This window comes from Pristiophorus japonicus, chromosome 10 (genome assembly GCF_044704955.1).
Source record: "Pristiophorus japonicus isolate sPriJap1 chromosome 10, sPriJap1.hap1, whole genome shotgun sequence".
In the NCBI taxonomy this organism is placed as follows: Eukaryota; Metazoa; Chordata; class Chondrichthyes; family Pristiophoridae; genus Pristiophorus; species Pristiophorus japonicus.
In genome coordinates, this window is record NC_091986.1 from 13,724,081 (window position 1) to 13,796,169 (window position 72,089).

Genomic DNA, 72,089 nt, shown 5'->3' on the forward strand with positions numbered 1-72,089 from the left:
GGTGCCTGCTGAAAGTTTTTGGTGCCTCACTGATGCGCGATGTCCAAGCCCTCCGCTCTCTGAAAGTGTCTGTGGCTGTAATGGCAATCGCTCGGGACGCCTGGACAAACAGAACGGAATAGAAGAATGTTGTGCACCATCATCGGCCCTTCTCTTTAAGCGAGGGAAGCAGCCTCTGATGCCGGTAGCACTGTACCCCACATTGCTCAGCGCTCTGCTGCTCCCGCCCCTCTCACACACTTTAGTGCCCTGAGAGAAGAGGATTTCGCCCTCCACTTCCCTCTTGGAGCACCGAAGCTGAAGTTCCCAGGAGCAAAAAAGCATTATCGCCTGGCAATGCTTTTCGGAGATTTCAAAAGTTATTGGGTTAAGCGAAAAGTAGCCAGAGTTCCTGGTCCCGACTGCTACCCAGTGAACCCCCTACTGGAGCAATTGTAGGTGTCGGATGAGAACGGATCAGGGAGGCTGGTATGCCCTCTGGAACTGCACAGACTCACACACAAAGAACGGCCGCTTGGCATGAGATACGAAAGGGCACTTGGCACTTATGGATCAAATATATTTGTATAGGAGCCAAGTACTTTCATTGGTGAGCTGCTCCTCTGTAGTCGCATAATTCAGCATTCAAGGCAATCCAGGATGCAGGGTGAGGAAGCATGCATGCGGGAAAACGTAGCATTAGTCATCATCATCATCATCATCATCATCATAGGCAGTCCCTCGGAATCGAGGAAGATTTGCTTCCACTCTAAAAATGAGTCCTTAGGTGGCTGAACAGTCCAATACGAGAGCCACAGTCCCTGTCACAGGTGGGACAGATAGTCGTTGAGAGTAAGGGAGTGTGGGACAGATTTGCCGCACACTCCTTCCGCTGCCTGCATTTGATTTCTGCTTGCTCTCGGCGATGAGACTCGAGGTGCTCAGCGCCCTCCCGGATGCACTTCCTATTCTTAGGGTGGTCTTTTGGCCAGGGACTCCCAAGTGTCGGTGGGGATGTTGCACTTTAACAGGAAGGCTTTGAGGGTGTCCTTGTAACATTTCCTCTGCATCTTTCCTCCCAGGGGATTTGTAGGATCTTGCGGAGACATCGTTGGTGGCATTTCTCCAGCGACTTGAGGTGTCTACTGTACATGGTAGCATTAGGAAACATTTTAGCTCTGAACCTTCAGAGACCAATACAAATGTCAATCTTTGGGATTATTTGTAAAGCAGCTTGCTGACTCATCTCTGCCAGAGAGGGTAGACCCGAAGGAATGGTGGGTCTCTGCAGTGAGAACAAAAGAGTAATAGAATGATTATCTTATTCAGGTATGAGATTGTTTTTTCCTTGATTTTCTTTTTGCAATATCTAGATAATGGAGTACTTTAATATTGAAAGTACTCCCTCTAGACTTGCCTTCATTTTAAAGGATCAGAGAGCTTCTCTTTGTTCTATATCTGCTCTTAACAGCTGTCAAGAACACCCCAGGAGCACCATACTGTTCTTCACATCATAATTTCATTAAGAACAAAACCTGTGAAAGTGACAAGTTCATACATCCCTTTCCCAAACATGTTAAACCAGTATCACAACAGTGAAATTTGGAAAGAAATAAATAGCTAAGTGGATGCTTCTGTGCTTTGGGCTATTTATGAAAAGACATAAAAAAGGAGACAGTTCAGAGAAGGTTCACTAGATTAATTCCAGGGATGAAGGGGTTGACTTATGAGGAAAGGTTGAGTAGGTTGGGCCTCTACTCATTGGAATTCAGAAGAATGAGAGGTGACCTAATCGAAATGTACAAGATTATGAGGGGGCTTGACAAGGTGGATGCAGAGAGGATGTTTCCACTGACGGGGGAGCCTGAACTAGAGGGCATAATCTTTGAAAAAGGGGCCGCCCATTTAAAACAGAGATGAGGAGAAATTTCTTCTCTCAAGAGGGTTGTAAATCTGTGGAATTTGCTGCCTCGGAGAGCTGTGGAAGCTGGGACATTGAATAAATTTAAGACAGAAATAGACAGTTTCTTTAACAATAAGGGGATAAGGGGTTATTGGGAGCAGGCGGGGAAGTGGAGCTGAGTCCATGATCAGATCAGCCATGATTGTATTAAATGGTGGAGCAGGCTCGAGGGGCCATATGGCCTACTCCTGTTCCTATTTCTTATGCTCTTATTTTGCTTTACATTGCCGTATATATCGTTTCACCAGCCTATCATTAAATCACACCAACATGCCTGCCTGGATCAATGGAACAATTAACATGAATATAATGGGGTAGAGTTTCCACTATTTATGGCAGTAATAATCAGCGCAATGGAGGTGGGATCGGCCGAACCAGCACCAATGATTGGCTCATTTATCATTGTAATTAATCACGCTCGAGTTGCTGTGATCTTTTATTTTGGTTCAAGTTCAGTTGAGCCAAATCAGGCTCCGCCCATAAAACGGACCACGCCCCCAGGTGGCCATTGCTAGGTTACTCCGATTGCTCTGGTTAGAAAAGACACTTCAAATGTTCTTAGGCGCACCAACACTAGTAGGGCACCTTGTTAAACGGTTTACATATCAAACAATATTTAATTTACCATGAAACCGACTAGTATACACCAATGAAAGTAGTCAATGGTTCAGCATAGTATTGTTTTAAGCTATAAAAAAAAACACATGGGCACAGGAAGGCTGGGGTGAACTACAAAAACAGAAACTGATGGAAATCTCAGCGGGTCAGGCAGCATCTGTGGCGAGGAGGCAGAGTTAACGTTTCGGGTCAATGACCCTTCTTCGGAACTGACATCGAACCGAAACGCTAAATCTGCTTCCTCGCTTCACAGATGCTGCCTGACCTGCTGTGATTTCCAGCATTTTCTGTTGTTATTCCCGATTCCAGCATCCACAGTATTTTGCTTCTGTATGAGTGTATCTAAATACACATAGGTGGATTTCGGCCGTGCTAACTTCACAGGGAGCTTTTGAGAATAAAGCCTATACTATGTACCCGCTTCGTGCACCAAGACACGGGTATCTCTTGGAGCACTAAAAAGGCTCAAATGTTGCGAAACCTGCTTTACGGATTCCGGATTACAGAATCCTGCTATCCTGCCAGAAGGGGGCGGTGTTGAATTAAAGTTGAACAGCTTGTTGTCTGGTCGATCTCACTTAATCCATTTGGTTGTTCGCCAGACTTGTAATTAACGTGATATTCCAAAGCAATCAGACCACAATGAAGTGGCTAAATCCATGATTTCACGAAAGTTATCCCAAAAGATTCCCCCGCATACTTATCAGTCAGGCAGGAACCTTCTATTGCCATACTGTATTTTTTTAAATGTGATCCTGAAATTGTTAAGATTTTAAAGACGAATATTTGCGTTGAGGTCAGTATGATTTTCATCCGGCAAAACAATTTGGGGAAATTTGATAGCAGAGAGACCGGGCTACGTTTATCAGGGAAGGTATATTGTGTGGTTCTGCAGTATCTTCATTTGAAATCAGGCATTCACCCCACTCATTGTACTTTCAGTGGCTAAGGTTACCCATGTAATGAGAATCGCTTTAACAGGGGATTTAATGGCTGTATCTGATGCACCTTTGGAACGGGAAGCACCGTCGGCCCGTACTGCAACTGCAAAGAACATTAATACTTAAGAAGAGTTCTGTCACTTTCATTTATGTTCTGGTTTTGGGAGGTCATCCTTGGTCGACCACGTTTAAGGTCACAAATATAGTTCGCAATATTTAAACTTTGATAACGCTTTATTTTGTTCCTATCATCTGCGTTTCTGTAATACATAAGTATGGCTGGTTATGTGATTTTCTGTAAAAACGTGTTGACGACTGTCGCAGGATAAATGAAAGTGAGAATGAGAGTGAAATGTCGGGGGTATGAATCCAATGTATTTGCACGCAGAGGTCTAAGTGTGCATGTTATTTTTTGCACGTTGCATAGATCTTATTCAGGTGTTAGTTTCAAGATCTGGGGCTCCTGCAGCTTTTTTCTAATTCAAGATTAGATCGGCCCTTTTCTCTGTCAAACTCCTGGAAATACAAGTAATGCAAAACGATGTTCTGCGTGGTGAGAGAGTATTGAAGCATAAAATCGCAGGCACATTATTCCCATCAATTTTTTAACTTTAATAGACTTGAATGAATTTGACAGTTCCAATCGGGCACGGCTTCTCGGCATAGCCACAATTCTCCATCACTTGCCATCACTCTTGCACTTGCTAGTTTGTTATCGCTCCTGGCATTTAAAAAAAAATGGGAAAAATGCCTCGGTGATCCATAGCCTGAAGAACGGGGACACTAATAGGCAAGGAAGGATGCTGCACTCCCCGAGCTAATCCTTTGTGGATTCACTTGTATTTCCTATCGGCGAGCCAGTGCGCTGCAGAAACGGCGAGAAATCAGGCTCGTTGCAGTGTAACATGTAGCGGGGCTGTTGCAGTCATGGAGCAAGTTCAGTATCCCACCAGGAGCAGATAGACGCAAGCACATGAAGTTTCGGACAATCTAGGTGGGACTTTGTGACGGTGAGAGGGGTGGGACGGGAGGGGAGGGGTAGGGAGGGGGGAGACGGGACAAGGTATTATGCAAATAGACCAACATTATTTGTCCCAGGGTGAAGCTCGCACGCTTTCTGACGAGAACAGATTAAAGCCATCGAAAAGCAGGCAGTGTTCCCGAGCTGATTCAGAAGTCGAGAAGTCTCCCAAGTAAGAATCCTCTGACAATCCGATTACTCAGTGAACACCAGCAAAGGACCAGCTTGGAGCTGCATTGTGGATTTGGACTGGTTTTTGATTTCTTTATTTTTTTTAAACCGATCTGTCGTTATTAAAACAAGGCAGGCAGCTCCTGAGGAAACTTGCACCCGGAGCAAGTTGAGTCTGCTGGCCGGGAGACTGAACGGCGCCTTTGATGGTCAAGCGGGAATCGTTGTGTCTAGTTTGACTGGTACTTTCAAATCCTTTCCAAACAAATACGCTTTGGTTGCGCAATTCCGGAGCTGCTGCAGAACTGACAGTTCGGGGTCAAAATGATACTGTGTTGTTTGCTGAGGAAGAAAGCAAAGTGAAAGACAGTTCACTTACATTTTGGTTCTTTCTGCACTCCCACTAAAGCGGCCAGTGCTTGGTCCTGGTCACCCTGTTCTTGTAGGTAAGTGAAGCTTACGTTGCAACTTGCATTCTCCACGAGGCAAAGGGGTAAAAAAAAACACTTCGATACACGACTGACAATTTATGGAAAAAGTGTTTCTGTTTCTTGGGTGGCAGATGTAAGCTGGCTGATTGATGTGTTTCTGGGACAGTCCAGTTGGTCTGCAGGTAAGCGACCCATCAAGCTGTCCCTCACCGAAACTGCTTCTTTCCAGCAACACAGCAGCCTGCTCGACAGACATCGGTTTCTAAACGCAAACCATGTTTGTTTCTGACTTAATTTTAAAGTTTTATATATATAAACATACACGCACGGTATCACTGACCGAGATGATGTGGACAGTCAGCGACCACGAGAGCTTTAGTTTAAACTGCTTGCGCGATGATAAGCTGCTGTTTCAGGAGCTGGAGGGGTTTTTTCAGCAGTTACACAACTAGATACATGTCCGTTTTCTAGGGGTGCCCTGACACAGACTTCTCTGCTCGGGAATCCCAGCACCTTCGGGGTCGAGAGTCACAGGCAGTTATTGCTAAGAGGAAGACCTGTTTCTGTAACTTTAAACAAAAATGATTAAAATGCCATTTTTAAAGCAGTGAAGACACACACACACATAAATGATGTCAAACGTTCAGATTCCACATAGTTATGTATTTAAACTCCGTGCAATGTTCTATTCGATTCACGGGACAGTGTTGAGTTGGTTTTGCAGTGTGAACTGTCACCTTTATACGGTGCAGTCCAGTCCAGGTGAGAAGGTGCACTACAGCATGATTATGTGTGAAATTCCCGGTCGTGGCCGTTTGCTTCGGAAATAGTTCGAGAGTCATTTGGTCCCGTCGGCATTTGGATTGAAGTGGCGAATTATGTCAATGTTCTGTACTTGGACTCGGGTCCAGTTTTAAAACACACACACACTGGTCATTTTACCTCAGAATTGAGTCCGAACTAGTATCAGTTCAGAGATGTTCACCGTCAACTTTCTGAGCCGTGTTTCCGTGGAGCTGAAGTGAATGATCTCAGTGGAAATGAATTCTTGTTGTGCGGGTGTGTTCCTGACTTCCTGACATGTCCAGGTTGTATGAGCCCCTGGTGTTAGTCACCTTCTGCTGTTCAGGCTAACCCTACATTTACAGTAGGATCATATTCTGTGCGGCAGGTCAGGGCAAGCAACCAAGTTAGCAGTTAAGCAGACGATTATGTAAGTAACAGCGTGTGACAGCCATGCAGCATGGCAAGCATTAGGCGCACAGGTCACGCTTGGTGACAGTCGCATCTATTGGGACTATTGTGCTCGCTAGTTTTGACCCTAGCGGGAGAATCCTGTCTGCGTTTAATGCGACCAAGAACATGTTTGCACTGTGTTTTTTTGGCGGAAAACCAGCCTGTAATCCCAGATTTCCACCGACGAAAACACACATTTTTCCAATCGCTTTTATCTTTGCCTGTCAGCTGTGGCTCAGTGGGTCGCGACCTGGCCTCTGAGTCACCAGGTTGTGGGGTCAAGTCCCACTTCCAGAGACTTGAGCACAAATACTGAGGCTGACGCTCCAGTGCAGTAGAGAGGAAGTGCTGCATGCATTGTCGGAGGTGCTGTCTTTCGGATGAAACGTTAAACTGTCTGCCCTCTCAGGTGGGCGTAAAATATCCCATGGCACTATTGTGAAGAAGCCCAGTGTCCTGGCCAATATTTACCCCTCAATCAACATCACTAAAACAGATTATCTGGTCATTATCACGCTGTTTGCTGTTTGTGGGAGCTTGCTGTGCATAAATTAGTTGCCGTGTGTCCCACATTACAACAGTGACTACACTCCAAAAGTACTTCATTGGCTGTAAAGTGTTTTGAGACATTCAGTACTCATGAAAGGCGCTATATAAATGCAAGTCTTCAAAGTGGACACGTAGACCAGGAGGAGAAAGAATTTAGGTGTATAATTTCTTTTAGGAAAATAAGGTAAAAGGAAGATAGATCTGATAGACAGATAGTAACGTTTTTTTTAAAGATGAAAGAACGAGAGATAGGAGCAAAAGTGGGAGCTCATGTAAAATGAAACTTTATTTTTGCTCAAGATTTTGTTTTATAATTATATTGTCACTCTTACATTATTGCTGACAAGTCGGGGATTCTCACTGCCATAAAACTGGCAGTATAACTTGCGAGCTCATGCCCATTTGGCCCTCAGGATACCAACGTAAGTACAAAACTGTTTCCAGAGGCCATCTCACACAATTTTGTGGTGCAGTATAACTCCAAGCTGCTTTAGGCAGTCCATTAGATCTCTTGAGCACTTTACAAACTCATTCATCAAATAAGGCTGACATTGTGTTGTGTGTTATTAGCTTATAAACACATTAGCAATTGGTATGGGATTCCTTTGCCCACCACTTTAACAAAGGCAGTCATTTAAACTAATTGTTTTATAACACCTCCATTAAAATAATTGACATCATAAATATCTCTAAACATGTTAACACATTGGTATGCTAACAGCACACAGCCCAGTTTCACCCCAAATCTTTTTAATGTTGAAGTGGACACTTTTTCCCACCCCTAACATTAACATGAGCTCCCAAGAACTGAACCTCTCCACATGTACAGAGCTCAATTGTTAGTGACCTCAGTGTGATACAGAATTAGCAGGAAACCTTCATCCACTATATGCATAATGCTCCATAGATATTGGTATGAGACTGGTAACTGCAATATAACTGCAGGCTTTTTTTTCATATTTTCGGGAGAATGTATCTCCATAAAAGTTTTGCACCTAGCTTGCTGCAACCATCACATTTCAGACACCACCCTTCAAAAGTTGCATGAAATGACTACTTTTCTTTTTTGAAAATATATTTTTGATACATTGAAATTTGACGTCTAATTTTTAAAAAAATGTCGAGTAACAAAACATTAATTTCACACTAGTTTCTTCTGATTTGGAGCTGAAAATTCACTAGCACATATCAGTCGAAAAATTTCTCTCACCAGCAGCAATTAATCTCCAACTGACCTCAAAGTAAAGACCAACACTGCACCAACACTGCAACAAAAGAATACATTGTGCATTCCATTGTACAGTGCTCCTCATATTATAAAACATTGCACCATCCAATTTACTGTGAGCAACATCGTGAAAATCCTTTAATATTCTAAAGTTTCACCTGACATTTGTGTGGGTTTATTACTGAACTAGAATTGTTTGCTTCCATGTCATAGTGCGTGAGCATAAAGACTTACAAGATCAGTTGATCCCGCGGAGATAGGAATTTCTTTAGATCTGCTGCCAAGCTGATGGTTAATCTTGGTTTTGTATCTAGAAGGATAGAATACAGAAGAAGGTGGGTGATGTTGAATTTGTATGTATCTTAGTTAGGCTGCATTTTGAGTATTGGGCACAGTTATGGACATCCCTTTTAAGAAAGGAAATTGAAGCAATAGAACTGCTACAGCATAGATTCAGTAGGACATTAACATGGATGAGTGGTTGCAATTGTTGAGATGCACCCGAAATTCGGGCTCTTTTCACTACAGCTGAGATGATAAGGGGCAGAAAGAGGTGTTAAAGATTCTGAACATTTCTGATAAGGCAAATAGGGATAGATTATTTCCACCGCCAAATGAAAGGTGATGGGAATAAAAGGGTGCAAATTTAAATTATTCAGAAAAAATCTTAAAGGGAGGTTCTAAAAATAATTGCACAGAGGGCAGTTCCAATGGGAATTCTGTGCCTCAAACACTTGTTGAAGCATAGCTCATTTTAAAAGGGAAGTTATTAGTTGCTTGGAAAAAAAAGCAATAATAATGGGCATGGGGAGCAAGCAAGAAAGTAGCTGGCTCATATGAAGAAAAACACAAATGTAGATTTGATGGGCCGAATGGCCTATATCTGTGCTGTGACATTCTATGATTGACCAAGAGTAAGAACATGCACGTTGTGGAAAATCATATTCCAAAACATCAAACAAAGCTTAATATTTTTCTGGATATTATTGACCTGTGGAATTCTCTACCACAGAAAGTTGTTGAGGCCAATTCACTAAATATATTCAAAAAGGAGTTAGATGAGGTCCTTACTACTAGGGGGATCAAGGGGTATGGCGAGAAAGCAGGAATGGGGTACTGAAGTTGAATGTTCAGCCATGAACTCATTGAATGGCGGTGCAGGCTAGAAGGGCCGAATGGCCTACTCCTGCACCTATTTTCTATGTTTCTATGTTTCTATGACTCTTCCTGTGGACAATTGGCTAGGAACCAGTCAAAAGGTTTTTTTAAAATTCCCCTTATATGGAATATGTAGCTTAGGATTATTTAGAATCCCTAATGTTAGTGAAAAGGTACAATTGTATGTCATGTGTATCATCGATTTATCTTAGTACTGCACTGTACACCTACACATTTACATGAATCATCACAAGAGTGTTAAAATACCAATTACAGAGGCAGGCATGAAAAAGACATGGTGCATGCTTAACTGTGCAGGCAGCAGATGTAATGCCAGCTATTAGAACTCAGGGCCATTAGAAATCAACTTGAGTCATGACCCTTCGACTAACAAGCAGCAGTGCACTACTTCTGTTATTATTCTCAGCTGTGATTCACAGATGTGGCATATGTACTTGTGAGGAAAGTATCATAGAATTGTGAAGTAATGAACTTCTCACCCATTAGTCCTAATTCTTCTATTAGTGAGCTGAATCCTAGCCATATTATAAGAATATAAGAAATAGGAGCAGGAGTAGGCCATACAGCCCCTCGAGCCTGCTCCGCCATTTAACATGATCATGGCTGATCCGATCCTGGACTCAGGTCCGCTTCCCTGCTCGCTCCCCATAACTCTTTATTCCCCTATCGGTTAAGAAACTATCTCTGTCTTAAATTTATTCAATGACCCAGCTTCCACAGCTCTCTGAGGCAGCGAATTCCACAGATTTACAACCCTCTGAGAGAAGAAATTCCTCCTCATCTCAGTTTTAAATGGCGGCCCCTTATTCTAAGATCATGCCCTCTAGTTCTAGTCTCCCCCATCAGTGGAAACATCCTCTCTGCATCCATCTTGTCAAGCCCCCTCATAATCTTATATGTTTCGATAAGAACACATCTCATTCTTCTGAATTCCAATGAGTAGAGGCCCAACATACTCAAACTTTCCTCATAAGTCAAACCCCTCACCTCCAGAATCAACCTAGTGAATCTTCTTTGAACTGCCTTCTAAGCAAGTATATCCTTTCTTAAATATGGAAACCAAACTGTACGCAGTATTCCAGGTGTGGCCTCACCAATACCCTGTATAACTGTAGCAAGACTTCCCTGCTTTTATACTTCATCCCCTTTGCAATAAAGGCCAAGATTCCATATGCCTTCCTGATCACTTGCTGTACCCACATACTATCCTTTTGTGTTTAATGCAGAAGTACCCCAAGGTCCCGCTAATCTGCAGCACTTTGCAATCTTTCTCCATTTAAATAATAACTTGCTCTTTGATTTGTTTTCTGCCAAAGTGCATAACCTCACACTTTCCAACATTATACTCCATCTGCCAATTTTTTGCCCACTTACTACAACTGTCTTTGTCCTTTTGCAGATTTTTTGTGTCCTTACTCACACATTGCTTTTCCTCCCATTTTTGTATCTATCGTAACGCTTCTGGTTTGTCATCCCTGTGCATGTCATGTTTTGTTCACTCTGTATGTGCTCAAAGCAAACCTGCATCCATCATTACTTACAGTTGTAGGATTCCCCATACATGACCAAATCCGTTCCCTAACATAATGGCTTTGTCCATCTATTTCTACATATGCTGGTTCTACATATCCCTATTTATCTGTTGCATATGCCACCAGTTTCCATATGATCAATTCAAAAATAGCCCAAATATTCTCCTGCCATTCAATGCATAACCATCCACAGACTGTGGTGAGCTCAGCAATTATGGAAAAGCGGAGAGTATGGGAGGGGAGAAAGAACAGATGGCTAGAAAAAGAGCAGTAACAATTGGGAGAATCAGGGAAAGGGAAAATGTGTTTGACAAATTTATTGGAGTTTTTTGAGGATGTAACTAGTAGGGTAGATAAAAGGGAACCAGTGGATTTCCAAAAGGCATTCCATAAGCTACCACATAAAACGTTGTTAGGCAAGATAACGGTTCATGGGGTTGGGGGTTATGTATTCGCATGGATAGAGGATTGGTTAACGGACAGAAAACACAGAGTAGTGATAAACGGGTCATTTTCAGGTTGGCAGGCTGTAACTAGTGGGGTGTTGCAATGATCAGTGCTTGTGTCTCAGCTATTTACAATCTATATTAATGACTTAGATTATGGTACCGAGTGCAATGTATCCAAATTTGCTGACGGTGGGAAAGTAAGCTGTGAGGAGGACACAAAGAGCCTGCAAAGGGATATAGACAGGCTAAGTGAGTGGGCAATAAGGTGGCAGAAGAAATAAAATGCAGAGAAATATGAGGTTATTCACTTTGGTAGGAAGAATAGAAAAACAGAATATTTTTAAAATGGTGGGAAACTATTAAATATTGCTGCTCAGAGAGATTTAGGTGTCTTGGCGCAGGAAATACTAAGAGTTAGCATGCAGGTACAGCAAGCAATTAGGAAGACAAAATGCATGTTGGCCTTTATTGATAGAGGGTGTGAATATAAGAGTAAGGAAGTCTTGCTACAATTGTACTTCTTCTTAGGCGGTCCCTCAAATCGAGGATGACTTGCTTCCACGCCAAAAAGGGATGTGTTCAATGAGTTCACAGGTGCTTCAGTGAAGGACCTAATATTCCAGGTCCCGAACTGCATATTGAAGGGTGGAAGATGCCTGTGCGTGGATTTTTTAAATGTGCGGTGGCTGTTGCACACCAGCCACCACACGGGCTTGACAGAGCTAGGTCTTGGTTCAGTGGCAAGGATTAACCAAGACGACTGGAGACCAGCTCTGCTGCACGGACCTAGTGTGCGCACACATATCATCACAGTGTGGGCTGGCCCGTGCTGCCCCTGGGCCCTCGCCTTTTCTGGGTCCCAAACCTACGCCTCTCCTGGGCCCCAATCACATCGCACTGCAATCTCTCGCCGCTCCTGCGCCCCGACCTCGCTGCTCCAGCTGTACCTGCCCGCGCTCCAATCACCGACCTGGGGTATGGTGACGTCCAATCCAGTCCCCCTCTTCACAGCCATCGCCCTCCTGCACCAGCTTGCGTTGTACGCTGAAGTGGTACTCCGCCACGCTGTCCAGGGGACGCTCGGCGCTTGCCTTTTATGGCCCCGACCTGCTGCTGGTGATTCCTGACAGGTTGGGGCTGCCACATTGTCCAGGGCTTTGGTGGACCACACCTGGAGTACTGTGCGCAATTTTGGTCTCCTTACCTAATGAAAGATAAAAGATATACTTGCCTTATGAGGTGCTATCTCGAGATAAGGGGTCGGCCTGTCAAACTGAGATGAGGAGGTATTTCTTCACTTAGAGGGTTGTGAATCTTTGGAATTCTCTGCCCCAATGGGCTGTGGATGCTCAGTCATTGAGTATATTCAAGGCTGAGCGATAGATTTGGACTCGAGGGGAATCAAGTGCCATAAAGTGGAGTTAAGTTCAAAAACCAGCCATGGTCTTATGAATGTTGGAGCAGGCTCGAGGGGCCAGATAGCCTACTCCTGCTCCTAATTCTTATGTTCTTACGTTCTTAGGCAAAGAAAAAATCCAAGGATCTAGCACATAGATAAGAAAAATAGAAAGGATAAAAATACTTGCATTGAGATAGACATAGAATTATATATTTAATTTAAAAATAGAATAAAATATAGATAGAACAAAACTTAGAAAAATAGGGCTTGGAACTGGATACCGAGTTGTTTAAAAGATTGAGAACAGAAAACACAAGCGAGTGATGAATTATTGGATTGGGGTGAAGTGTTGGATGGAGTCCCACAGGTGTCGTGTGCGGACCTGTGTTATTTCTTAATTAAATAAATGCTTGGATACTGACACGAAGTGCAAAATTATGAAATTTGTGGCTGAGAGTAATTGAAACCAAGGATAAGTAAAATAGAATTTCAAAGATTAGCATATAGGTGCCTGAAATGTATTACTGATAAATGTAAATACAGGTTGAACCTTCCTTACCCAAAATTCCCTCATCTGGAACCACCCCTTGTCCAGAACCATTCCCGGCCACTAGGTGGCACATGCGCAGAACTCCGACATGAACAAATTGAAGTCTTTCCTCGCTGCCGGCTCCCGCAATCACTGGCCGGACCCCGCGATCCACCGCCACTGCCTCCCCCCCCCGCCCCTTGATCTCTCTGCCGCACTCTCAGCCCCAAGCTAGCCAGCCCCAATATCCCCTTGCTCAGTACCTGTACCATCCAATTTAACGTGACCACCCCCATCCGGAAAAATCCCTTATCCAGAACAGGCCAGGTCCCGAGGGTTCCGGATAAGGGATGTTAAACCTGTACATTTTAGCAAAAGAGTGTGTGTTTCACAATCAATGTCTAGAAAGGTTAGGAAGGCAATTTTTAAAATCACTAAAACCCTGGGATATATATTACCGAAACAGGGGAATACAATTCTACTAAGGTTATATTGAGTCTATACAATGCACTGATCAGAGGAAGAGAACATTTTCAGAGACTTGCTGGCCAGTATAATTATGCACAATGGATGCGTGATTCTTTGGGAAATCAATGGAAATGAACATTTTTTGCCTTCTATAAAGGGTGTACAATCTGCAATGAGAGTTTAACACCCTGGCGGCAAGGAAGAAAAGAAAGACTTGCATTTATATAGTGCCTTTCATGACCACCAGACGTCGCAAAGCGCTTTACAGCCAACAAAGTATTTTTGAAGTGTTATAATGTAGAAATTGCAGCAGCCAATTTGCACACAGCAAGCTCCCACAAACAGCAATGTGATAATGACTAGATAATCCGTTCTTCGTGATGCTGATTGTGGTATAAATATTGTCCAGGACACCAGGGATAACTCCCCCACTCTTCTTCAAAATAGTACCATGGGATCTTCTATGTCCAGCTGAGAGAGCAGACGGGGCCTCAGTTTAACTTCTCATCCAAAAAGGCAGCATCTCGGACAGTATAGTACTCCCTCAGCACTGCACTGCATTATTAGACTAAATTTTTGTGCTCAAGTTGAAAATTTCAACCCACAGAATCGGATATGGATTCAGCACATTCAACTTATGGTGATCTCAGTTTTCTGTCCATTAAAATAAATGTCCTAATTTCCTCCAGTCTAATAAGACCACGCACTCAGGCACTATTCTTTTATCCCACTGTGTGCAGTTCTGACTGCCACAGTACAGAGGCAGAGTATAAGCCTGAAAAAGGTGCAGAGAAAAGTAACAATGATCATTCCAAGGTTATGAGGGTGAGTTATGATGAAGGCTTAATAAAGTTCAATTTCTACAGGCTAGAGAGAAGACAGTAAGCACATAAGATATTAAATAGCTTAGATAAGTTACATCCAGATTATTACTTCAAAATAAACAAGTAGGACCAGAAGCTATAACTAAAAGAAAAGTGGAAAAAATAGAATTTCCTCATACAAAGGAATAATCTGTCTGACAGGTTAGTAGAGAAACACACTTGAGGGGTGTTCCAAATACAGTGTACTCAGCTATGAGATTTAAGAGCTAATTTCAGGACACTCTACTGCTGGAGCTGAGCCTCGCTAGTGGCAGGTGCAGGTTAGAGAATCAGGCCTATGGTGTTATAATCCTATTTCTGACACATGCTCATGAAATTACCCCTTTAGGTTAGAGGGATGAGCTTTGATGGGCTTAAGAAACTTTTTATGTCCTCGATTTTTCTAATTCTTCAGAGAAAAGCAATAATTAACTATGGTAACCCCCAAAATATTTCAAAGAGGTAATGACAGATAGAAGGAGCCAAAATAGACAAAGCAGGGCACTGAAGACAAATAGAATATTTTGATCCTAGATAGAAACATAGAAATTAGGAGCACGAAGGGCCGAAACATTTTTTATGAAAATAAGCAGGCATTTTTTAAGTGAATACTTCCTTTTATTGTGATTATATATATAGGTATCTTAAAAAATATATACATCACAGGTGGATTCTATAATGGGCAGGCAATCTGCTCCAACAGATTATCACCGATATGGCGAAGCTCAAAATGTACCCAAAATGTTTCACCTATATATTTAACATTTTGAGCATACTATTGGTTTAGACAGCAAGATTGTATATATTCCATGTTTGCTTTAAAGTTCAAACAGGAGCAGAATGCTCACATAAGAACATAAGAAATAGGAGCAGGAGTAGGGCATTTGGCCCCTCGAGCCTGCTCCGCCATTTAATAAGATCATGGCTGATACGATCATGGACTCAGCTCCACTTCCCTGCCCAATCTCCATAACCCCTTAGTCCCTTTACCCTTTACATAGAGGCAGATTTAGCGAGCATATCAGAAGGTTTTACAACACTGTCGTAGCCGATTGCAGCACTGATCTTCTTCCCACCGAGACCCAAAAAATGATGTGAAATTCATGAAAATAAATACAAAAGCTTTGGATGCTGGGAATAAGGTTAAAAGCCTCAAACCCAATAGTAGGTTTCGGAAGGTAACAAATAAGCTAGGAAAACAAAGCTGAAGGAGTTTATGAATGTCATCTGGTGCCCAAGCTTGGGATCCAGGGTGCTTCTCCATAACAGGTGCTGATTCTTTCTTCTATTACTTTATGGACATTTTTTTTTGAGACCCCAAGACACTGGTTGGACCTTTCGCACAGTAGGCAGCTTATTGGCGAATCGCATCTGTGAGGTGAGGGTCTCGTAAAATTTCTCACACATGTATTTCTGTTGGTTTAACATTTTATATTGAAGAGGTGCAGATGCATCAAGCTTCAGTGTGAATGGAGTGTTGGGATTCGCAGTGGGTAGTTACTTAATGAAAGCCAGTCACCACCTCACAAGATTTGAAGTACGTTTGCATCCATTGTCCTCAGCTCAGCAGAGATCCTGGGAATTGTGGGTCATTTGCCTGTGATTTCCTGTGATTGGCGGAACAGGCTCAAGGGGCTGAATGACCTACTCCTGCTCCTATGTTGCTATTATATACTCCCGCCAGGTGAGGTATCATGCCAGGAGTCAGGGGAGAATTAACCATGGGGCAGATGGGGCCGCAGCCCCAGGCCCAGCAAAAATGTAGGAAGACAAAAATATAAGGCCCCCCCAAATAGGCTGAATAGAATAGAAAATAAGAGAGGAGAAACAAGTTTTATTTCACATGCTATTGAGAGAAATTTACATATATATACAGGAATTTTACATATATGTACAGTATTGCAATGTTACCAGAATATATAACTCATCATCACCATCATCATCATAGGCAGTCCCTCGGAATCGAGAAAGACTTGCTTCCACTCTTAACATGAGCACTGAGTGTTGGCTACTTGAGTGTTGAATATACCAGCTTGTGTTTTCATACTCAGAATCAGAATCATATGCGTCATGTAATGAACTTGAACAAACATAACTATGGGCCCATTTGGATCAATTTGCCCCGAACCTGCCAGGACTGCACATGCCTAATATCGGTTCTCTCATCTCAGCTGTGTTGCAGTGGGCAATTACTTAATGAAAGCCAGGCACCTCCTTACAAGAAGGAAACACCGGTGGGGATTGATCCCCCGGGCACTTTTGCACAGTTCCTCAACATCAATGCCTCAGATAATTTGGCAGAGGTATCAAAGCACAGTTCCCGCCCACGTTCTTCACTATTAATGTCAAGAAGTTTGTTTAAGAAAAGACATGTCTTTTTAAAAAAAGCAGTCTCATTATCAGAATAACATATACAATACAATTGCCAAAGCATGTGGTCACATTCAAGACTTGTGTAAAATATAAGAAACATTAAAGAGCCTTCCACTTTGTTTCATGAGCCCTGTTCATTTAGACATAGATTAGTTATATTACAGCAGATTAAGCTTGTGCTTGTAGACTTTTCTGCTTAGTTGTCACCAGTTGATGACAGACAGAATAACAGTAACTATTCATCATCTTAGGTAGTCCCTCGGAGTCGAGGATGACTTGCTTCCATACTAAAAGTGAGTTCTCAGGTGACTGAACAGTCCAATGTGGGACCTACAGTCTCTGTCACAGGTGGGGCAGACAGTGGTTGAAGGAAAGGGTGGGTGGAGAGCCTGGGTTGACGCACTCTCCTTCCGCTATCTACGTTTGGTTTCTGCTTGTTCTTGGTGATGGGACTCGAGGTGCTCAGTGCCCTCACGGATGCTCTTCCCCCACTTATGGCCAGGGACCCCCAGGTGTCGGTGAGGGTGTTGCATTTTATCAAGGAGGCTTTGTGGGTGTCCTTGAAGCGTTTCCTCTGCCCACCTGGGGCTCGCTTGCCGTGTGGGAGTTCCGAGTAGAGCGCTTGCTTTGGGAGTCTCGTGTCGGGCATGTGAACAATGTGGCCGCCCAACGGGATTAATCGAGTGTGGTCAGTGCTTCAGTAACTATTATATAAGGACGAGTCACTGACTTAAGGATGGTTAGTTCCATGAGATAGATTAAAAATGAAATGGTTAAGCTTAAAGACTCAGGTGGTGTTATACTGTCACTATCACATCGACAAGTAGAAGTATATTTGTCCAGTTCCAGTATGACACCCAAGTACATTGAACCATGTGATTGAGTCTTTTCAAAAAGGAAGGCTCACATAAATTTGCTTGTGCAAAGCTAAATTTAAAAAATGCTCAGACAGCTCGTTGGACCTCATGTGAACTTTCAGAACTTTGAATGGAATATTTTTAAGTTAGAATGTCCTCACAGCTCTCTTAACATCTAACCTTGCCAGGAAATCTCCATTGTGACTGCACTTGGGTACTGTTCAAAATCAGATCAGCATGTGTTTTAACAAAGATTTTCCAACTTTGCCTAACAGCTAGCAGATAGTGATCTCAAGCTATTAGCTGCAATGGATGGGAGCATAGCCAAGCCCAATTCTATCCTCACCTGACATTTATGTACATTTTCCAGAAGGGCCCCTTGGATATTAATCAAGAGCAGAAACTATCACCAATTTCTGTAGCTTGGGGAAAGGCTAAGGCCATTTGTATGACCCGCTGCAAACCTGATTGAGAATAGTAAACTTATCACAGATGAGCAAAGGGATATGCAACCTCTTGGTCGAGATGATGCCATATCTCACTGTGTATATGTGTTTAGCCACTGAGCTAATGTTTATACACTTCCTTAGAAGTGTAGAAACATATGCATCACCATATTTGCCTACAGAGCAAAATCAAAATATGAAGTGTTTTGTGGCATTCTGACTATAAAGGTGCTATATACTGTAAGCATTATCATTATGTGTTCAAAGATGCCGTAGTCTGCTCTGATCAATGTCAACCATTGGCCCAGATTTTGCAGTCAGTGGCGAAGGATCGCGCTTGCCATGCACCTCACGGACAGCTGGCCCCCAAAGCCTTTGTGTGGTTTTAAGCGGAGACTTACAATAATACGGCATCTGATCCAGTGCTGCACCCTCTATGGGGGAAAGCAACAGTAAGGCTCTTCAACCAATCTGATTGAAGAACCCTCACTCAGGCTAGAATCTTCCCAGCCCTATGAGTGAGGATTTGGAGGCGGGCCCGCTGTCAAAATGGCTCCGATTGACAGCGAGTCGGGATCCCGCTCTGAACCCGCCGCCATGTAAGTTTATGATCTGTCAGATTTGCGCTCAACGGCAAGTGGTGGGACAGGTAATTAACATAATTAAAAGGTATTTAAATGCTAATTAAGAGGCTTAAAAGCAGGCACTTACAATTTTACCAAACTTTTGACGGGTTTGCCACCCCTCAGGTAAGACGCCAGCTAAGTGGCGTCGGGTTCTCAGTGACTCTCTGTTGCTTTGGCTAGTTGACAGCTGCAGAAGTGGTATGAAAGCTACCATTTCACAGCTGTTCACTTTCCAATGACAGATGCAGAAGCCTTCAGGATTTGGAAGATACTTTTGAGCTGTATGCAGATTGAAAGAAAGAAAATAAAGGAAAGATAGATTACGAAAGTAAACTTGCGCAAAACAGAAAAACAGATAGTAAAAGCTTTTACCGATAAATAAAACGGAAGAGAGTGACTAAAGTAAATGTTGGTTCCTTAGAAGGTGAAAAGGGGGATTTAATAATGGGAAATGTGGAAATGGCTGAGACCTTAAACAATTATTTTGTTTCAGTCTTCACATTGGAAGACACAAAAACCATGCCAAAAATTGCTGGTCACGGGAATGTGGGAAGGAAGGACCTTGAGACAATCACTGTCACTAGGGGGTTAGTGCTGGACAGGCTAATGGGACTCAAGGTAGACAAGTCCCCTGGTCCTGATGAAATGCATTCCAGGGTATTAAAAGAGATGGCGGAAGTTATAGCAGATGCATTCGTTATAATCGACCAAAATTCTCTGGACTCTAGGGAGGTACCAGCAGATTGGAAAGCAACTAATGTAATGCCTCTGTTTAAAAAAGGAGGCAGACAAAAGGCAGGTAACTGTAGGCAGGTTAGTTTAACATCTGTAGTGGGGAAAATGTTTGAAGCTATCATTAAGGAAGAAATAGCGGGACATCTAGATAGGAATAGTGCAATCAAGCAGACGCAGCATGGATTCATGAAGGGGAAATCATGTTTAACTAATTTACTGGAATTCTTTGAGGATATAACGAGCATGGTGGATAGAGGTGTACCAATGGATGTGGTGTATTTAGATTTCCAAAAGGCATTCGATAAGGTGCCACACAAAAGGTTACTGCAGAAGATAAAGGTACGCGGAGTCAGAGGAAAAGTGTTATCATGGTTCGAGAATTGACTGGCTAACAGAAAGCAGAGAGTTGGGATAAATGGTATGAGGCGTGAATTGGCTGAGATGGATTGGCGAATGATACTTAAGGGGTTGACTGTGGATGGGCAATGGCAGACATTTAGAGACCGCATGGATGAACTACAACAATTGTACATTCCTGTCTGGCATAGAAATAAAAAAGGGAAGGTGGCTCAACCGTGGCTATCAAGGGAAATCAGGGATAGTATTAAAGCCAAGGAAGTGGCATACAAATTGGCCAGAAATAGCAGCGAACCTGGGGACTGGGAGAAATTTAGAACTCAGCAGAGGAGGACAAAGGGTTTGATTAGGGCAGGGAAAATGGAGTATGAGAAGAAGCTTGCAGGGAACATTAAGACGGATTGCAAAAGTTTCTATAGATATGTAAAGAGAAAAAGGTTAGTAAAGACAAATGTAGGTCCCCTGCAGTCAGAATCAGGGGAAGTCATAACGGGGAACAAAGAAATGGCGGACCAATTGAACAAGTACTTTGGTTCGGTATTCACGAAGGAGGACACTAACAACCTTCCGGTTATAAAAGGGGTCGGGGGGTCTAGTAAGGAGGAGGAACTGAGGGAAATCCTTATTAGCCGGGAAATTGTGTTGGGGAAATTGATGGGATTGAAGGCCGATAAATCCCCAGGGCCTGATGGACTGCATCCCAGAGTACTTAAGGAGGTGGCCTTGGGAATAGTGGATGCGTTGACAGTCATTTTCCAACATTACATTGACTCTGGATCAGTTCCTATGGAGTGGAGGGTAGCCAATGTAACCCCACTTTTTAAAAAAGGAGGGAGAGAGAAAACAGGGAATTATAGACCGGTCAGCCTGACATCGGTAGTGGGTAAAATGATGGAATCAATTATTAAGGATGTCATAGCAGTGCATTTGGAAAGAGGTGACATGATAGGTCCAAGTCAGCATGGATTTGTGAAAGGGAAATCATGCTTGACAAATCTTCTGGAATTTTTTGAGGATGTTTCCAGTAGAGTGGATAAGGGAGAACCAGTTGATGTGGTATATTTGGACTTTCAGAAGGCGTTCGACAAGGTCCCACACAAGAGATTGATGTGCAAAGTTAGAGCACATGGGATTGGGGGTAGTGTACTGACATGGATTGAGAACTGGTTGTCAGACAGGAAGCAAAGAGTAGGAGTAAATGGGTACTTTTCAGAATGGCAGGCAGTGACTAGTGGGGTACCGCAAGGTTCTGTGCTGGGGCCCCAGCTGTTTACACTGTACATTAATGATTTAGATGAGGGGATTAAATGTAGTATCTCCAAATTTGCGGATGACACTAAGTTGGGTGGCAGTGTGAGCTGCGAGGAGGATGCTGTGAGGCTGCAGAGCGACTTGGATAGGTTAGGTGAGTGGGCAAATGCATGGCAGATGAAGTATAATGTGGATAAATGTGAGGTTATCCACTTTGGTGGTAAAAACAGAGAGACAGACTATTATCTGAATGGTGACAGATTAGGAAAAGGGGAGGTGCAAAGAGACCTGGGTGTCATGGTACATCAGTCATTGAAGGTTGGCATGCAGGTGCAGCAGGCGGTTAAGAAAGCAAATGGCATGTTGGCCTTCATAGCAAGGGGATTTGAGTACAGGGGCAGGGAGGTGTTGCTACAGTTGTACAGGGCATTGGTGAGGCCACACCTGGAGTATTGTGTACAGTTTTGGTCTCCTAACCTGAGGAAGGACATTCTTGCTATTGAGGGAGTGCAGCGAAGGTTCACCAGACTGATTCCCGGGATGGCGGGACTGACCTATCAAGAAAGACTGGATCAACTGGGCTTGTATTCACTGGAGTTCAGAAGAATGAGAGGGGACCTCATAGAAACATATAAAATTCTGACGGGGTTAGACAGGTTAGATGCAGGAAGAATGTTCCCAATGTTGGGGAAGTCCAGAACCAGGGGTCACAGTCTAAGGATAAGGGGTAAGCCATTTAGGACCGAGATGCGGAGGAACTTCTTCACCCAGAGAGTGGTGAACCTGTGGAATTCTCTACCACAGAAAGTTGTTGAGGCCAATTCACTAAATATATTCAAAAAGGAGTTAGATGAGGTCCTTACTGCTAGGGGGATCAAGGGGTATGGCGAGAAAGCAGGAATGGGGTACTGAAGTTGAATGTTCAGCCATGAACTCATTGAATGGCGGTGCAGGCTAGAAGGGCCGAATGGCCTACTCCTGCACCTATTTTCTATGTTTCTATGTTTCTATGTCCTTTTCGGGTTGGAAATCGATGGTTAGTGGTGTGCCACAGGGATTGGTGCTGGGACCACAACTGTTTACAATATACATAGATGACCTGGAGGAGGGGACAGAGTGTAGTGTAACAAAATTTGCAGATGACACAAAGATTAGTGGGGATGCGGGTTGTGTAGAGGACACAGAGAGGCTGCAAAGAGATTTAGATAGGTTAAGCGAAAGGGCTAAGGTTTGGCAGATGGAATACAATGTAGGAAAATGTGAGGTCATCCACCTTGGAAAAAAAACAGGAAAAGGGAATATTATTTGAATGGGGAGAAATTACAACATGCTGCGGTGCAGAGGGACCTGGGGGTCCTTGTGCAAAAAGTTAGTTTGCAGGTGCTGCAGGTAATCAGGAAGGCGAATGGAATGTTGGCCTTCATTGTGAGAGGGATGCAGTACAAAAGCAGGGAGGTCCTGCTGCAACTTTGTAGTGTATTGGTGAGGCCGCACCTGGGGTACTGCGTGCAGTTTTGTTCACCTTACTTAAGGAAGTATATACTAGCTTTGGAGGGGGTACAGAGATGATTCACTCGGCTGATTCCAGCGATGAGGGGTTTACCTTATGATGATAGATTGAGTAGACTGGGTTTTTACTTGTTGGAGTTCAGAAGGATAAGGGGTGATCTTATAGAAACATTTAAAATAATGAAAGGGATCGACAAGATAGAGGCAGAGAGGTTGTTTCCACTGGTCGGGGAGACTAGAACTAGGGGGCACAGCCTCAAAATACGGGGGAGCCAATTTAAAACCGAGTTGAGAAGGAATTTCTTCTCCCAGAGGGTTGTGAATCTGTGGAATTCTCTGCCCAGGGAAGCAGCTGAGGCTAGCTCATTGAATGTATTCAAATCACAGATAGATAGATTTTTAACCAATAAGGGAATTAAGGGTTACGGGGAGCGGGCGGGTAAGTGGAGCTGAGTCCACGGCCAGATCAGCCATGATCTTTTTGAATGGCAGTGCAGGCTCGAGGGGCTAGATGGCCTACTCCTGTTCCTAATTCTTATGTTCTTATGTTCTTATGAAGTGTTTGCAGTGAACTCTCTATTCACTGTCACCTCCTTGGAGCAACCTCTCTCACCATTGACAGATTGCTTCTATCATCTCAAACTCACCTGCCATCTTTTCCTGCAGCATCAGTGCTCTTGAAAAATCTCACCTTGGTCCTCAGAATCCCACCATGATCAGTCCCAACACCAACATCATTAAACACACCAGCATCACCAACGACAGCACCAACCTTCTCCGCAATCATCTGATGCTGCACAGGACACAGGGCATCAGCACCCGACCACATTGTTGCCTGGGAGGCTAGGGATGGCCTCACCATGGCCATATTTACTTCACTTGATGCTGTACGCCCTGGCTGCCACATGATGCACCAGGTTGGCACCACTCCACACCAGCTTCATAAAGCATCCCTGCACTGTCCATCCCATTCTTTTCACACTCATCACCATTGAGGGGGGTACCTTATGTCTCACTATTGATTACAACTCACTATGCTACTTCCAAAGGTGCTCACAAATCTGTCCAAGAACACAAAGTGCTGAAAATAAAGATTTCAATGTTTGACAACACATCTACATAAACTTCACGTGAACATTGGCTAACTGACTCCAGTGCGTACTCTTGTGTGTTGTTAGTTGATATGATTGGACAATGATGATAGTGAGTGTGAGAGGTGGTTAGTGAGTTGGGGATGTGATAATGTAGATAGAGAGAGATGGGTGGAGGTGCAAGATAAGTTGGTGTGAGTAAGGCTGTGCAGGGGTAGAGTAGAGAAGGCAGAGGGATGGGGATGTGATGAGAGGCACAGCAGGATGAGGTTGAGTGTGGCTTTGCAGTAACATTTTTTGATCTACTGATAACATTGAAAGGTTTGCACCACTGCAGCCTGGTCCTCCTGATGACTTCACTGCTTGTGCCCTCCTGTACAATGTGCAAACATATTGCGTGGGTGTGTTGGGGAGGTCTCTTCCGCCCATTGGAAGGGAAGAGGCCCTCCCTGCTTGCTGTGACTCCCTCCATAAGCATCTGGCAGGAGTAATGGGAGAGCCTGTGTGCAGCTGTGCCCCTCGGTGCAGTGATTGTCGGTGTTTGCAGCAACTCAACGCTGTAGAATCATCATCATCATAGGCGGTCCCTCGAACGAGGATGAGAGTTCACAGATGTTTCAATGAAGGACCTGATGTTCCAGTCCTGAACTCCAGTTAAGTGGGTGGAAGATGCCTGTGTGTGGATTTTTTTTTTTAACGTGCGGTGACCGTTGCACATCAGCCACCACACGGGCTTGACAGTGCTATCCAGTGGCAAGGATTAACCAAGACGACTGGAAACATGCTCTGCTGCACGGACCTAGTACGCACACATATTGCAGTGTGGGCAGGTCCGTGCTGCCCCTGGGCCCCTCGGCTCTTCTGGGCCCCGTACCCTCATTTGCTGCACCTCCGCCACGATGTTCCAGGCCCGGCGCTCCAACTCTATTTATAGCCCCGACCTGCGGTGGTGTTCTCGCACAGGTCGGGGCGGCCCACGACGCTGTCGAACACTGAAAGGACAGCTGTCAAAATCATTGTGGGCGTGGTCCCTTTAAGGAAACTGGCTGATGACATCATCAGACCAGCTTCCTCTTAATTGGCCAGGAAGCCCACAGGCCGGGCTTAACAAGCCCAATCATCGGAAGATTCGGGACAGAGAGAGGGCTCGAGTTGGGAACGGGCTTACCACACACCACCAACCCTGGTCGCATCAATCCGGCCGCGTGTGGCGAAATCGCAGACACAGAGTCTAAACCAGGAAGTACAAACAGTATAAATTAGATTTAAATCATGTACAGAAAGCAAAATAAAGATTGGGAAATACAGATAGCATTAAGAGAGAGGAATAAAGGAGGCAGACAGAAACATTAAAATATTTTTTTCAATGTTTCTCTCTGTCTCTTTTATTTCTCTCTCTTAATTCTAGCTGTCTTTCCCAATCTTTATTTTTTTTTTAAATCTCCAACATCTATTAACTTCTGAAGGAATGAGATTCCACACTTGTAAAATTGAACTCTCTGGGCTGCAGTTGTGGTTTGGCAGTAATTATCACTTATCACACTGTTAAAAATTCACTTACTCTTGAATGCCCCAGCCTGAAGCTTTACTGGTGCCTTTAGTGGGGACCTTGTGGGAAAGTGCTACAACATTATGCTATTGCATTGATTTCAATGCCAGCTCTATTGGCAAGGTATTGTTACAGCACACCCTGTGCAGGAGCAGGATATCTCTGAAAGTGACTTCCGTACTTCTGTGTTTAACTACTTGAGTGTGGATGCTAGAAGTTGCTGTCTGATTTATTCCACAATAACAGTGAGTGCTCGTAGCCTAACCATTATTATCTATGGAAACTCTGGGCCATTATTCTGTAGTAGACAGTAAGACCTCTAAATTTTGAGTGACTGAAGTAAACTGTTTCTTACGAGTAATTCTATGCATTTGTACTCCTGCCATATCCTCGCAAGATCGCATGTATCACTCCGCAAGATCCTGCAAATCCCCTGGGAGGACAGACGCATCAACATCAGTGTTCTCGATCAGACCAACATCCCCAGCATCAAAGCACTGACCACATTCGACCAGCTCCGTTGGGCGGGCCTATTGTTCGCATGCCCAACACAAGACTCCCAAAGCAAGCACTCTACTCAGAACTCCTACACGGCAAGCGAGCCCCAGGTGGGCAAAGGAAACGTTTCAAGGACACCCTCAACGCCTCCTTGATAAAGTGCAATATCCCCATCGACACCTGGGAGTCCCTGGCCAAAGACCGCCCTAAGTGGAGGAAGAGCATCCGGGAGGGCGCAGAGCACCTTGAGTCTTGTCGCCGCGAGCATGCGGAAAACAAGCACAGGCAGTGGAAGGAGCGTGCGGAAAACCAGACTCCCAACCCACCCTTTCCTCCAACCACTGTCTGTCCCACCTGTGAAAGAGACTGTAATTCCCATATTGGATTGTTCAGTCACCTGAGAACTCACTTCTGGAGTGGAAGCAAGTCTTCCTCAATTTCGAGGGACTGCCTATGATGATGATAGAGTTTTATTCACATTATTAATTTTGAAATGCATCCCTTGTGATTTTTCATCCACGTGTTCACTTGTAACATGGATAGCAATCAGAGCAGGAACGATGGCTAGTTTTACTCTCCATCTCTAAGGGTGCTGTGACTAATTGCAGCATCTCTAGCACTGTTCTGGATGAGATCAACAAACTTAGCACAGGGCCTGGATCGAACCTGGGATCCTCCTGGTTTCCACAATTCAGCTCCTCACAGGACAAACTCATGTTTAAAAAGTTTTTAAGAGTCTAATGCTTTAAATTACATTGTGCTAATTTTAGCATACAAATGCTTAATGCATTTGTTTTCAACAGGCTAACACCACCGTTAAAATAGTGAATAATGAACTGTAGGCTAAAGTATTCATAGTGCAATCATTTCTAAGTAGCTAAAGGATTTTCAAATTGAATTTGGAACAGGTCACTACATTTAATGGGCACAATCTCTATGCGGCAATGTGTTCAATCTGTCTACAAGTGGTTTAATAGTGCAGTTATAGCCAATTGCTGCATTGAGATTGTTTCCACAGTGACCTAAAGATAAATGATTTATTTTATTACTGAATTGAGGGTTTCAAATAGTAGCATAAGACACGAAAACAAAGCTCAATTGGTTAATAAACCTCATTTGGTGCGTAGAATTGTGTTACAGGCGTATTTTCAACCCAAGTGCCTGTTCCTTTTCATACTCTTTATGCATATGCAAACATGCATATATTTTTAATCATTTTAAATGTGATATACTAGACAAGTTGTGTTGCTGGATGGTAAGGGTATTAGGATTATTTGTAATATAAGGATTACACCATTATGACATGTAGAGGAGAATTACTACTGAAGGATTATGCCCCTCAATATGAAATTGGAGGGGTAAATTCATGTTATTTCAGTGGGTAAGCAAAACAATGAATTTTCATACCCTCCAAAGGTTATTGCTTCCTTTTGAAACATGGAAGCGTATTTTGTTTCCCTCTCCAAATATCGTTACGTTGCTTTATAAATCTGAAAACAAATAATTCTAATTGGCACAAAATGTTTTTTTTAGCCTTTCTGTACTCAAACTAAGTTGTCCAAGGACTTCACCTTTCTTTGTCAGCACCATATGTTTTGTTTAATGCTCCACAGAGCAGATGTACTCCAGATTGTTATCAATTCCAGATGGTCTTTGATGGATGACTAAGACGTAAAGCTGGAATGAAGCATGTTAACATCAGTATTCATGGCTTTACACACATGAGTAAAAGAATGTCTGGGATCTCTGTGAAGTGGAAGAAAAAAGATCCTCGTAACCCGATGTGGCTTTTTAGATACATAATACTTTGTTCATTGTTAACTGATGTATTTAATAGTGTTCCTATTTTTATGTTGCAAATAGCCACTCCACTGGGTGACAAAACACTTGTTTATGCTGATAGAATAAAAAGTGCATCCAAATTACACTCATTTGGGGGAGGTTTTATTTGAACTGTTGGGTGTTAAGGCACTTTATGCAGTCGCACAGGTGGTTAGAGTGTTTAACTACCACATGGCCAAGTTCACTTCTATGTGCAGCATCTTAATCTACTGCTGGCAGTAAGTTAAGACAACTCATTGGATTAATAGGTTAAGACATCCATTGAGATATTATTTGACATTTTTCAAATTTACCATATCAACTGGTAGCAAGGAGATATTTGATATGTGCTAATAAATGTGATGGATGATAATGACATTAAATGGCAGCTACAGAGTGCAATGTCAATGATCAAAATATAACTGATATATTTCTGCAGCTGAACAATTTATTCTGATTAAGAAATTGCTTGAATGTGAAGCTGCCTTTTATTTTTGGTAGAAACTGTTTTCCTGCTGCAGAAGGGCTCAAGAAGGCTTGGACAAGATTGAATATGAAGTCAACAAAACTTCTGAAATACCACAAAGTGCACAGGATTGCTTATCAGTGACCTAGAATGGGTAAACTAAATGAAAGTTGCTTACAATAAAAAATGGGTGCACATCAAAACACAGAAGTCAAAAATTTAGATTTATTAAGGTGCTCACTACCAACTTTCAAACAAAGCTTCTGATGAGAGAGTTAACACTCCCTCAAAATTAGAACTAGCCGGTAAGTGTGACTTTTTTTGCTTTGAAGTTGTCCCATCCAAAGTATTTTACACGCATCTTTCATAGTTCTTTGACAATTTACTTTTAACCTCACTTTACTTGATAGACTTGTGTTCCTGTTCCCATCCTACACTGCTTAAAAAAATGTCCCTATTATTTTCCATCTATATTTCTGAAATATATCTAGCCGAACGAGTTTAAGAGGACCACTTCTTTCTTGTTTCCACAGATCATCCGCATTCATCCAGGTCTGCCAAATCCAACCCTAAAGCAATTGTTATCTTGGACCTCAATAACAAAACACTGAGATGTTAAATAATTGGGCAACGTGAACCCAGAGACCACAGTCAAAATTATGCAGCTGGGTGGCCAAGAGACACTTCACATTTCATTGGTTCATCCACAGGACTTTCTCTGGCGTGTAAGATAGAAGTTTAAAGTTCTCCAAGAACAGACCAGGGGGCATGTCAACCAGACAAAGCAGGTGCTAGCTGTTTGTTGGCCAGACCACCACTTTAGAACCTGCAACAGGCCACTAACAATGTTCGTGCCAATTTGCAGATGCACAGTAACAGTTACTCTGCACAATATGAGGCAGTTAGATTCAACGCTGTATGATTGCTGAATCAGTGTGGTTGTTACACTCCTGTACAATCATCAATGTTGTTTCACACAGCTCGAGGAGGTTGCCATTCAGAGTTTCGCTGAGTTCTCTGAAGGTCTTTCCATGGACGATCCCAGTTAATTACTCAATCCTCTTTTGGCATAGAGACTCCGAGTACACAGTATCATTCCACGGAGGACACTTCAAGTGACAGATCCTCCCACTGATTTGCAGCCAGTAATGTATGGGTCCGTCAATGAATAAAGTGCCATTTTAACAACACACATCATTGTGACATGTTGAAAAATATGTTTTTAATTGTGGTTTCATTATTGTTCAGTAGTAATTAAAACAATTGGGACATTGCAAATATTAGATAGCATATAAATGTGCTACTTGTAATTATAATAATATGTACATTGGCTTGAAGTACCAATACAATTCATTTTATCTCTAATCCTTGAAGGCAAGAGATTTGTTTTTTCTCATTTCTGACTCCAATGTTCTTTCTTCCTCTAAATCAGTTTTTCAAATCGATATTTCATACGTTGATTCGAAGTCTTCCACCTGTTGGTTGTTAGCCTTGGCTGAGTGACAGCACTTTCGGCTCTGAGCCAGAAGGCTGAAGCCCTACTCTTGCATTTGTGCACATAATCTAGGCTGACACTCTCGTGCGATTTTGAGGGAACACTTCACTGTTGGATGTGCTGTCTTTTGGACGAGACGTTAAATCGAAGCCCTGTCTGCTCTCTCAGGCAGACATCGGAGATCTCATGGCACTATTCGAAGAAGAGCTGAGGAATTTTCCTGGTACCATAGCCAACATTTATCCCTCAAATGACATCGCAAAAAAAACCCTCTTTATCTGATTCCTGTTCATGGGTCTTTGCTGTGTGTAAATTGGCCACACATTTCCCTACATTTCAACAATGACTATATTCCAAAAGTACTTCATTTGATGTGAACCCCTTTGGGATGTCCTGAGGTTGTGAAAGCAGCATTATAAATGCAAGTCATTTCTTCTTTCTTTGACTCAATATTACTGTTATAGTTTCTGGAATGTCCATGTCTAATTTTATTCTATGGTTTCAACTAATCTTAACATACTCAAATAAAGTATATCTTGATTTATTGCAGTTACAAAAGAGAATTTATTTATTCCAGTAAACAACGACAACTTGTATTTATATAGCACCTTTAAGGTAGTGAAATGTCCCAAGGTGTTCCACAGGAGTATTATGAGATTTTAAAAATTGACTGTGAGCTGTATAAGTAGAAATTAGCGCAGGTAACCCAAAGATTAGCCAAAGAGGTAGGTTTTTAGTAGCATCTTGAAGGAGGAAAGAGAGATAGGGGGAGAGGTTTAGGCAGGGAGTTCCAGAGCTTGGGGCCTAGGCAACAGAAGGCACGGCCACCAATGTTTGAGTGATTAGAATCAGTGATGCTCAAGTGGGCAGAGTTAGAGGAGCGCAGACATCTCGGGGGTGGGGGCTGGGGGGTGGGGTGAGGGGGGGTTGTGGGGCTGGAGGAGATTACAGAGATAGCGAGTAAAATAGTGAAACTACATGAATGCCCAATATATTTATTTTTAATGATGCAAGGAGAGCTTGTTTCACATATTGCAATGCACACCAGTAAAAAGGTGTAAGCAAACAATGGGAACAGAAGAGCTTTTCGAAACAGGAAAAGCCTACCTTATCCAACAAGCCTTGCTGCTTCTGCAAAGATCAGCCTCACTTGCTCACCTTTTCAGCAAATCCCTCAATTCCTTCCTACCCCAAAAATGCGATGCACCTCAATGGCCTTCTCTGTTACTTTATGAAAAATAACAAAGTTATTCTGTAACTTTATGAAACATTTCCACCTGACTTCCTTTTTTTATTCCAAACACCTAATTTGTAGCTTGTGTTTCCTATTATTTTAACCCTCTGTTGCTGGCCAAGGTTGGGCAAAGTCTCTACTTGAAGAAAACAATATTCTTTATTTCTCTTTTTCAAATGTTTGTGTCTCTGTTAGTTTAGGCATAATTTTTAAAACGCTTGGAGCTGGATTTTGGGCTTTGCTGATTTTGGGGCGGTAATGGCGGCGGGGCGGTAAAGTTAGCGCCTGGGAACAGTTTGTGCCTCAGTCAGTAACATAGGGAAGCTGGGCCCTGAGTGTGGGGCAGAGCACTAAGGAGGTGTTGTACACCTCTCTTAGGCCGACTGAGCATGCGGAAAACCCGGGCTAAACAGCCAGCCTTGGAGCTTTCTGAGAGAGGCCTGGGGAGAAAAAAACTGAAAAAAAAACAACAGAAAACATTTCCAATAAGTAACTCACGCCACCACAACATAAATCGCAAAAAAATAAAAATAACCAGCAATCGCACTTATCTGAGGTGGACGTTACTGACCTGACTGCAGCCGCTATAGATTTGGCCGCCCGCTTTCACAGGCGGTCCCAGCAGGGGGCGCTGTGGGGTGTACGGGTCGGGCAGGAGCCAAAAATCGAGCTGGTGTTGTAAACAAGGGCATTGCACACCGGCTCGCCTCTTCTGGGCGGTAATGCTCTGCCCCCCCCCGCCAAAACTGGCCCCGAAAACCCCCGTGGGGCACTGGAAGCTGGCCGCCCGCCCGGAAGAGCTCATCGTCGCCATCGCAAAAACAGCAGCGGCAACAAACCGAGAAAGAAGAAAAAAAAATCATGATTTTAAAACCCTTTTGGTAACTTTACATTTTTATACATAATAAACTTTGCTGTGCCAGGTCACTGGAGTATTTTTAGATCACTTCTTCCACATCTTGTCAAAGGTTTCCTGCACCACTTTCTGTCACATGGGATCTTTATGTTACATTGAACACTATTATCTGTCACAGTACAAAAAAGATTGTTTATGTTACAATGGTATTGCCTGAAAGTTGTCATTAACTGTGGTAATCAGTAAGAGCTGCAGGAAAGGATTTAGTTAATCTTTAATTGATACTACTGTGCAATAGTCAGAGATATATAGAGGATCTCATACACTGGTGGTTCAGACACCTTTATCGAAGAAGGGCATTGCAGTGAGGGTGATGATGATAACTAGATTGATTCCTGGGATGAGAGAGTTGCCCTATGAGGAGAAATTGAGTAGAATGGGTCTATACTTTCTGGAGTTTATAAGAAAGAGAGGTGATCTCACTGAAACATGTAAGATTCTAAAGGAGATTGATAGGGTAGATGCTGAGAGGCTGTTTCCCCTAACTGGAGGGTCTAGAACTAGGGGTGTTGGGGAAGTGGGGGGGGGTGATAGTCTCAGGATGAGGGGTTGGCCATTTAGGACTGAGATGAGGAGAAATGTCTTCAATTAGAGGGTTGTGAATCTTTGGAATTCTCTATCTCAAAGGGCTGTGGATGCTTAGCATTGAGTATATTAAATGCTGATATTGCTAGATTTTTGGACTCTAAGGGAATCAAGGGATATGGCGATCAGGCGGGAAAGTGGATTGACGTTGAAGATCAGCCATGATCTTAATAGAATGGTGGACCTGGCTCAAAGGGCCGCATGGTCTACTCCTGCTATTTCTTATGTTCTTATGTTCTTATGAAAGAGAGCTGTGATCAATTGCATTCTCATATATATCTTCATAATGATGATGTGTAATGCCCCAGAGAACAACCAATACATCCTCTGAACCAGTGGTACTGCATAAGACATCTGTTCATATGTGTATTCTGTTAAAGCTGGCAAACACCTGAAACACTGCTCGGAAGAAAAGCAACTTGCTAAAATAGCATCTGCTATATGGCTGTGTGGTGATTGGAGCGTGGGCAGATACAGCAGGAGCGGCAAGATCAGGGCAAGAGACTGTAGAGGGATGTGATCGGGGCACAGGGGAGGCGTGAGTCCTGGGCCAGGGGCCCTGGGGCAGCACGGATCAGCCCACACTGAGATATGTGCGTGCACTAGGTCCATGCAGCAGAGCTGGTCTCCAGTCGTCTTGGTGAATCCTTGCCACTGGACCAAGACCTAGCTCTGTCAAGCCCGTGTGGTGGTTGGTGTGCAACGGTCACCACACATTAAAAAAAATTCACACACGGGCATCTTCCACCCTTGAGGATGTCGTTCGGGTTCTTCATTGAACCTCATGTGAACTCATCCTTTTTTGGCGTGGAAGCAAGTCATCCTCGATTCAAGGGACTGCCTATGATGATGATGTGTGGAGCTTCATATTTTCTAAGTTAGAGTGAAATAGTAAAGGGCCCTTGATAAATTAGCGTTTGGGTATGATGTAAAACAATCCCCATTTCTATAGTGCTCCTCACAGATGGAATACAACAGTTGGAATGGAATAGTGGAGAGAATTGTCAATGCAATGAGACTTTCGAACAAGTCACATGGGAGAAGATTACCAAGGTCTTCTCCATCACATGTATACTCATGAAGATGCCAGATATTTTCTAGGAAAAAGCAAGGTTGGTCTTGTGTTGAAAATGTAAAGCACTGACATGGAAAAGGACATATGTGGGCTTTCAACAAGATATTCACACAGACACACACACACACACACATTCTTGTAATAAAATGGTCTCTTATATGGATCAATTGGAAAATTTAAGTGTACAATTTCCATTCACTTTCATAATATTAACATTCCCAGCAACAACAATCTTAATCCAAGCAGAACATATTTTGAAACCCTAGTTATGCTTTAATAAGAATTCAAAAAAAAAAGAACCAGATGCTCTCGGAACTGGCACTCTCAAAAATTAAGTCAATTATCAATACCATCCTCAGCTCTTCTGGTTCAAAAACATAGCTATCCTCTTCTTCCCTCGTCCCACCACCACCACACACACACACACACACATACAGGCTTTGCTTCCAAATATCCCACACAGAGACAACAACAATGAAACTCAGTTGTATCCTTTCCTTTTGCTTTCCTTTTGCCTATTGCAACTGATGTTTGCATCAAATCTTGTATTACATTGGAATATAAATGTTAGTGATTTGTGTTGAACCAGTGAGGTGTAAATTTCACATGGTGCATGGTTAACTCAAGCACTGCCCTCCCCCAAATAAAGCATTCATTGATGCATCCCAGTGTTGCTATTAAGACTTTCTGGCAGTGCAAAACCTGGCATAAACACAAGCTGCACATCAAAAGGGATTGACAAATCACAGTGTTCAAGCAAAAATAGAACTCGGGCTATGTTGTCAAAGAGAAAATCGACTCAATGTCTTCTTCATTTCTTTCAATATGTAAAATCCCTTTGATCAGAATTTATTTTGTAGCTGTTTAAAATTTAAAAAAACTTTTATTGCCAAACGTTCATAGAAATGTGTGACCATTAAACACATTGGCTTGTCATTATTCAGACACCGTGGCCCCGATATTAACAGGGAGCCAGTGAGAGAGAGGCCGAAAGAAACAGGCAATGCCGCGGACGTGGGCGCCCTGTCGATCTTAATGGTAGGGCCTCATTAGCATCGGCCTCCCGGCAACCGGCCAGGTTCACAGCCTGGCCAGTGGGCTGGAGGAAACATTAGTAGCAGGGGGGATGCAGCATTCTGGCTCTACATTTGCTTGATAACAATAATGCATTTCATGATACCCAATTTTGCTACAGAGGCACATTACATATTTAAGTTATGCATGATTCTGAATGTATTGCTAAAGGATACATGTTATTGAATATTCAGTTCCTGACCACATGTTAATTTATACCTGGACTGTAAACATGCGATGTACAAATAATACCTATATCACTTATAGAAAATGAATTTGAATAATATTAAAAACGTTTGCCCACAATCTGGTCTGAAGGTTTAAAAACCTTCATGTAACAACTGACAAGGGATACGTAATGCAAGTTGAGGTCCAATTCCATGCTCCGAGTGGGAAGCTGTGCTGGCATCGTAGCTCGCAGTCTGTGATTTTTCATTTATTCATTTGAATGGATGAAATATCCCATGCGGCCCACATTATGTTCCCTGCGGGCATAGCTCCCTGCTGGGAACACAGGAGTAGCCCTTTGGTTTACTGAACAAAATAAACTATTAATGTGGACTTATAACCTGAGCCCAAAGTGTCTACTGGTCTCACATTAGTACCTGTTGAGTTGGGTGTGCAGTTCGCAGATTGGATTTTGCTGTTCCTGTGCCCGGGTCTATTGGATCACATGGGTGAAGCACTTAGTGAAAAATCGGGAAGAGATGATCACAGATGCAGGGAGGATGTTTCCCCTGGCTGGGAAGTCCAGAACAAGGAGTCACAGTCTCAGGATACAGGGTAGGAAATTTAGGACCGAGATGAGGAGAAATTTCTTCACTCAGAGGGTGGTGAACCTGTGAAATTCTCTATCACAGAAGGCTGTGGAGGCCAAGTTACTGAATATATTTAAGAAGGTGATAGATTTCTAGACACAAAAGGCATCAAGGGATATTGGAAGAAAGCGGGAATATGGTGTTGAAATAGAGGATCAGCCATGATCATTTGAATGGTAGTGCAGGCTCGAAGGGCCGAATGGCCTACTACTACTCCTATTTTCTATGTTTCGAAGAAGCCCACCCAATTTTCTATTCATTTAAAGAGTAGAAAATTGGACAGGCTGCCTCATGGGCATCCTCCCTGCCTGATGTTCCTCCCTGTGCTGCACTCAGGTGATCCAATATTCCCAAGTACAGCAACAGAAAAAAAATCTGCTTCATGTTGTCCATTGAAACAGGTGGCAAGAAGGCCAGCATGCACAATAGTTCAATGTGTGCAGGTGGGAGATTTGCTTTCTCATAACATTACAAAGTCTTGGGCATGTTGAAAACATAGCTTTGCACCAGCCTAGAATTATTTTGCACCTAGTCTTAAGTCAAATTGGCGTGAAGTGCTCTCCTGCAGAGATTCGTTATAATACATTTGCTCTTGGAATGTGGAGAGTAAGGTGGTATTTAGTTCGCATCCCGATTTGCCTGGACAAATGAGTGGCTTTCTATTCCACTGCAGTAGACCATCAAGGTCAACCATAGCATGTGCTAGAGTCACATGTAGGCTAGTCCAGGTTCCCTTCTTGGAAGAATATCAGTGAACTAGTTTGATTTCTCGTAGCTTTCATGATTTTTTTTTCCGTTGCTATCCCAAAAATGACGAGACGTTAAAAAAAATTCAGTTTCATAACTTACCATGCTGGATTTCAGTTTCCAATGTTTGGGTGGCTAGGCCAACACCATAACCATACCACTTGTCATCAGCATGTATACTTAGAGTGCTGTGATCTTGCACCTGAACCTGATTGGCGGAAATTCAAACCTGTCAGCGTAACTGGAGCCTTTGTGTTATGAAAGGTGGTCCCACCTTGTGCTTTTATATGTATAAATTACTTGAGTTCTGTCATGTACATAAGATAATTACAAATGTCATCTTGCAAAGAGGAATTTTTAATGCAAAGTCAATAGACTTTTAAAATGCTCCATCTAGTTGCAGAACAGGAATGGTTATGACTCACTACATCTTGCAAGATGTGAAAGTAAGACAATTATTCATACTGTTGTGTCCCTTAAACAGATGAGGCTGCACACAGGGAGGTTAAAGTAACAGTGACCTCAGTCTTTATTAAGACACTCCAGAGTGAGGAACAGGCCTTAGGGGCCGGCTTATATACAGTGCTCCCAAGGGATGTTGGGATCCCTTGGGACTTCAGGGGATGCGCTCCCTGGTGGCGGAACATGGGAGTGCATGCTTTACAGATAAACAACATCACTCCCCCCCCCCTCCCCAAAGTCAAAGTGAAAACTATTTACAAGGTGAGGCGGTCGGAGCCTTTCTTTCCCTGGTGGACCGCCTCGGTACAAATGTCTGTTCTGGTGTGTTGGCTGTGCCCCTCGCTGGGCTGGCGTGTTGTTGGCCCTTCAGGGCTGCTGGGTGAGCCTGGCCTTGCTGGGCTGTTGGGTGTGATGGGTTCGATTTCCTGGTCCAGCGTGGTGTCGTTGATCCTTTGGGTGTGTGTTGTGGGCTCGAGAAAGGTGGTGTCTGCTGTGGGTTGTTCAGGGCAGTCTGGGAACCACAGCCTCGTTTGGTCCAGGTGCTTTCTGCAAATATGTCCATTGTCTAATTTGACTCCAACACCCGACTCCCTTCTTTAGCTATCACCGTGCCCGCGATCCGCTTGGGACCATGTCCATAGTTTAGCACATACACAGGGTCATTCAGATCAATTTCCCGTAACACAGTGGCGTGACTATCATTTACATTTTGTTGCTGCCGCCTGCTCTCTACCTGATTATGCAGATTGGGGTGAACCAGCGAGAGTCTGGTTTTAAGTGTCCTTTTCTTGAGTAGCTCAGCCGGGGGCACTCCTGTGAGCGAGTGGGGTCTCGTACGGTAGCTGAGCAGTACTCAGGACAGGTGGGTTTCGAGTGAGCCTTCTGTGACTCGTTTAAGGCTCTGGTTGATTGTTTGTACTGCCCGCTCTGCCTGCCCATTGGAGGCTGGTTTTAATGGGGCCGAGGTGACATGTTTGATCCCATTGCGGGTCATGAATTCTTTAAATTCGGCACTGGTGAAACATGACCCGTTGTCACTGACCAGTATGTCAGGCAGACGGTGGGTGGCAAACATGGCAATCAGGCTTTCAATGGTGGCGGTGGCAGTGCTTCCAGACATTATTTCACATTCAATCCATTTTGAAAAAGCATCCACCACCACCAGGAACATTTTACCAAGAAACGGGCCCACATAGTCGACATGGATCCTTGACCATGGTCTGGAGGGCCAGGACCACAACCTAGTGATGCCTCTCTGGGCGCATTGCTCAACTGAGCACACACGCTGTATTGCCGTACACAGGACTCTAAGTCAGGGCCTAAGTCAGGATACCGGGCCACCACACTTGGGATCTGGCTATCACTTTCATCATTACTATACCCGGGTGTGTGCTGTGGAGATCCGAGATGAATGTCTCGCTGCCCTTTTTGGGTAGCACTACGTGGTAACCCCATAACAGGCAGTCTGCCTGAATGGACAGCTCGTCCTTTCACTGCTGGAACGGCTTGATTAGCTCTTGCATTTCAACGGGGATGCTGGCCCAGCTCCCATGCAGTACACAGTTTGTTACTAGGGACATTAGAGGATCTTGGCTGGTCCAAGTCCTAATCTGGCGGGCCGTGACAGGTAATTTATCATCTTCAAACGCTTCCATGACCATCAACAAGTCTGCGGGCTGCGCCACCATCAGCCAGTTTGTGGGCTGCGCCATTTCCCCGTGGTGGGCAATGGTAGCCAACTGAGAGCATCCGCGCAGTTCTCGGTGCCTGGCCTGTGGCGGATGATATAGTTATACGCTGATAGCGTGAGTGCCCACCTTTGTATGCGGGCTGAGGCATTAATATTTATCCCCTTGTGTTCAGCAAACAGGGATATGAGGGGCTTGTGATCGGTTTCCAGCTCAAATTTGAGGCCAAACAGGTACTGATGCATTTTCTTTACCCCGAACACACACGCTAATGCCTCTTTCTCAATCATGCTGTAGGCCCTCTCAGCTTTAGACAAGCTCCTGGAAGCATAGGTGACAAGTTACAACATCCCAGCGACGTTAGCTTGTTGTAATACACACCCGACTCCGTATGACGACGCATCACATGCTAGCACGAGTCTTTTACACGGGTTATGCAATACAAGCAGCTTGTTGGAGCATAAAATGTTTCTGGCTTTCTCAAAAGCAATTACTTGTTTTTTTTTTTCCCATACCCAGTTCTCAACTTTATGCAATAACACATGTAGGGGCTCTAAGAGGGTTCTTAACCCCGGTAGGAAGTTACCAAAATAGTTGAGGAGTCCCAGGAACGACCACAGCTCCGTGATATTCTGTGGCCTCGGCGCGTTCCTGATAGCCTCTGTCTTGGCGTCTGTGCGCCGAATGCCGTCCGCCGCGATCTTTCTCCCCAAAAACTCCACTTCTGTTGCCATGAAGATGAAATTCGATCTCTTCAGCCGCAGCCCTACATGATCCAGTCGCTGGAGGATCTCCTCCAGGTTTTGTAGGTGCTCGACGGTGTCCCGACCCGTGACCAATATGTCGTCCTGAAAAACCACTGTGTGTGGTACTGACTTGAGTAGGCTCTCCTTTTTTCTCTGGAAGATCGCTGCAGCCGACCGAATTCCAAATGGGCATCTGTTGTAGATGAACAGTCCCTTGTGCGTGTTGATGCAGGTGAGGCCCTTCGAAGACACCTCCAGCTCCTGCGTCATGTAGGCCGGAGTCAGGTCGAGCTTGTTGAACGTCTTGCCTCCTGCCAGCGTCGCAAATAGGTCGTCTGCCTTAGGTAGCGGATATTGGTCCTGTAGCGAGAAACAATGAATACTTACTTTATAATCGGCGCAAATCCTGACCGTGCCATCACTTTTGAGTACTGGAACAATTTGGTTGGCCCACTCACTGAATTCCACTGGGGAGATGATGCCCTTGTGTTGCAGCCTGTCCAGCTCAATTTCCACTCTCTCCCTCATCATGTGAGGTACCGCTCGCGCCTAGTGGTGAATGGGTCATGCCTCTGGGACCAAGTGGATCCGCACCTTCGCCCCAGAAAAGTTTCCAATGCCTGGCTCAAAAAGGGAAGGACATTTTTTAAGAACTTGGGTATATGAGGCCTCATCGACATGTGATAGTGCTCGGATATCATCCCAGTTCCAGCGGATTTTGCCCAGCCAGCTCCTTCCAAGCAGTGTGGAGCCATCGCCCGGGACAATCCAGAATCGCAATTCGTGCACGTGCCCTCGTAGGTGACCTTGACCATGGCGCTGCCCAGGACAGTGGTAAGCTCTTTGGTGTATGTTCTCAGTTTCATGTGGATGGGGCTCAGGGCTGGTCTGAGTGCCTTGTTGCACTACAGTCGCTCAAACACCTTTTTACTCATGATGGATTGGCTAGCGCCATTGTCCAGTTCCATGGCTACGGGTAAGCCATTCAATTTTAAGTTTAGCATTAGAGGTGGACATTTCTTCGAAAATGTGTGCATCCCGTGTACTTCAGCAGCTGCCTCCTCTCTGAGGCTCGAAATTGCTTTGGTCCACCATGGACTGATCTTCCTCTGCCACGTGGTGGTTAGCAGGTTTTGCAGAGCTTGCAGCTCATCTGCAAGCTCGTTGGAGGTGCCCCATTGTTCCACAGCTCTTGCAAACATACCCTTTGAAGCGACATGAATAGGCTGAATGGAAGCCTCCTCAACGCCAACAAGGTGTGAATTGCCTTGCATTCATCCTTTGTTGCGGACTCTGAGTCGTCTGGGTCACCTGAGGCCTGCTGGCAGTTGCAGACTCGTGGTTTCTGCCCTGTACATTTCTGCTCGCAAACACAGTTCCAGTTAATTTATGAACATTGCTAGCACTTGTGTGCTGAGAGATTGTTTGGTGTTATCACTGGTGGGCATAAATGCTTGTGCTATCGCAATGGCCTTAATGAGGGTCGGTGTCTCTACAGTCAAAAGTTTTCGTCGGATGGTCTTGTGGCCAATGCCCAGTACAAAGAAGTCTCTGAGCATTTGCTCCAGGTAGCCATCAAACTCACATTGTCCTGCAAGTCGCCTTAGCTTGGCGATGTAGCTCGCCACTTCCTGACCTTCAGATCGCTGGTACATATAGAAACGATACCTCACCATCAGCACGCTCTCTCTTGGGTTAAGATGCTCCTGAACCAGTGTACACAGCTCCTCATACAACTTATCTGTGGGTTTCACAGGAGCCAGAAGATTCTTCATGAGGCTGTAGGTTGGTGCCCCGTAGACCGTGAGGAGGACCGCTCTCCTTTTTGCAGCGCTTCCTTCTCCGTCCAGCTCGTTGGCTACAAAGTACTGGTCTAGCCGTTCGACATAGGCTTCCCAGTCCTCACCCTCCGAGAACTTCTCCAGGATGCCCACAGTTTGCTGCATCTTTGCGTTGGATTCATGTAATCGTCGCCAGTTGTTGTGTTCCTAACACAGATGAGACTGCACACAGGGAGGTTAAAGTAACAGTGACCTTAGTCTTTATTAAGGCACTCCAGAGTGAGTAACAGGCCTTAGGGGCCGGCTTATATACAGTGCTCCCAAAGGATGCTGGGATCCCTTGGGACTTCAGGGGATGCGCTCCCTGGTAGCGGAACATGGGAGTGCATGCTTTACAGATACACAACACATACTATATAAAGGTATCACATTAATCTCTGGGATAGTTGGAGGAGTATAGGAGACAGACTTTGTAGAGAAGATCAGACAGAAAATGAATGTGGTAGGTATTGTCATCATCATATCATCATATCATCATAGGCAATCCCTCGGAATCAAGGAAGACTTGCTTCCACTCTTAAAATGAGTCCTTAGGTGGCTGAATAGTCCAATATGAGACCCACAGTCCCTGTCACAGGTGGGACAGATAGGCGTTGAGGGAAAGGGTGGGTGGGACAGGTTTGCCACATGCTCTTTCTGCTGCCTGCGCTTGATTTCTGCATGCTCTCGGTGATGAGACTCGAGGTGCTCATCATCCTCATATTGCTGTTTACCTGTTGTGCTTAAGTTTCATAAATGACGGAAAGGAATTGCGTGCTTCTACTGCTCTCACCACCATGAAGTGTTATGCCTGGTGTCCTGCAGACATCTAAAAGATAAACCACAGCAAATAAATTACTGCTTTTTCGTCTACATAAGTGGCTTAAAATGTGATCAAGAAAGGTGACATAAAATAAGCAGCTTGAAGATGAGCAAAAATGGGTGAATGTTCATCTTAAGTGCTTCCCAGTGCAGAGCTTTGCATTGTCATTGAGTTCACCAAGAGAAATTGCAAATGCACAGCAAGCAATCTTCGATCCATTAAGTGGATTCAAAGGCATTCAAAGTACTTGCCCCCACCATGATTTTCAGTCTATTAAAATTTAATGGTTGGTAAGTCCTGGGATCACATTTGAATGCCCAATATGTGTTCCCAGTGTCCTGGGAATGCAAAGATGAAAATTCGTCTTTCGATATTTTAATTGAAATGAAGGATATTGGAGCTGACAGGTTTGTCGTAGTACCTGTTACAAGGACACCCTCAAAGCCTCCCTGCTAAAGTGCGACATCACCATCAGGAGACCCTGGCCGAAGACCGCCCGAGTTGGAGAAAGTGCATCTGGTAGGGCGCTGAGTTCTTTGAGTCTCAACGCAAAGTGCGTGAAGAGGTCAAGCGCAGACAGCGGAAGGAGCGGATGGCAAACCAGCCCCATCCACCCCTTCCCTCGACGAATGTCTGTCCCACCTGTGACAGGGTCTGTGGCTCTCATATTGGACTGTTCAGCCACCAGAGAACTCACTTTGGGAGTGGAAGCAAGTCTTCCTCGATTTCGAGGGACTGCCTATGATGATGAGTACGTGTTCTGACGTTAAGGGTGTGCTTACACTTGGAGTCTAAGTTTGGCATTGCCCTATTTATACTGATGGCTGAAACTTCAATTCTGCTGCCAAGCAGAGATTCCTGCATCTTTGTGCTTGCCTATAGCTCCTCCCCAGGCAATGACATTTTAAATGTTTAGACAGCATCTTCACAGCACCCAGATTGTCTAAACATTTAAGTTAACTGCCGGTCAGTTTAAAACGTCCAAAAGAAGGCACATTTTTCACCCACCTTGACAATGCATAGGAACATAGAAATATAGAAATAAAGGAACATAGGAAAGGGTTATGGGGAGCGGGCAGGGAAGTGGAGCTGACTCCATGATCAGATCAGCTATGATCGTATTGAACAGCGGAGCAGGCTCGAGGGGCCAAATGGCCTACTCTTGCTCCTATTTCTTATGTTCTTATGTAGGTGTAAGCCACTTAGACCCTCGAGCCTGTTCCGCCATTCAGTGAGATCATGGCTGATCTGTGACCCGACTCCTTATACCCGCCGTTTCCCCATATTCCTTAAAAGCTATGGTTAACAAGAATCTATCAATCTCAGATTTAAATTTAACAGTTGACCTGTTTGCAGAAGAGACTTCTAAACTTCTACCACCGATTGCGTGTAAAAGTGTTTCCTCACTTCAATCCTGGCTCTAATGTATAGGCTATGTCTCCATGTCTTAGATTCCCCAACCAGGGGAAATAGTTTATAGCTATCTACCCTATCTGTTTCCCTTAATATATTGAAAACCTTGTTCAAATTACCCCATAACCATCTAAATTCCAGGGACTACACTCCTAGGTTGTGTAATCTGTCCTTGTAATTAACTCTTGGTATCATTCTGGTAAACCTACGCTGCACTCCATCCAAGGTCAGTATATCCTTCCTAAGGTGTGGTGCCCAAAACCAATTATTTTGCTTCAGTCTTCACAGTGGAAGTCACAAAAACCATGCCAAAAATTGCTGGTCACGGGAATGTGGGAAGGGAGGACCTTGAGATAATCACTATCACTAGGGGGTGTAGTGCTGGACAGGCTAATGGGACTCAAGGTAGACAAGTCCCCTGGTCCTGATGAAATGGATCCCAGGGTATTAAAAGAGATGGCAGAAGTTATAGCAGATGCATTCGTTATAATCTACCAAAATTCTCTGGACTCTGGGGAGGTACCAGCGGATTGGAAAGCAACTAATGTAATGTCTCTGTTTAAAAAAGGGGGCAGACAAAAGGCAGGTAACAATAGGCCGGTTAGTTTAACATCTGTAGTGGGGAAAATGCTTGAAGCTATCATTAAGGAAGAAATAGCGGGACATCTAGATAGGAATAGTGCAATCAAGCAGACGCAACATGGATTCATGAAGGGTAAATCATGTTCAACTAATTTACTGGAATTCTTTGAGGATATAACGAGCATGGTGGAAAGAGGTATACTGATGGATGTGGTGTATTTAGATTTCCAAAAGGCATTCGATAAGGTGCCACACAAAAGGTTACTGCAGAAGATAAAGGTACGCGGAGTCAGAGGAAATGTATTAGCATGGATCGAGAATTGGCTGGCTAACAAAAAGCAGAGAGTCGGGATAAATGGGTCCTTTTCGGATTGGAAATCGGTGGTTAGTGGTGTGCCACAGGGATCGGTGCTGGGATCACAACTGTTTACAATATACATAGATGACCTGGAAGAGGGGACAGAGTGTAGTGTAACAAAATTTGCAGATGACACAAAGATTAGTGGGAAAACGGGTTGTGTAGAGGACACAGAGAGGCTGCAAAGAGATTTAGATAGGTTAAGTGAATGGGCTAAGCTTTGGCAGATGGAAAATGTGAGATCATCCACCTTGGAAAAAAAAACAGTAAAAGGGTATATTATTTGAATGGGGAGAAATTACAACATGCTGCAGTGCAGAGGGACCTGGGGGTCCTTGTGCATGAATCCCAAAAAGTTATTTTGCAGGTGCAGCAGGTAATCAGGAAGGCGAATGGAATGTTGGTCTTCATTGCGAGAGGGATGGAGTACAAAAGCAGGGAGGTCCTGCTGCAACTTTATAGTGTATTAGTGAGGCCGCACCTGGAGTGCTGCATGCAGTTTTGGTCACCTTACTTAAGGAAGGATATACTAGCTTTGGAGGGGGTACAGAGACGATTCACTAGGCTGACTCCGGAGATGAGAGGGTTACCTTATGATGATAGATTGAGTAGACTGGGTCTTTACTTGCTGGAGTTCAGAAGGATGAGGGGTGATCTTATAGAAACATTTAAAATAATGAAAAGGTTAGACAAGATAGAGGCAGAGAGCTTGTTTCCACTGGTCGGGGAGACTAGAACTATGGGGCACAGCCTCAAAATAGGGGGGAGCCAATTTAAAACCGAGTTGAGAAGGAATTTCTTCTCCCAGAGGGTTGTGACTCTGTGGAATTCTCTGCCCAAGGAAGCAGTTGAGGCTAGCTCATTGAATGTATTCAAATCACAGATCGATAGATTTTTAACCAATAAGGGAATTAAGGGTTACGGGGAGCGGGCGGGTAAGTGGAGCTGAGTCCACGGCCAGATCAGCCATGATCTTGTTGAATGGCGGAGCAGGCTCGAGGGGCTAGATGGCCTGTTCCTAATTCTTATGTTCTTATGTCCTTATAACTGCTCACATTGCTCCAGGTGTGGTCTAACCAGGGCTTTGTGCATCTGCAGCATAACATCTACCCGCTTGTATTCTAGTCCTCTAGATATAAAGGCTAGCATTCCATTAGCCTTTATGATTATTCTCTGTCCCTGTTCATGATGTTTTAATGATCGATGTAAATGGGCCCCTAAGTCTCTTTGGACCTCTACTCTTGCTAGCTTTTCACCATTTAGAAAGTACACTGACCTATTCGGGTGACCTCACACTTGCCCACATTGAAACCCTTTGCCACAATTTAGCCTATTCACTTAATCTATTAATAGCTGCTTGTAAATGTTATGCTTCCATCTGTACTGTTTACAATGCTGCCTATCTGTGGGTCATCAACACATTTGGATATCTGGCTCTCTATCCCATCATCTAAGTCATTAATAAATATGGTGAATAGTTAAGGCCCAACACAGATCCCTGTGAGACACCAGTAGTCACTTCCTGCCAGTTAGAGTACCTGCCCATTATCCCTACTGCCTGTCTTCTGCCGCTCAGCCAATTTCCTAACCAGGTCACTAATCTGCCCTCAACTACATGAGCTTCTTATGAGGGACTTTATTGAATGCCTTCTGAAAGTCCCTATAAATACCAATGCACAGGAGTATACTTGTGATAAACATAAGTCTGCAAGTCCCCAGTGCCCATCTCTGGAGTCAGGTGATCACTGAACTCTAGATTTTCACTACATGTGAGCATCAATGCGAAGCAGAAACTGCTCAGCACAACCCCTGAACTTGCAACGCAAACGCGCCCTAAAACATTATCCTGATTATCGTAAATAACGTCTGCATTCAAGATTTAGTTTTTAGATTTAAATCAGAGACTCTTTTTATGCTCTTCTATATGTAAAGTGTCCTTAAAATAATTTAACTTGTGTGGATTTTTTTTTAAACAGATATCTGCAACACCGTAAAATTTTGATGGACTTTATTTCTGAGAAAATGTTGACCTGGATCCTTCTTCTAAGTGCAGTCTTGGTTCGAATCAATTCCCAGAAGGCAGCTCCTTTAAATGCTTCAGACAAGGAAGTGTGTGAGAGCCTTTGCTCCTGTGTGGAAAGAGACAGCGTGCTCCACATAAACTGTCAAAAGAAGGACATCATCGAAATATCCCAAATCAAACCGCCGCAGACATGTACCTACAATCTGAACCTGCAAGAAAACTTTGTGAGCATGTTATATCCCAACGACTTCATTAACTTCAGGAATGCTTTGTCACTGCATCTCGGCAAGAATAATTTGCAGGACTTGGAAGCTGGAGTTTTCGCCGGCCTAAGTTCTCTGAAACGCTTGCACATAAATGGCAATTATTTGCAAGTACTGCGGGAAGGCACATTTCGAGGACTGGATAATTTGGAATTCCTTCAGGCGGACAACAATTTAATCCATATCATTGAGCCTGGCGCGTTCAGCAAGCTTCACCGGCTAAAAGTGCTCATCCTGAACGACAATGTAATCCCCTTTCTCCCCACCAACATCTTTCGTTTTGTGCCCCTAACCCACCTGGACCTTCGAGGAAATCAATTAGATTCACTTCCTTATGTCGGACTTCTGGAGCATATTGGCAGGATAATGGAGCTTCAGCTGAAGGATAACCTGTGGAAATGTGATTGTGATTTATTGCCACTCAGATCCTGGCTGGAAAACATGCCTCCCCAGTCTAATATCGACGATGTCGTCTGTGTGCACCCATTTAGAATGCAAGGTAAAGTTTTAACCAAAACAACAATTACAGAGGTTTGTCCGACTGGATCTGGAACTGACTTTGAAGAACCCATAAATTCCATTCATTTGGTAGTAACTCCAGCTGCTGATAATACTCACATCAACATTCAGAGTGCTAATAAATCAGTTATGAAAGAACCTAAAAAGGATCCATATATTCCACAACCTGATGGACAGGATGATGGCAAAATACCTATAACAAGGCCTGCGACCCACCCAAAATCACCCTGCACAACATGTCACTGCAGCACACAGCCAAATGTAGGGCAAATAATGAAATGTCAAAAAAGAAACATTAAAACTTTATCAGACCTCGCACCCAGTCCACCAAATCCAATAATGCTTTATTTGACTGATAACATTATCCAGTCTCTGACAAAGTATGATCTCCTCGATTATGGCAGCTTGGAATTACTGAATTTAGGGAACAATCGAATAACAGTAATTGAGGATGGTGCTTTTGCAAACCTCACCAATCTCCACAAGATGTATTTGAACGGGAACAATATCGTGAGATTAACAAAAGAAATGTTCATTGGGCTCAGTGCCCTTCAATACTTGTATCTGGAACACAATATAATCAAAGAAATAGTACCAGGGACATTCAGTGCCCTATCACAGCTCAAGGTCTTATATTTGAACAATAACCTCCTGCATAGTTTGCCTCCACACATATTTGCTGGCATTCCACTCTTACGATTAAATCTTAAAAATAACCACTTTATGCATCTCCCTGTGAGCAACTTAATAGATCAGCTTGAATTAATTGTTCAGATTGATCTGGAAGACAACCCTTGGGATTGCACGTGTGACTTGGTGAGCTTGAAGCAATGGATGGAGAAACTCAATAAAAATGTGACCGTGAGTGAGATTATGTGTGAGTCTCCTGAAAAGTTTGCCAAGAAAGATTTGAAAATGTTGAACAATGAATTGATATGTCCTGGATTAATACATATGCTGGCCCCACCGACACAGGCCAATGATGTCAGGTTGACCACGGCAGCCATTGGTACAGCCTCCAGCCTCCTGAGTTCGATCATGGACACAGTGCCGCTTTCTGTTTTGATCCTCAGTATGTTGGTGGTATTCATATTGATTGTATTCAGTGCAGCTGGGATGGTAGTTCTTGTGCTCCATCGTCGGAGGAGATCGAAGAAGAAACTTAAAACTACGCCAGTGCAGGACTGCAGTCCATTGCATGTTCAGTACAGTGTGTACGGACATAAGAGGACCCACCATACAGAAGAAAGGCCGGATGGAAATATATATGAGCAGCACACAATTAACGCAATAGGTCCAGTGTGCAGAAGCCATCCTTATAGCATGAGAGATGTAGAGCTGGACAGCGAAAGCAAAGACGGAAACGAGCCAAAAATGATTTACAGGAGTCACATGATGAGGGAAAATGATTCTTTACTCACAAGTTCCAATATCAAGTTCAGTGTAATAGAGCAGAACCCGGAATTTATGCCCCTCCGCGATCCCAGTTCAATGTACAGGAACATTCTTGAGAAGGAAAGGGAACTTCAGCAGATTGGGATCACCGAATACCTGAAGAAAAATATCCCGCCACTGCAACCAGACCTCGATGTTCGCTACCCATCGAGGCATGAAGAGCTGAAGCTGATGGAAGCGATCATGTATTCAAGACCGAAAAAAGTTGTGGTTGAAGAGACGAAAAATGAATATTTTGAGCTGAAAGCAAGGCTACAAACAGAGCCGGACTACCTAGAGGTACTGGAACAACAGACAGCGTTGAACCAACCATGACTTCTTGAAGGACATTGACATTTTTAACTCGGCTGTTACATTGTGATAAATGAGCTCATTTGCTATACTAAGACATTAGTGCCTTTACAGATGATTCTCTTTTTCTACATACAATACAGCAGTAATCCTTTATTAAACTCAGGGATCGATAGACAAACCATTGGGAACAGCCATTGAGAATGCAGGTACAGGTACAGTTACTGCCAGCAGCATTTGTTTCACAGCATACGGACTGTGTGATAGGCAAGCACAAAGCTTTATAAAGCGTCTGGACGATCATTTTGTAAAGACAATCCTATTATTGTAACCTAAAGATGTTGTCATGTGAGCCAATGGTGGGTGAAAGAGGGTACCTGAAGGTGTGATTACTGCCTGTATGCACATTTACTGGGAAGCCTTATTTTCAAGGCCACTGGTTTGTAGCTTTCACGGAAAAATGGATGGAATCGTGGAGCATAAATCCCCAGACAACCATCAAAGTTCCATGTAACAAAACGGAATCTGATTCGGTCAACGTAAACCAGTGACCTTGCTTATTTTTATTTTTATTTAACATGTATACTCTCACAGTCTTCTGCTATGATTTCATTATCTGATATGGGGGGGGGGAGGGCGGGATGGGGGGCGTGTTACATGACTTCTGACAATCCAATCTTCTGATGCTGCTGGATTTTATTTTAAATTATAGACTATAGTTTGCACTTGCTAATCTGCAAGCCCAAAATAACTACTGTAAGAAGCAGGCACAGACATGGCTGCACACACTGTATTTAGACTGTCTCATGTTCTCTTTGTGGCGTTGCTCTCGTGTCAGTTATATCATAAGGCATTCCCAGTTCCTCCAAGTCTTGGACGACATTGACTGCTTTTTGAAAGAAAAATTGAAACAAAAAAAAATTGTGCTTTTTCTTTGTAAATCTTTCAATCACAATAAGTTCAAAAGCTGACACATGTAGGGAGAGAAAAGCAACAAAGACCAAATTGATGAAGGGTATGATTTGTTTCAAATACAATATAGAAGTCTGCAAGCTATTTTTTCAGTTACAAAATGTAAGATTCCTGTAAGCTATTTATTCTGTACAGTTTTGCAAATAAATCAGGGGTGCCTTTCTTGTAAAAAAAAATAATAAAATATGCGCACTGAACTTTTAGTTGAAATAAAGTCAGGATAAAAGAATCTCTGCTCTCACTGTGTCTTTCCATTCTGCTCTGCTTCTACCTTACTGCCGCGGTTCATGTATGCACAGACTACCGTGGGAATTTCATCAGAGCTGTACCCACTCCGCTGACTGTCACTTCGGGGTGGCAGGAACCCGACTTACGCTTGCGACCAGGAATTCCTCTGCAATTCTGATGCAGTCACGGTGGCCAGAGCGGGAGGAACAGTTAGCCTAACATCTGTGGTTGGGAAAATGTTGGAGTCCATTATCAAAGAAGCAGTAGCAGGACATTTAGAAAATCATAATTCGGTCAGGCAGAGTCAGCATGGATTTATGACGGGAAAGTCATGTTTGACAACTTTGCTGGAATTCTTTGAGGATGTAACGAACAGGGTGGATAAAGGGGAACCAGTGGATGTGGTGTATTTGGACTTCCAGAAGGCATTTGACAAGGTGCCACATAAAAGGTTACTGCACAAGATAAAAGTTCACGGGGGTTGGGGGTAATATATTAGCATGGATAGAGGATTGGCTAACTAACAGAAAACAGAGAGTTGGGATAAATGGTTCATTCTCTGGTTGGCAATCAGTAACTAGTGGGGTGCCGCAGGGATCAGTGCTGGGACCCCAACTTTTTACAATCTATATTAATGACTTGGAAGAAGGGACTGAGTGTAATGTAGCCAAGTTTGCTGATGATATAAAGATGGGAGGAAAAGCAATGTGTGAGGAGGACACAAAAAATCTGCAAAAGGACATATACAGGCTAAGTGAGTGGGCAAAAATTTGGCAGATGGAGTATAATTTTGGAAAGTGTGAGGTCATCCACTTTGGCAGAAAAAAATCTAAGGGCAAGTTAATATTTAAATGGTGAAAGATTGCAAAGTGCTGCAGTACAGCGGGACCTGGGGGTACTTGTGCATGAAACACAAAAGGTTAGCATGCTGGTACAGCAAGTGATCACGAAGACCAATGGAATCTTGGCCTTTATTGCAAAGGGGATGGAGTATAAAAGCAGGGAACTCTTGCTACAGCTGTTCAGGGTATTTGGAAAGCAATGACCAGGATCGGTTCAAGTCAGCATGGATTTATGAAAGGGAAATCATGCTGGACAAATCTTCTCGAATTTTTTGAGGATGTAACAAGTAGAGTGGATAAGGGAGAACCAGTGGATGTGGTGTATTTGGACTTTCAAAAGGCTTTTAACAAGGTCCGACATAGGAGATTAGTGTGCAAAATTAAGGCACATGGTATTGCGGGTAATGTATTAACGTGGATAGAGAACTAGTTGGCAGACAGGAAGCAAAGAGTGGGAATAAACGGGTCCTTTTCAGAATGGCAGGCAGTGACTAGTGGGTTGCCGCAGGATTCAGTGCTGGGACCCCAGCTATTTACAATATACATTAATGATTTAGACGAAGGAATTAAATGTAATATCTCCAAGTATGCAGATGACACTAAGCTGGGTGGCATTGCAAGCTGCCAGGAGGATGCTAAGAGGCTGCAGGGGACAGGTTGGTGAATGGGCAAATGCATGGCAGATGCAGTATAATATGGATAAATGTGAGGTTATCCACTTTGGTGGCAATAACAGGAAGGCAGATTATTATCTGAATGGTGACAGATTTTAAAAGCGGAGGTGCAACGAGACCTGGGTGCCATGGTACATCAGTCATTGAAGGTAGGCATGCAGGTACAGCAGGCAGTAAAGAAAGCAAATGGCATGCTGGCCTTCATAGCTGGGAGATTTTAGTATAGGAGCAGGGAGGTCTTGCTGCAGCTGTACAGGGTCTGGGTGAGACCATACCTTGAGTATTATGTGCAGTTTTGGTCTCCTAATCTGAGGAAGCACATGCTTGCTATTGAGGGAGTGCAGCGAAGGTTCACCAGACTGATTCTGGGGATGGCAGGACTGACATATGAGGAAAGACTGGATCGGCTAGGCTTATACTCACTGGAATTTAGCAGAATGAGAGGGGATCTCATAGAAACATATAAAATTGTGATGGGACTGGATGGGTTAGATGCAGGAAGAATGTTCCCAATGTTGGGGAAGTCCAGAACCAGGGGACACAGTCTAAGAATAAGGGGTACGCCATATAGAATTGAAATGAGGAGAAACTTTTTCACCCAGAGAGTTGTGAACCTGTGGAATTCTCTGCCACAGAAAGTTGTGGAGTCCAGTTCATTGGACATATTCAAAAGGGAGTTAGATGTGGCCCTTATGGTTAAAGGGATCATGGGGTATGGGGAGAAGACAGGAGTGGGATACTGAGGTTGCATGATCAGCCATGATCATATTCAATGGTGGTGCAGGCTCGAAGGGCCGAATGGCCTGCACCTGCACCTATTTTCTATGTTTCTATGTTTCTATGGTGAGGCCACATCTGGAATACTGCGCGCAGTTTTTGTTTCCATATTTACAAAAGGATATACTTGCTTTGGAGGCAGTTCAGAGAAGGTTCATTAAGTTGATTCCTGAGATGAGGTGGTTGACTTATGAGGAAAGGTTGAGTAGGTTGGGCCTCTACTCATTGGAATTCAGAAGAATGAGAGGTGATCTTATCGAAACGTATAAGATTATGAGGGGGCTTGGCAAGGTGGATGCAGAGAGGATGTTTCCACTGATGGGGGAGACTAGAACTAGAGGGCATGATCTTCGAATAAGGGGCCGCCCATTTAAAACTGAGATGAGGAGAAATTTCTTCTCTTAGAGGGTTGTAAATCTGTGGAATTCGCTGCCTCAGTGAGCTGTGGAAGCTGGGAGATTGAATAAATTTAAGACAGAGATAGACAGTTTCTTAAACGATAAGGAGATAAGGGGTTATGGGGAGCGAGTGGGGAAATGGAGTTGAGTCCATGATCAGATCATCCATGATATTGAATGATGGAGCAGGCTCGAGAGGCTGTATGGCCTACTCCTGATTCTATTTCTTATATTCTTATCTCTGAGGTAATATCCAACAATGTCTTTGCTTTATTGCCCCCACCACTTACACCATCCACGCATGTCACAGATAGCTGCCCATGTCAGGGAAATGGCGCAAACCGTTTATCATCACCATCGCTTTTAATTACAAATGTGTCACTTAAAACGTATTACGCCCACTGACTGTTTTGCACTGTTCATTACTTGCTCTACTGATTTCAGGCAAGTAAGTTATTCAGGCCGCTTCAATCAGCTGATTGCACTGTTATCAATTGCAGGAGCAGTCGTAAAGTGGAGACTTCAGACAACATCAGGCACGGCCAAGGGTGCCATCAGCCGGTCCAGGCAGCGGGCGGTTGAGGGGGTCGTTCAACCTGACTGCCTGCCTCTCTTCCGCTCTTACATCCGGTCCAGGGTGTCCTTGGAGATGGAGCACGCGGTGTCCACCGGTACGCTCGCGGCCTTCCGCGAGAGGTGGGCACCGGAGGGACTGGAGTGCATCATCACGCCCGGCAACCAAATTTTAATTTGATTTTACGTTTTTTAAGTTTAATTTGTCTTAATTGCCGGTGCTTTTAGTGTCCCCCTTCCCTTTTATAGGGGGCACTGGGGAAAATTGTGATTTTAGTGCCCAAAAAAAAAAAAACACAAAAAAAAGGGGGGGGAAAAAAAAAAAAAAAGGGCCTTGTAAATGTCTGGAGTGTCACCCAGGTCGGGTGGCACCGTTTAATGTTTTTATGTTTTGCAGGTAAACTCAAAAGAGTTTCAGACAACATCAGGCACGGCCAAGGGTGCCATCAGCCGGTCCAGGCAGCGGGCGGTCGAGGGGGTCGTTCAACCTGACTGCCTGCCTCTCTTCCGCGCCTACATCCGGTCCAGGGTGTCCTTGGAGATGGAGCACGCGGTGTCCACCGGTACGCTCGCGGCCTTCCGCGAGAGGTGGGCACCGGAGGGACTGGAGTGCATCATCACGCCCGGCAACCAAATTTTTATTTGATTTTACGTTTTAAAGTTTAATTTGTTTTAATTGCCGGTGCTTTTAGTGTCCCCTTCCCTTTTATAGGGGGCACTGGAAAAATTTGATTTTAGCGCCCAAAAAAAAAAAAATGAAAAAAAAATGAAAAACACAAAAAAAAACCAAAAAAAGGAAAAAAGGGCCTTGTAAATGTCTGGTGTGTCACCCAGGTCGGGTGGCACGGTTTAATGTTTTATGTTTTTGCAGGTGAACTCCAAAAAGAGTTTCAGACAACATCAATCAGCTGCCTAAAGACACCACTTTCCACCTGTCTCTCATAAGTAGGAACCAATTTTACCGCCAACTATCTGTAGCAGGCAAGTCACGTTAGCCTGTGCCTGAGCACCCCCCCCACCCCACCCCCCCCCCCCCCCCCGCCGACCCTAACCTAGTCACAAGAGAGAAGAAGAGGAGAAGGAGGAGGAGGAAACAAGCACTGCATTACTGCTTCTCTCACCCGCAGGCACCAGCTCAGATACTGACACTGCGTGGTCCTTAGAGGTTAGCTTAGAACATGGGTATTTATTGGGTGGTACACCGGAGCCTAGCGGGCTGCAGCCCGGTCAAGGGGAAAGGGAAGCTCAGAAGCCATCTCCCCAGAAGGCGAGTTCACATGCGAGTTCTGCTGCACAGGACTCAGATGAGGATCTCGATGGGAAGATGTTCACACATGGGGTAATGGCCATGCACACCGACATGCTAGGAGCAATGGCAAGGTTGCCCGAGAGATGTCGCAAGTGGTAAGGAGCGTAGAGTAGTCATGACTCTCGCATTCTGTGCACACCATCGAGCCCTTCATTGCCAGTGTGCAGACAATGATGGACTCCCAGACTCCCAGATCTCATGACACATGTCATGGGAAATGTGGCAGCTTCCATTGTGGCACAGGTGGAAGCCACGCAATGTCTTGGTGCAGCAATAGAGTCAATGGTTACTTGCATGAATGCTCACACTGCTCTCATGCAGTTTCGGCTTGATGCCACACAAGGTCTTGGTGCTGCCATTGTCGCTGGGTCCACCACGGTCGCCGGGGATCTCATGGTGTCACAGCAGCACATCACACTGTGCTCCGTCCGATTGGTGGAGATGCTGAGGTGCTGCCCCGGGGGAGTGGCACTGGGTCAGTGGAGCAGCAACCTGCTGTCCTCTCTCAGAATGACAGCATTCCTTATCCCACCACTGCCACTCCGTCCTTGCTCTTGTCACTGCCCGTCACACAGCCAGCCCAGACTGCCGCCGACCAGCCTGAAGTGGTGCAGCCTGCAGCCAAACCTTCCAGGCCCAGAGCTGGTCGAGAGCATCCTGCAAGGCCGTTTGTAGCCTCTGGCCCTGACACTCAGCAGCCTTCGGCAAGCAATGCTGCAGCCACAGGGGAGACACTACGGAGAAGTAGTAGAATAGGTGGATGAAAAAGAGGCTATAAGTAAATGTCACAGTCGGACTTGGCCCCTTTTTTGAAGATGGTCATGATTACGTTTGTTCTGAGTTCTCCCAGCATGCTCTCCTCCTTCCAGATAAGGGAGATGAGGTCATGCATTCATGCCAATAGTGCTTCTCCGCCATACTTTAGTGCCTCGGCAGGGATTCCATCTGCTCCTAATGCCTTGTTGTTCTTGAACTGATGGATGGCCTTTTCTACCTTGTGCAGGGCTGGGGTTTTGCTGTGATGGTGGCAGGTAGCATGCTGCGGGATGGAGACAAGGACACTCGTGTCAAAGGCAGAGTCTCGATTAAGGAGGCCTTTAAAGTGCTCCTTCCAGCGGGCCCTGACTGCCTCGGTCACCTTGATGAGTGTCTCCCCATTCTTGGCCAGCAGTGGGGTGGGGCCTTAGGTTCTTGGGCCAATAATTGCACTTAACTGCGGTGAAGAATCCTCGCACGTCATAGCTGTCGGCCAACTCCTGGTCACAGGTTTTTTTGTTAGACCTTGGCCTTCAGCCATCTGTAGTGCTGCTTTGCTGCTCCCGAGTTGGGTTGCTGCTTTAAGTTCAGAAATGCCCTGCGAATGCGATTTATTAGGTCCTGGATCTACTGGGGCTTCTCGTCAGGCCAGCCTTGGTGTTTCCCAGTTGAATGACCGAGCATCTCTTCGAAGGCGGTGGTTATGGTGGCCTTGAGGGCAGACCAGGCAGTGTGAGCACTCTGTGTCTCAGGGTCATCGACAATTGCCAGGTTGGCAGTGAGGCACTGGCTGTATAGGGTTCTCTTAACTGGGGCTTTGAGTGCCCTGGCATTGATTTTTCTGCACTAGGGAGATGATTGAACATACAGTTGTACAGTTTATAGTTGTATGTTTGCTGTTGTCTCTCATTTCAGTGTTGGGGAATTGGTATGGAAGAGCAAATTAATGTGGTGATGGGGATGCCCACAAGTGCTTGGAGGCGAGATGGAAATCAATGGCCACGAGCTCTGATGTGACAGTCGTGGACCTCTCTTGGATTGACTCGCTGCCTACTCCTTCGTGACTGTTGCTGCTCGTACTCCTCCTCGTCCTCCTGCTGTTGTTCCTCCTCCTGTTCTTCCTGCTCCTCTTGCTGGTCCTCCTCCTCCTCCTCCTCCTGAGGTGGTGCAGCTATGCCTGGTGGCAATGGCTGTGCCCTCATGCTGGCCAGATTGTGCAGTATGCAGCAGACGATGACGAATAGGGACACCCGCTCAGCCGAGTACTGGAGGGCTCATCCCAAGCGGTCAAGGCAGCGGAACCATTGCTTGAGCACTCCGATGGTCTGTTCAATGATGTTCCTGGTGGCGTCATGGCTATCATTGTACGAGTGCTGGGCAGGAGTGTTGCGGTTGCGGAGGGGAATCAGGTGCATATCAGATAGCTATTTGCCTCTCCCTGTGCCTCACCCTGTAGCGTGCTCCAGGGTCATCTCCTTGCTCGCTCTCTGTTGAAGCCTTTCTCTCTCCCTCTCTCGATGCCTTTCCCTCTGTAATTGGCAGCGCCTCTGTCTTCAGGCGAAGCATTCTCTGATGGTGAGGTCGGAGCAGGATGCCGAGTGCCAGCACAGCCCCCATGAAGCGACAGAAATGGTAGAACATTGGAAGTGCTGTGAGTGAAACAGGGGAAAAGGTCGGAGGCAGAAGAATCTTTGCATAACAAATCGTTGCTGTCAGTCCACCAGTCACTCTACCCAACTGTTCTAAACCAGAAATAAGTAATGTCCGACAGAAAATACTTACCAAGATGGCGCCTTTAAATAGCACTGGCGCGCCCGGTTGCCGACTGCTATTCGACTGCTCGAGCCGTCGTTGTCATCACCAGGCGCTAAGGTCGGTAGCGCGGGATAATTTCTCTTCCGGAGCGGTAAGGGGGCGCTGCACACGGCGATCACATCATCATCGCCGCACGCCGCTGAGCGGGCCCCCTAGAAAACACCCACCCAATGCCACGGGGGGTTGATTTTTGCGCCAAGCCCGAGCGGATTCTGTTTTGCGAACTGTTAGCGCCTCCGCGTCGCTAAAAGGGGCAATTTCGGCCCCATGGAGACTTTCTGGCAGGGAGATTTCAGCAAAATATATCCACCAGTCAGCATTTCTTTTTGAACATTTTCATTTCTCCTTTGTAAATGCCCGTCCACAGCTTGCTTTCTTGCAAAATCTGCATGAAAGAGACGGATCCCAAATGGCCTGTAAGACAACTATGTAAAAAGAAATGACCAATAACAGAAACGTTCTGCTAAGACTCTATACCTAACACCAACAGCACTTTCGGATTCATTTTTACCTGCCAATGTTCTGTGTTCTGTACATAAACCCTTCAACAAAGAATTTCCCCCGCCCTCCCCCGGTGTACAGGGTATTGGTGAGGCCACATCTGGAGTACTGCGTACAGTTTTGGTCTCCGTATTTAAGGAAGGATATACTTGCAGTGGAGGCTGTTCAGAGAAGGTTCACTCGGTTGATTCCGGAGATGAGGTGTTGAATATGAGGATAGGTTGAGTAGGTTGGGCCTATACACATTGGAGTTCAGAAGAATGAGAGGTGATATTATTGAAACTAATAAGATAATGAGGGGGCTCGACAAGGTGGATGCAGAGAGGATATTTCCACTCATAGGGGAAACTAAAACTAGGGGACATAGTCTTAGAATAAGGGGCTGCCCATTTAAAACTGAGATGAAGAGAAATTTCTTCTCTCAGAGGGTTGTAAATCTGTGGAATTCTCTGCCCCAGAGGCTGGGTCATTGAATATATTTAAGGCGGAGATAGACAGATTTTTGAGCGATAAGGGAGTGAAGGGTTATGGCGAGCGGGCAGGGAAGTGGAGCTAAGTCCATGATCAGATCAACCATGATCTTATTGAATGGTGGAGCAGGCTCGAGGGCCCAAATGGCCAACTCCTGCTCCTATTTCTTGTGTTCTTATGTTCTTAAATAAAGGAAACTATTAAATGTAACAGTGAAAATGTAAGAACATTACACTAAAAGCACTTCACTTGATCACTTCTATTTAAAACAGTGTTTAGTTATAATGCCGTTACAAAGCAGTTTGCATGCACCAGCGTTAAATTTGGCTTTTGCCTGTACTAAAGCTGGGGCCTCAACGTGGGATCGTTTTTGCATTCATTCACTGTTGGACTTGGGGCAGTATAATTCCAGCTTTGCGTGAAGACATTTTTTAAAGTACCAAGAAGTACAAAAGACCACCTCGGCACTTGAGGAACTTACTTTTCAACATGAAACAAATAGCTGGTCAGAGACTGATGCACGGCACATGTGTTCAAACACAGAAGAACAGCCCAATCTGCAGAATACTGCTAACTACAGGAATCTGGCCAGGCGTACTTCTCCTTCACTGACATTCAACAATAAACTGTCTCTCAAAACATGGTTCATCATCATCATAGGCAATCCCTCGAAATCGAGGAAGACTTGCTTCCACTCTAAAAGTGAGTTCTCAGGTGGCTGAACAGTCCAATACGGGAATTACAGTCTCTGTCACAGGTGGGACAGACAGCGGTTGGAGGAAGGGGTGGGTGGGGAGTCTGGTTTGCCGCACGCTCCTTCCACTGCCTGCGCTTGGTTTTTGCATGCTCTCGGCGATGAGACTCGAGGTGCTCAGCGCCCTCCCGGATGGGAGACTTCTTGCATTTTTCTCATTCGTTGATACTTCCAATCAAATTTAATTGTTTCTCCCTCAGGTAAAAGCTCCAGATTTGCCACCAGTAATTTCTTATTCCACTGTCTCTTGGCAATCTGATAGATGACTTTCATTACCTGTTCCAAACTGGAATGGGTAACATGTGTTTGCATCTGGGATTCATTATGGGGGCAATTTTCAATTGGTGGCTGCACTTCTCACCTCAGCAAGCTAATGCACGCTCGTTGCTAGGGGCACATGAATCCTTGCCTAGTTTGTGTATCATTGACTTCCAACAGCTGAGACAGTAACGCAGCACACAGAGCTTCATGGAGACCTCAGCCATTGTCACGTCAGATAGTTTGCACAGCGCGCGTTTTGTGATGCCATCATTTCCTGTTGCTTTCTCAAACATGCTTCCAAGCGTCAGCTGCAGTAAGGAGTTACTTAAGCCAGATAAAACATTTCCCTTGCTGTTTGCGTGAGGTATTTCTAATAACTGAAACAGTTCTGATTGAGTTTTGAAATAGTTACAAACATCACTTTCTCTGAAACTGTCCATTCTTCGTGGATTGCTTTAGTATGAATACGACTGGGATGATCCTTCAAACACTGAGCCTCCTCTTTGTTTACGTCTATCTCTGCCAAGAGTATGTGGCATTGGTTGGCCTTTGTTTTGGATCTGGCCTGCGTCCCCGCTGAATTTATTTTCAGAAGTGTTTTGTGTCCTCCTCTTGCCGAGCCTTTTGATAAAAATGGTCCCATTATTTCATGGAGTCTGTTTTTAAGACGTGACAGGACTTGCAGATGGCTAATAGCAGTTTTTGTATCCAAGAGGTGTGTTTTTCAATGATATCCCAAAGGAGTTTTTTTTTTAATTTATGAATCTCAGTAAAAGTGCTTTTCCATTGGCTCTGCTATCTTTGCTGCTCATATTACGGCCTCTGTAATGTCCCCTTTTATTTTAGCTGGGGTTTTGCAAGTCGCAGGAAGAAAGATGCAATGTCGTCAACTCATTTGTAATCCAAGCTTAATGTTCCAGGTGGTTATAGAGAAGCAGAGAGCTTTTGTGATTAAAGTAGAGCATTTCTCTCTATATGATTTATTCCTTCTTCTTGCTGCTGAAGGTGCAGCCAGGACTGAAATTAGCCACTGTCATTTATTTCTGCAGGTTGGAGAGAATCCATATTGCAGACTCATTGATGTTTATGGATGAATTTCTGCCATTTGCATTGGATAGCAATCTAACAGATTGTTCAAAGTGTTGGAGAACGGATCAATGGGTTATGCCATTCCATTCACATACAAGCATCCTGAGGGGATGTTGACAGTTCTGGTACACTTGCCAGCTGCATTTGTCTGGGCATACTCCGTTTTGAACCCTGTAAACGGTTTGACCATCCAATGTAGATTAAAACAAATCCTTTTGTTCTGTAGAATTTTGGAACTATCTCAAGGCTGTGTTGCCCCGAGAGCAGTCAATCTGAATCCATCAGACATAAGAGACTGGTCAGCAGCTCTGCAGTAGTGTATCGCTGTATAAGTCTTGTGTCGGGAATGTGGACAAAGTGGGCCGCCCAATGGAGCTGGTCGAGCCCCAGGTGGGCAGAGGAAACGTTTCGAGGACACCCGCCAAGCCTCCTTGATAAAGTGCAACATCCCCACCGACACCTGGGAGTCCCTGTGCAAAGACCGCCCTAAGTGGAGGAAGAACATCTGGGAGGGCGCTGAGCATCTCGAGTCTCGTCGCCGAGAGCATGCAGAAAACAAGCGCAGGCAGCGGAAGGAGCGTGCGGCAAACCAGACTCCCCACCCACCCTTTCCTTCAACCACTGTCTGTCCCACCTGTGACAGGGACTGTAATTCCCGTATTGGACTGTTCAGGCACCTGAGAACTCACTTTTAGAGTGGAAGCAAGTCTTCCTCAATTCCGAGGGACTGCCTATGATGATGAACCATGTTTTGAGAGACAGTTTATTGTTGAAGGTCAGTGCAAGAGAAGTATTCCAGTTGCCCTTAAGATTTTGAGGAGATGAGTAAATCATTTGATTACTGTAACTATAGAGGCAGATTTGTGCCTTTATCAGCTGAGCATTGAGCATCACCTGGGAGGAGCAGAGAGATGAAAATTGGATGTAAAAGATCACACACCTGTTACAGATCTTCCAATTGGCTTTGACAACAAAAATCAGGCAGGTTCTGTAATGGGCATTTGATCTACGCAATGATTCTATTGGCATTCCACTCAGGCAATGCTTAATGCTAGATGGTAAAGAAAACAATCTACCCCATACCATTTGCAACAGATATTGTTCATGTTAAATAAATCGTTTACTGTTAAATAAATTAGTCCAGTGATTTGTAGCCTGATCTATAGTTTGATATATGGCTTATTCTTCCACCGTCTGATGACAAGGAGATCATGTGATGGCATATGATATTTTCCAGTAAACTAGACAAAGGGTTGTATGTTTAATCTTGGGATATAACTAGGTACTGATCAGGAAAAGACACACCCTGTGTTTCTAGGGAATGTGAGGTCTGCTTACCTAAATAGCCAGTGATACGGCACCCAAGATAATACTGGAGTAATAACCCCAGCATGGGAAAACATTTCGACAAGCACGGACTGGTAGATGGTCACTCATCAAATCATTCCTGACCCTTAAAGCTGACCATGTGCTAGGTCAAGCAACTCCCTACAATTGGAGCTACTACTGCAGAACATGGACTTCAGGGGAGGGGAGAATCAGAATGCTACAGCCCACATCATTCGACAGATTGAGAGATTCGTTATCCGTAGCATTACTGCACCATTCAGGAAGTTTTGCCCCGAAATCTCCTTAGAATTAGTACCCTATAGTAACTCTTTCTGAATAGGTCTTGCTGCAGTAGGGGCCTTTGTGGACATGACCTGCAGTGATGTAGTGTTAGCCGATAAACTCCAGTCTGGCGTTTGTGCACCAAACTCCAATGAGACTGATAACTACAGTATAACTGCAGTCAAGAAAAGGAACCATTGCGATAGCATGTATTTTGTTTCTAGCAGTGCAAGACTTGCCCATACATAGAGAAATTCTTAGACATATATTATGAATATTAATCCGTAAACTTTTAAATGAACTCAAAAATATCTTGGCATACTTACAGCACTATGGAGTGAGTAACATCTGAATAAAGCTGAAAGTCTGCTCATGTCATAAGAACATAAGAAATAGGAACAGGGGAGTAGGCCATTTGGGTACTCGAGCCTGCCCCACCATTCAATAAGATCATGGACTCAGCTCCACTTTCCTGCCCGCTCCCCATAACCCTTTACTCCCTTATCGCTCAAAAATCTGTCTATCTCCGCCTTAAATATATTCAATGACCCAGCCTCCACAGCTCTCTGGGTCAAAGAATTCCACAGATTTACAACCCTCTGAGAGGAGAAATTCCTCCTCATCTCAGTTTTAAACGGGTGGCCCTTTATTCTAAGACTATGTCCCCTAGTTTTAGTTTTCACTATGAGTGGAAATATCCTCTCTGCATCCACCTTGTCGAGCCCCCTCATTATCTTATAAGTTTCAATAAGATCACCTCTCATTCTTTTGAACTCCAATCTGTATAGGCCCAACCTACTTAACCTATCCTCATAATTTAACCCCTTTATCTCCGGAATCAACCTAGTGAACCTTCTCTGAACAGCCTCCAATGCAAGTACATCCTTCCTTAAATGTGGAGACCAAAACTGTATGCAGTACTCCAGGTGTGGCCTCACCAATAACCTGTACAGTTGTAGCAGGGCTTCTCTGCTTTTATATTCCATCCCCTTTGCAATAAAGGCCAACATTCCATTTGCCTTCCTGATTATTTGCTGTACCTGCAAACTAACTTTTTGTGTTTCATGCACAAGGACCCCCAGGTCTCTCTAGACTGCAGCACTTTGCAATTTTTCTGCATTTAAATTATAATTTGCTTTTCTATTATTTCTGCCAAAGTGGATAACCTCACATTATACTCCATCTGCCAAATTTTTGTCCACTCACTTAACCGGTCTACATCCCTTTGCAGATTGTTTAGGTCCTCCTCACAATTTGCTTTCCCACCCATCTTTGTATCATCAGCAAACTTGGCGACATTTCCCTCAGTCCCTTCATCCAAGTCATTAATATAGATTGTAAATAGTTGAGGACCCAGCACTGTACCTGCGGCACCCCACTAGTCACTGTTTGCCAAACGTAAAATGACCCATTTATCCCGACTCATTGTTTTCTATTAGTTAGCCAATCGTCTATCTATGCTAATATATTAGCCCCAGCCCCGTGAGTCATTGTTAGTTGTTAAAACTTTGATGAATATCCAATTCATTGGTTACACATATTCAGCAAAGAAAATAAACTAGCAAACAAAAGAATTTCTGAGATTGATTGATGTTAATGAATGCACATTAACAATACAACTTTAATTATATACGGTTCTCAATTTTAAATGCTATGTGATTGATTTGTAATGAAACTTTACGAACCACACCTTTCCAGATTTGCACCAGAACTAGTGCCAAGAGAAGGTTTAAATGGCCATACAAAGTAAATAATTTCGCTGCCTGTAAAGCTCAAAGTCAAACATAGACCTCTCATCCAAACACTACTGACACTGGCTTACAATTATGTGCTTAATGGATTATAAGCAACAGTTTGCAAATACATTTATTAACTTCGAAAGATACTAAAGAAAGAAATTACACTTCAAAAGAGCATTTGTTGCAGTCTCGGTTAAATCTATTTTTTTGTGCATTGCCTGGAATTATTGGGTCTGAATTTGGTCTCAGCTACGGCCCGCCCATTTCTCGGTGGCCCCTGGGCGGGAGGTCCGTTTTTGCCGCGCGCTGCTGGTGCGTCCCGTTGGGAGACATTTTTGGCTCCGTTGTTTGGGCGGCAGTGGGAGCAGCTTCGGTGGCCGGAAGCGGGCGGGAGCAGGACTCGTTGGCCGACGTCACTACTGTGAGTCAGTTGGAGGCCTCTCCACTTGGGGATCTTTGGAGGGCCTCCACTGCGCATGCGCGAGATTTCGGGTGTTTGTGTGTTTTTTTGTTTTCTTGATCTGACTTGTCGTCGTTTTGTGGCCCTTGGAGGCTGATTGGGGAACTGCGCATAAGGGGAGAGCACTTTATTCCACCGGTGAGTGTGAGAGGGGGGAGAGGAGAGAGTTGGAGGTTAAAGAGCAGCGAGGTGACATTGGAGAGGAGGCAGTCTGAGTTGCAGAGGGAGCCGTGTGAGAAATTTGAACCACAAATTCTTCAGCAGCCATTCCTCTCATCATTGAGGATGAGTGGCCAGAAATCTTCAAAGAAGACTGGCAGAACCAGGCCCAGTGCTCCGTGGTTCAATGAACAGGAATTGAAGGGGCTAGTGACAGAGGTGGAGGGCAGTTACAGTGAACTCACCCGGGATGGTCGTGGCAAACTTCCACCAGCCCAATACCGACGTTTTTGGAAGGACATTGGTGAGATGGTGACTGCAATTGGCAACATGGAGCAGGATGGGGACCAATGTTTCAAATGGTGGAATGATTTGGTGGCGTCAGCTAGAGTGAGCACAAATTTATTCACCCCCTCCTGTCCAAGGCCAAAAACGTTTTGCTCGCGATGTGTGTGTGTGTGGGAGTGTGTGTGGGGGGCATCAGCAAAGGGGATAAATGCTGCAACATTTCTTTGTGCAGAGAAAACAAGCAACCAACCAAGCAAGCCCGAGTACGACTGGACAGGGAACAGAAGAGGTGGTGGAATTGACCAGGCTGGAGGAACGTGCGTTGGCCTTGGTGGGTGACCGCCGCCTTGCAACCACAGACATTGACGCAGATCCGGTGCTACTGTGTGGTAAGGCTGCACTCATCTCTGGTGTCAGCGATGTTAAGGCACTTGCAGTTGAACGCACATTTTGTCGCCCATTATTGGTGTGGACATGTAGAGATGGGACTCTTTGCTTGCATAATGTGAGATGGTCAGTCGAGGAGGCGGGAGCTTGGAGCAGCGCGAGTCCGGGTTCGGCGAGAGGCCTATAAAGGCCAGCGGGAGTCGAGCAGTTCGAGCAGTCAGTCGAGGAGGCGGGAGCTCGGAGCAGTGCGAGTCCGGGGTTGGCGAGAGGCCTATAAAGGCCAGCGGGAGTCGAGCAGTTCGAGCAGTCAGTCGAGGAGGCGGGAGCTTGGAGCAGCGCGAGTCCGGGGTCGGCGAGAGGCGTGCCGGTGCAGCTACAGGGAGAAGGCAAAGAAACAAAGGTGACGTCACAGCCTAGGGGGTAAGTGATTGGCTGGTGATTGGTGAGTAGTTTTTCTTTTTCTTCTTATATTAGTCAGTAACTTTTAACATTGTTGTTACCAATTTAAGTGTATCTAAGGGTTAAGTCATGGCAGGAGAGCTCGGTCGGGTGTTATGCTCCTCCTGTACCATGTGGGAACTCAGGGACACTTCCGGTGTCCCTGGTGACTACGTGTGCGGGAAGTGTATCCGCCTCCAGCTCCTGACGGACCGCGTGGCGGAGTTGGAGCTGAGGGTGGATTCACTCTGGAGCATCCACGATGCTGAGAATGATGTGAGTATCACGTGTAGTGAGTTGGTCTTACCGCAGGGAAAGGGTCCACAGCCAGCTCGGGAATGGAAGACCAGCAGGAAGAGTAGTGCAAGGAAGGTAGTGCAGGGGTCCCCTGTGGTCATCCCCCTGCAAAACAGATACACTGTTTTGAGTACTGTTGAGGGGGATGACTCATCAGGGGAGGGCAGCAGCAGCCAAGATCATGGCACCGTGGCTGGCTCTGCTGCACAGGAGGGCAAGAAAAAGAGTGGGACAGCAATAGTGATAGGGGATTCAATGGTGAGATGAATAGATAGGCGTTTCTGCGGCCGCGACCGAGACTCCAGGATGGTATGTTGCCTCCCTGGTGCAAGGGTCAAGGATGTCTCGGAGCGGGTGCAGGACATTCTGAAATGGGAGGGAGAACAGCCAGTTGTCGTGGTGCACATTGGTACCAACGACATAGGTAAAAAAAGGGATGAGGTCCTACGAAACGAATTTAAGGAGCTAGGAGCTAAATTAAAAAGTAGGACCTCAAAAGTAATAATCTCGGGATTGCTACCAGTGCCAAGTGATAGTCAGAGTAGGAATCGCAGGATAGCACAGATGAATACGTGGCTTGAGCAGTGGTGCAGCAGGGAGGGATTCAAATTCCTGGGGCATTGGGACCGGTTCTGGGGAGGTGGGACCAGTACAAACCGGACGGTCTGCACCTGGGCAGGACCGGAACCAATGTCCTAGGTGGAGTGTTTGCTAGTGCTGTTGGGGAGGATTTAAACTAATATGGCAGGGGGATGGGAACCAATGCAGGGAGACAGAGGGAAACAAAAAGGAGGCAAAAGCAAAAGACAGAAAGGAGATGAGGAAAAGTGGAGGGCGGAGAAACCCAAGGCAAAGAACAAAAAGGGCCACTGTACAGCAAAATTCTAAAAGGACAAAGGGTGTTAAAAAAACAAGCCTGAAGGCTTTGTGTCTTAATGCAAGGAGTATCCGCAATAAGGTGGATGAATTAATTGTGCAAATTTATGTTAATAAATATGATGTGATTGGGATTACGGAGACGTGGCTCCAGGATGATCAGGGCTGGGAACTCAACATTCAGGGGTATTCAACATTCAGGAAGGATAGAATAAAAGGAAAAGGAGGTGGGGTAGCATTGTTGGTTAAAGAGGAGATTAATGCAATAGTTGGGAAAGACATTAGCTTGGATGATGTGGAATCTATATGGGTAGAGCTGCAGAACACCAAAGGGCAAAAAACGTTAGTAGGAGTTGTGTACAGACCTCCAAACAGTAATAGGGATGTTGGGGAGGGCATCAAACAGGAAATTAGGGGTGCATGCAATAAAGGTGTAGCAGTTATAATGGGTGACTTTAATATGCACATAGATTGGGCTAACCAAACTGGAAACAATACGGTGGAGGAGGATTTCCTGGAGTGCATAAGGGATGGTTTTCTAGACCAATATGTTGAGGAACCAACTAGGGGGGAGGCCATCTTAGACTGGGTGTTGTGTAATGAGAGAGGATTAATTAGCAATCTCATTGTGCGAGGCCCCTTGGGGAAGAGTGACCATAATATGGTGGAATTCTGCATTAGGATGGAGAATGAAACAGTAAATTCAGAGACCATGGTCCAGAACTTAAAGAAGGGTAACTTTGAAGGTATGAGGCATGAATTGGCTAGGATAGATTGGCGAATGATACTTAGGGGGTTGACTGTGGATGGGCAATGGCAGACATTTAGAGACCGCATGGATGAATTACAACAATTGTACATTCCTGTCTGGCGTAAAAATAAAAAAGGGAAGGTGGCTCAACCGTGGCTATCTAGGGAAATCAGGGATAGTATTAAAGCCAAGGAAGTGGCATACAAATTGGCCAGAAATAGCAGCGAACCCGGGGACTTGGAGAAATTTAGAACTCAGCAGAGGAGGACAAAGGGTTTGATTAGGGCAGGGAAAATGGAGTACGAGAAGAAGCTTGCAGGGAACATTAAGGTGGATTGCAAAAGTTTCTATAGGTATGTAAAGAGAAAAAGGTTAGTAAAGACAAACGTAGGTCCCCTGCAGTCAGAATCAGGGGAAGTCATAACGGGAAACAAAGAAATGGCAGACCAATTGAACAAGTACTTTGGTTCGGTATTCACTAAGGAGGATACAAACAACCTTCCGGATATAAAAGGGGTCAGAGGGTCTAGTAAGGAAGGGGAACTGAGGGAAATTTTTATTAGTCGGGAAATTGTGTTGGGGAAATTGATGGGATTGAAGGCCGATAAATCCCCAGGGCCTGATGGACTGCATCCCAGAGTAGTTAAGGAGGTGGCCTTGGAAATAGCGGATGCATTGACAGTCATTTTCCAACATTCAATTGACTCTGGATAAGTTCCTATGGAGTGGAGGGTAGCCAATGTAACCCCACTTTTTAAAAAAGGAGGGAGAGAGAAAACAGGGAATTATAGACCGGTCAGCCTGACCTCAGTAGTGGGTAAAATGATGGAATCAATTATTAAGGATGTCATAGCAGTGCATCTGGAAAATGGTGACATGATAGGTCCAAGTCAGCATGGATTTGTGAAAGGGAAATCATGCTTGACAAATCTTCTGGAATTTTTTGAGGATGTTTCCAGTAGAGTGGACAAAGGCGAACCAGTTGATGTGGTATATTTGGACTTTCAGAAGGCTTTCGACAAGGTCCCACACAAGAGATTAATGTGCAAAGTTAAAGCACATGGGATTGGGGGTAGTGTGCTGACGTGGATTGAGAACTGGTTGTCAGACAGGAAGCAAAGAGTAGGAGTAAACGGGTACTTTTCAGAATGGCAGGCAGTGACTAGTGGGGTGCCGCAAGGTTCTGTGCTGGGGCCCCAGCTGTTTACATTGTACATTAATGATTTAGATGAGGGGATTAAATGCAGTATCTCCAAATTTGCGGATGACACTAAGTTGGGTGGCAGTGTGAGCTGCGAGGAGGATGCTATTAGGCTGCAGAGTGACTTGGATAGGTTAGGTGAGTGGGAAAATGCATGGCAGATGAAGTATAATGTGGATAAATGTGAGGTTATCCACTTTGGTGGTAAAAACAGAGAGACAGACTATTATCTGAATGGTGACAGATTAGGAAAAGGGAAGGTGCAACGAGACCTGGGTGTCATGGTACATCAATCATTGAAGGTTAGCATGCAGGTACAGCAGGCGGTTAAGAAAGCAAATGGCCTTCATAGCGAGGGGATTTGAATACAGGGGCAGGGAGGTGTTGCTACAGTTGTACAGGGCCTTGGTGAGGCCACACCTGGAGTATTGTGTACAGTTTTGGTCTCCTAACTTGAGGAAGGACATTCTTGCTATTGAGGGAGTGCAGCGAAGATTCACCAGACTGATTCCCGGGATGGCGGGACTGACCTATCAAGAAAGACTGGATCAACTGGGCTTGTATTCACTGGAGTTCAGAAGAATGAGAGGGGACCTCATAGAAACGTTTAAAATTCTGACTGGTTTAGACAGGTTAGATGCAGGAAGAATGTTCCCAATGTTGGAGAAGTCCAGAACCAGGGGTCACAGTCTGAGGATAAGGGGTAAGCCATTTAGGACCGAGATGAGGAGAAACTTCTTCACCCAGAGAGTGGTGAACCTGTGGAATTCTCTACCACAGAAAGTTGTTGAGGCCAATTCACTAAATATATTCAAAAGGGAGTTAGATGAAGTCCTTACTACTCGGGGGATCAAGGGTTATGGCGAGAAAGCAGGAAGGGGGTACTGAAGTTTCATGTTCAGCCATGAACTCATTGAATGGCGGTGCAGGCTAGAAGGGCTGAATGGTCTGCTCCTGCACCTATTTTCTATGTTTCTATGTTTCTATGTTTCACATCTCAGCTTGACTAACAGCCACCACCACCATCGGCCCCCCCCGCCCCCACAGACTGAAATGTAGTCATCTACTTGCAGATCCTGAATCTGACAGCACGGATCTAGAGAGACCATCGACCTCTGGCCTTCACAGAAGCAGTCAGACTCCAGCATCTCCCACCCCGACGTTCTCCACACCCGAAGACACTGGATCCTACCTGTACCCAACCCCCGCCCCCCCCCCATCCACCCCAGATCATCCATGTCCACCGCTCCCACCTCCGCCACCCAGGACCAGGAAGAAGAGGAGAGAGAGGAGGGAGAAGGGCCCATATTTGTGTCCCTTCACCTGGAGCAGCCAGAAGCGGCTGACATCAGCTTCCTGCCATGTGAGCCGAGTGTCCACAGAACCTTGGCGCCGGGCTCCGATTTCCTGGGCTTTCCAACGGACTCCACAGACGCAAACTCTACCAAGTGCAGAGACCATGGCTCAAGGGGAAGCAAGGCGCACCACCCAGCAGCAGCGAGCAACCACCTACGGATGCAACACGGCTCACTATACTCAACCAGATGGTGCAGCTATCAAGCACTGGCGTGGAGATAGGTGGCGAGATGCTGCAGACCATGGCTGGGAAAGCTGGGAGCATCGCCTCCTTCACCCAACAGCACGATCAAATGATGGAGCCCCTCCTCACAGTGTTGTAGCGCACAACACAAAGCGTCGAGGCCATGAGCTAGGAGATAGCTTCTGCACGCGTGCTGCAAGCCCCTGAACCCACACCCTCAAGGCAGACAGATCCGGAGGAGCAGGAGATCCCGGCGCCTTCGGTCCCGCAGCCTACGTTCTCACCGATATGCACATGTATGCAGACATCCTGCTGCCCCCCTGCACAACCTCATCAACCAGAGGCAGTGAGGGGCAGGGGAGTGCCACGCCATGGTGTAGGCGTGGGGAGGAAGAGGACATCGGGCATCGCTGCACGGTGAGGAAGAAAGGTGGTGGTGCTGGGTTGAAGGATGGGTGTTGCTCCTGTAAATTTATGTAAATGTAATAATCTTATGTAATCTTTTTTATTGAGCACTTGTAAATACACTCATATTGCTGACTCTCTGTTGGTGTGCGTGTGTCATTTTAACTTCTTGTGTGGTGCATTGCGTGAAACACACATCTGTCTCTCAAGTCATCTGCTTCATCAGGAATATCTTCCCATCCACATCTGACTGCAGTGTATAATGGGCCCTGTCATCAGGCCATCGCAAGACGACAATGAAGGGTGACCAATGTAGGAAGGCTGCCATTCAATTACTCTCACTCTACCTACTTGCAGGGCAGACCTTAAGGCTTGCACTTCAACCCTATTTTTTCGAGGCCAAACATGGAGGAGTGCCACCCCTGAGATGACATGGTCATCAGTTACATTGCAGTACATTGTGCGATGCAATGAATGAATTAGCTTGGATGTACAAAATGTGACATGCTGAACACTTTTCAGTTACTCATAATAATTTTCCCATCGCCATTGGACTTCTCAATGAAAGGCTTTCATCAAGGTCCAACAAAAAAGCCTCCATCAGCTTAGATACATTTCAGTCGCTTTTATGACATCCAATTTAAACATCACCATCAGCAATAAAGTAATGCAACATGCACCTAACTTTTATCCAGCAGTCCCACTCATATGGTGCAGCATCCGCCCGGCTGCCGTGATGTGATGGCCACCAGCACTCCCTCCCTCCCGATCTCCGTGTTGGCCGACTGCTGTCCACCTCTCCCTCCCTCCCTCCCGATCTCACTGCTGGCCAAATAGTGTCCACCTCTCCCTCCCTCCCTCCCGATCTCACTGCTGGCCGAATATTGTCCACCTCTCTCCCTCCCTCCCACCCGATCTCACTGCTGGCCAAATACCATCAACCTCTCCCTCCCTCCCTCCCGATCTCACTGCTGGCCAAATAGTGTCCACCTCTCCCTCCCTCCCTCCCGATCTCACTGCTGGCCGAATATTGTCCACCTCTCTCCCTCCCTCCCACCCGATCTCACTGCTGGCCAAATACCATCCTCCTCTCCCTCCCTCCCACCCGATCTCACTGCTGGCCAAATACCACCCACCTCTCCCTCCCTCCCACCCGATCTCACTGCTGGCCAAATACCATCCACCTCTCCCTCCCTCCCGATCTCACTGCTGGCCAAATACCATCCACCTCTCCCTCCCTCCCTCCCGATCTCACTGCTGGCCAAATAGCGTCCACCTCTCTCCCTCCCTCCCACCCGATCTCACTGCTGGCCAAATAGTGTCCACCTCTCTCCCTCCCTCCATCCCGATCTCACTGCTGGCCAAATAGTGTTCACTCTCTCCCTCCCTCCCACCCGATCTCACTGCTGGCCGAATACCATCCACCTCTCCCTCCCTCCCTCCCGATCTCACTGCTGGCCAAATACCATCCACCTCTCCCTCCCTCCCACCCGATCTCACTGCTGGCCAAATACCATCCACCTCTCTCCCTCACTCCCACCCGATCTCACTGCTGGCCGAATAGTGTCCACCTCTCTCCCTCCTTCCCTCCCGATCTCACTGCTGGCAAAATAGTGTCCACCTCTCTCCCTCCCTCCCACCCGATCTCACTGCTGGCCGAATACCATCCACCTCTCCCTCCGTCCCACCCGATCTCACTGCTGGCCGAATAGTGTCCACCTCTCTCCCTCCTTCCCTCCCGATCTCACTGCTGGCAAAATAGTGTCCACCTCTCTCCCTCCCTCCCACCCAATCTCACTGCTGGCCAAATACCATCCACCTCTCTCCCGCCCTCCCTCCCGATCTCACTGCTGGCCGACTGCTGTCCACCTCTCCCTCCCTCCCACCTGATCTCACTGCTGGCCGAATAGTGTCCACCTCTCCCTCCCTCCATCCCACCCGATCTCACTGCTGGCCGACTGCTGTCCACCTCTCCCTCCCTCCCTCCCGATCTCA

At 45.1% G+C, this 72,089-nt stretch overlaps 1 protein-coding gene across 1 annotated transcript; it reads left to right on the forward strand.

Annotated features, from left to right (window-relative positions):
- The first annotated feature begins 5,102 nt into the window (after positions 1–5,102).
- LOC139274690 (SLIT and NTRK-like protein 6) lies at positions 5,103–48,546 on the forward strand. Its single transcript, XM_070891366.1, has 2 exons — positions 5,103–5,139; positions 45,948–48,546. The coding sequence occupies exon 2, from the start codon at positions 45,973–45,975 to the stop codon at positions 48,544–48,546; it is 2,574 nt and encodes an 857-aa protein (XP_070747467.1). The 5' UTR covers positions 5,103–5,139; positions 45,948–45,972.
- Positions 48,547–72,089: the final 23,543 nt, after the last annotated feature.

What these genes read in the sequence shown, in the direction of transcription:
- LOC139274690 (XM_070891366.1), top strand. Translation starts at nt 45,973, where the DNA reads ATGGACTTTATTTCTGAGAAAATGTTGACCTGGATCCTTCTTCTAAGT.